At 38.9% G+C, this 72,089-nt stretch overlaps 2 protein-coding genes and 1 long non-coding RNA gene across 4 annotated transcripts; 2 read left to right on the forward strand and 1 right to left on the reverse strand.

Annotated features, from left to right (window-relative positions):
- The first annotated feature begins 1,533 nt into the window (after positions 1-1,533).
- Positions 1,534-16,896, forward strand: COPB2 (coat protein complex I subunit beta 2). Of its 2 annotated transcripts, none has more exons than XM_075099267.1 (22): positions 1,534-1,643; positions 3,349-3,486; positions 4,112-4,198; positions 5,415-5,541; positions 6,650-6,798; positions 7,957-8,103; positions 9,148-9,247; positions 9,382-9,524; positions 9,747-9,946; positions 10,534-10,644; positions 10,921-11,009; positions 11,091-11,197; positions 11,501-11,644; positions 12,346-12,476; positions 12,781-12,988; positions 13,203-13,313; positions 14,117-14,331; positions 14,606-14,698; positions 14,778-14,958; positions 15,103-15,171; positions 16,031-16,123; positions 16,548-16,896. In XM_075099267.1, the coding sequence occupies exons 1-22, from the start codon at positions 1,641-1,643 to the stop codon at positions 16,641-16,643; spliced, it is 2,742 nt and encodes a 913-aa protein (XP_074955368.1). In that variant the 5' UTR covers positions 1,534-1,640; the 3' UTR covers positions 16,644-16,896. The 2 variants fall into 2 exon arrangements, with proteins under 2 accessions (XP_074955368.1, XP_074955369.1); XM_075099268.1 differs by having other exon boundaries at positions 16,034-16,123.
- A 497-nt stretch (positions 16,897-17,393) lies between these two features.
- MRPS22 (mitochondrial ribosomal protein S22) lies at positions 17,394-23,849 on the reverse strand. Its single transcript, XM_075099270.1, has 8 exons — positions 23,526-23,849; positions 23,113-23,267; positions 22,209-22,373; positions 20,863-21,006; positions 20,279-20,362; positions 19,176-19,321; positions 17,850-17,964; positions 17,394-17,571 (listed from the first exon to the last, which is right to left on the reverse strand). The coding sequence occupies exons 1-8, from the start codon at positions 23,644-23,646 to the stop codon at positions 17,479-17,481; spliced, it is 1,023 nt and encodes a 340-aa protein (XP_074955371.1). The 5' UTR covers positions 23,647-23,849; the 3' UTR covers positions 17,394-17,478.
- LOC142059934 (uncharacterized) lies at positions 23,694-55,158 on the forward strand. The gene is made up of 4 exons (XR_012661546.1): positions 23,694-23,900; positions 31,009-31,135; positions 49,645-49,821; positions 53,539-55,158. It is a non-coding gene; the product is annotated as an uncharacterized LOC142059934 (long non-coding RNA).
- The last annotated feature ends 16,931 nt before the right edge of the window (positions 55,159-72,089 follow it).

Raw genomic sequence — 72,089 nt, forward strand, 5'->3', positions numbered from 1 at the left:
CATAATGAATTGAAAGTGAAAAGAAAGCCCTAAAGAAAGCCGAAAGTCTAAACTCACCCATAACGGTTGACAACATTGTGCCCCTTCTCTTGCTTCAGGCATTTCTTTTCTCACTCATTTTCACCAGGCTTGTGGTTTTTTGAATTTTAAGTATCTGTCTTCTTGGAGTGAAAATAACAAGAGCTGAAGTAATCTCTCTGTCACCCTTTTGTTTATGTCCTTCAAACTGTAAACACTCCAGGACAATGTAATCCTTTTTACTGTGTTGTAGGATAGAGCACATGAGGCTCCTAATCCCAAGGTGAACACTTGTATCAAAAGGGGTATTTTCTTTAACTGAATCCCAATGAATATAAATGCCCCCCATGTTATTCCCCTCCTTTATACAATGAAATGTGGGGGTTGCAATTTTTAATTAAAGATGTAACTTCAATCTGGCAGGAATGCTAGGAGAAATTTTCTCAACAGTGGTTCCTTGTGCTGTGGTGCTTCCCAAAAGGTCACATTCCCCATAACTTTTCTACTAGATGCTCTTTGTGGTTGCAGTATCTGTAGCTTTAGCTGACAAAAAAAGATTAAGAAGAGGAAAAATGTATCACATAGTCTTTCACTTCTACAAGGTCTGACCAGGATTATGTCTTTCTTACTGACTGGGGGAGGCAAGCTGGCTCCTTCCAGGGGCTTGCTTCAGGGCCCTGTCATGCTCACCACTGAGGACCTGACCCCTCTGACCAATGTCACCATTATCACAGAATCACAGAATGGAAGGGGTTGGAAGGGACCTCTGGAGATCATCTTGTCCATCCCCCCTGCTTGAGCAGGCACACCCAGAGCAGGGGGCACAGCAACACGTCCAGGCGGGTTTTGAATGTCTCCAGGGAAGGAGACTCCACACCCTCCCTGAGCAGCCTGTTCCACTGTTCTGTCACCCTCACAGGAAATAAGTTTTTTTTCATGTTTAGCTGGAACTTTCTGTGTTCCAACTTGTGCCCATTGCCCCTTGTCCTGTCGTTGGGCACTACTGAAAAAAGTCCAGTCCTATCCTTTTGACACCCACCCTTTAGATATTTATAAGCATTGATAGCATCCCCCCTCAGTCTTCTCCAGGCTGAACAAACCAGGTCTTTCAGCCTTTCCTCACAAGAGAGTTGGTCCAGTCCCCTGATCGTCTTGGTAGCTCTCCGCTGGACTTGCTCCAGTGGTTCCCTGCCTCTCTGGAACTGGGGAGCCCAGAGCTAGACACTGTACTCCAAATTATGCACACTGAGAGACCGTGCCGATCAGGCAAAGGTGACCTCTTCTCCAGGTCACTCACAACAGGGCAGGGTCTGGCAGCTCTCCGCACCATCACCCAGCTGAGATGTCCCAGGTCGTGCAGAGGGAGGGTCTCACCGCAGCGCCCATCACCGCCGCCGTGAGGTGACGAGGCGCCCGCCCGCCGCAACTACAACTCCCATCGGGCCCTGCGGCGCCTACATGTCCCAGCTCCCGCCGCGCCGCCTCCCTCTCGCGAGGCCCGGGGCTCTCGCGTCACTCTCGCGGTACCGACGGGTCCGGAAGCTCCACGTCGGAGGGTCGGAGCCAGCCCGGGGCGCAGCGACACCTCAGCCGTCGGCGCTGCCGCGGGGCGACGTGGGGCCATGGTGAGTGTGGGGGGCCGCCCCGCCAGCGGGGCGCGGCGGGCGGGGGCCCGGCCACTGGAGCCCGGCGCGGAGCGGGGAGGGTCGGGGGGCTGCCGCGGCCGTCAGTGACCGGCTGCAGCGGGGCTGGGCGAGCGCACGGCGCGCAAAGCCCCGCTGCGGGAGGCTTGAGAAATCAATCCTGAGGTGTTCTTCGGTGGCCCCGGCGGGGCCGCCCAGCCTTGCCCGCGCAGCTGCCGCCGCTTTGGGCGGCTCCCCCCGCGCTCCCAGAGGAGCGGCGCGGCTGGACGTGTTGCGAAGAGCAAGAGGCCGCGCCGGGGCGAGGGCCTGGGCAGCCGCCCCCCGCCAGGGCGAGCCGGGAGCCGGGCCGGGATGTCGCGGGGCCTTCGGCACACGGCTGGCCCTGCTTTGGGGGGCAGCTGGATTGGGCTCTGGGCAGGACAGGCCGGGTGTCTGTGCGGGGTCTTCCTGCTCTCTTTGACCCGGGCTTCCCCGTTGCCGTGCTGCCTGAAGAAGTCGTAGTGTTATTCTGTGGTTTAAGTTAAATAACTTAATAAGAAGAAAGGACTTGAAAGTCCCCTAGCGCCATTCTGCTTGAAGTCATGGAGCAGATCCCCTGGGTTGTGTTACTAGCGTGGTGTTCATCAGACAGACCTAACAGTTGTGAAAGCATTTCAAGTACATGTTGCAGTTCACCTCTTGGATCAGCCATAGTCTGGTTCTTAATAGTGGCAGATAAGAGCAGTTCCAAGGATAAGCAGCGAGTCACATGCAATTACTTTGCCTACTCTTCTAGTATTTATGGCCGGAGAAATAAACCACAAGTTCGTCCTCTTCCATCAGATGTCACGTCCATAAGTTATGGATACTATGTGGTAGCTGGGTGTCTCTTTCCTTGCAGTGTCTAACATGTGTAACTGCAGGTTTTATTAATTTTATTCTGCTACGAAACATATGCAGCATTCTGTGATCATATATTACTCATAAAGTTCTCTGAGATAAAATGTCAGCAGCATTAAGTGAGCTCAACAGCCTTTGAGTGTCTAAACAAATCTATAATGCTTCAAATATTTTACAAAATCACTTTGCTACGCTTTATACCTTTTAAGTACTCTGGCTTTACATTGCCAGTGATGAAGTTGGAAGGTCAAATCCTTCTTCATAAGGGAAAGACTTAACGTTTTCACTCCCCTCAGTTTTTCCAACATAGTGTTCCATTCCAAAACTTAATATTGGAATTGTGAACAGAAATAAACTTATAATGGGTGAATGTTGTTGTTTTCTGTTGTGATAACTGGCTTTTGCACGTGTTTTTTCAGGTGAAGTAGCAGGAAGATTCTTTTTCTATCGTTTGTATTAGAAGCAAAATCTCTTTGTTTTGCTTTAGTAGTTCAGGGACACCAGGAAGATGTGCAGTGCATCTTTTTTTGACTGCTGGAGATACCTTTTACATTATGAAAAAGTTCTGAATTTCACAGAAGTAAATTAAATGGACCCATGGCCATTGGTGGGGGTGTGATGTTTCTAGAAATCCTTATAATAACAAGTCAGCAGATGGATAGAAAAGCGTAGCAGTCTTCTGTCTGCTGGAAAAGGAGGACTGATTCTTTTTATTTTAAGGTTTAACTTCATCTTTCCTTCTTCCATCACATTTCTGTGCCAGTTTTATGTTGAATAACTTGGTATTCTCAATTCTTTTCCTCTCTAGCCTCTCCGACTTGATATAAAACGGAAACTAACAGCCCGGTCCGACCGGGTGAAGAGTGTAGACTTGCATCCCACAGAACCATGGATGTTGGCTAGCCTTTACAATGGCAGCGTCTGTGTTTGGAACCATGAAACACAGGTGATGATTTTTATTTTCCTTTATTGTCAAATTTCCATAACGGACAGACGTATAAATTCTATTTTTTGATACTAGATACACAAGAAGAATCTTAAATCACTGCTACTAATTGACTGTACTCTCCCCTGCCCTATTACAAAAGTCACTGTATTAATAGACAAGGAATATCTTTAGCTGTGACTTTTAATGACCTGTCATTTCCTATAAATTTATTTTTCAAGAATCATCTCTGTTGTGGATTCCTTGCAAATTAATGGCTTTCCTTCTGAAAGATTAGACACCTCTGTCTTGCATCTGCCATCTGTATTTGTGAAGATTGTAGGAACTGTTAGACTTCTACCTGCCTGTCAACTATAGTTGAAATTGGGCAGCAGCTCCAAAAATATTAGATGGGGTTGGGTTAAGAATGGAGGGAGAACATAAAGGTGATGTTAAAAGAACAAAACAGGCAAGTATCTCCCTTCTTGGACAGGTATGTTCCTTTTAAAAAGTGCACATGTACTGTTGTAGGATTCTTGGAGAGTTGCTAAAGACAACATACTAGACGCTGTTAAGAAAAGATAAAGAGCTGATTTCAAAACTGATACTTTCTCTAGTGCTATAAACTTATTATTTTTATTTTTAGACTCTGGTGAAGACTTTTGAAGTGTGTGACCTTCCAGTGAGAGCTGCCAAATTCGTGGCAAGAAAGAACTGGGTTGTTACAGGAGCTGTAAGCTATCATCGTCTTGTGATGTCCATATGCAATAATACTTTCTCTAGTTTATTTTCATGCCACTCCTTTGTATATCACATAGTAGTATGATTTTATATGAATTTGTAGATAAGAAAGGAATACTTCAGTACAGTTCCTTTAAGTTTCAAAACTTAAACTTTTCATTTCAAAGGAGAGCAATCTAATATGGTGGCTAATTCTGCATGTAGTGCAAGGTAGATCTAGATTTAACTTTTATTGTCAACTAAGATGAAACTATTGACTGTCTTGGGTAAGAAGACTTAGAAGTGACTTTCTACTTTTTTCCTTGGTTATATTAAAAATAATTTTTTTAGTTGTACTCACCGCTGGAAAAATACTCTGCTTTTATTCAGTGAGTCTACTTTGAGAGGAATAGTTTTTTTCCTAATCTTGGTAACACATTTTTCTTGATAGAATGAATGGGTTTTTGTCTAAATGGAAGTAATACCTAAAATTTTTTTTCTTTTCTTCTGCCCTATACACAGAGTAAAAAGATTTCTTGTCTTTTCATTGTCTTATGCTGCCATGACCCAGTTACTTCAAGTGCACATAAGTTAGCACTGTTTCCCAAGAAATGCAACACTACCTTCTTGGCAGCACCAGAGTTCAAACAGCTGCATGGGAACTAGATTAGTAACTGGTGAAAGTTGGTCTCAATTTTTATTTTTATCAACTTAATTTCACACACACACACACACCCCCCAAAAAAAAATCTCAATTTTAAAGAATGAAGTTGAAATCACCTTTCCACTTGACTTGGTTACAAATTCTTTCCTCCTGGCCCCACAGCATTAACACCGTTGTAGATTTTATGTTGGGGAACCTTGCTTTTCATTGTCATATAAACATTAATAATTTTTAAAGCATTTTTGCACTTCCCTTAATTTTAAATCAAAAGGCTATTTGAAATACATGTTTTTTTAAAATGAAATTTTAGTCGAAGTTTTTTCCATTTTGTAAATGCCTTGGAATAGGATCGGATCATTTATACACTTCTGAATCGAAGTATAATTTGTATCGTTAGCAATGTACAGAAAATAACATTTTCTTAAATATTATGTTGTTAGAGGCTCTTCGATGGTGGAATGTTGGTTTGGTGGTTTTTTTTTTTTCTTCCTAGTTACCCTGCATTGAATTTAAGGTGCAATATACAGAGCCCTATTCTAATGGTGGCTTTTCTTCCCTTTCATAGGATGACATGCAAATTAGAGTTTTTAATTATAACACCTTGGAAAGAGTTCACATGTTTGAAGCACATTCAGATTACATTCGTTGTATTGCTGTGCATCCCACACAGCCTTTCATACTGACAAGTAGCGGTAAGAGTTCTTTGGTATATTTTTATATTTATTAACCATCTGTTTTTAGGCTTCTGTTTTCTGTCTAGTGAGGGATTGCATGTTTTTTCCTTTTTCTGCTGAAACAGCAATCCTTGAGCAAGTAGCCAACATGACAGTTGTCATTTCATCTTGTTCCTTTGCAAGATGCATTCATGTTTTTTAATGGAATATCAACTGTTCTTGCAATTTAGAATATAATATCTTATGTCCTTGTTAGAGAAGACCAAAGAACCTGTTGCTTAATATCTGCCAGAGGAAAGGTTCATATATGTGCCCCTTAGCTGTTATTTGAGAGTTTGCCACACTAAAATTCTGTTTCTTAAAAAATTGCATAATAGTTTGGAGTATGTTTTCAGCTGGCAATCTGACTTAGCTAACTTTCATGTTTTTTCCCTTAAATACTACTGAATTCTCTTTTATTTGAGGTGATCTATGTTACTTGGGATTGGAAGATCACAGTATCCCAACAGATCTTACCCAAGAACATCTACATTGTGCTACTCAGTCCTTTTCATTCCTGGAAACCTTACTAATGCAGTCAGAGCTCTGCCAAAATGCAGAGAGCCTTGTGGGTCAGAGGCGCCATATATTTCTGTGTTTTGCTGTTCAAGCTAATACACTTACACTTGAAATAAAGGTACTAGGAAGCCAGCTTGGTTGTTTCTGCATCCTATTCCTTAGCGCTTGTCAGAGTAGGTGCTGCAGAAGAAGGCGTGGGTCCAGTTCCTTAATATCTGCCCAGTATTTTAAGATTAATAATTCAGTACCTTAATATCAATTCTTAATCTCCCTTTTTAAGACAGATATATTTTTTTTTACTTAGTTTTATCACTATTTTACTGGACAGTCTTTTTGAGAAACTTGTACTCCCTGTGGTCCTTCTGCAAGGAAGGACTGGTAATCTTACAGGTGGAAAATACATTGAGTATTAGCAGTGCCTCCTTCCAAGGGGGAAGGGATGAGTGAGCCTTTCACCTGAAGTTATTAACAACTGTGTGGTTTAAGAAGGTAGGTATCAGAATATATTAAACTAACTGAAGCTTATTTGGTTGTTTTTTGTTTTTGTGTTTGTTTTTTTTTCTTTCAGATGACATGCTCATTAAGCTCTGGGACTGGGATAAAAAATGGTCTTGTTCTCAGGTGTTTGAAGGGCACACCCATTATGTCATGCAGATTGTCATAAACCCAAAAGACAACAATCAGTTTGCCAGTGCCTCTTTGGATAGGACAATCAAGGTAGAGAAACTGCATTTTGGAGTTGAGTTTTTTTTGTCATTAAGTAATTATCAGACAGAGTATACAAACCAATAATACTGTATGGACAATGAGTCAGAATTATAAAAAGCAGGTGCTATGATAGAATTTTTATTTAACAAGGACTTGAATGGTGGTCAAGTTACTGTTCACCTACTAAGTAATTCAGTAAATTTGCAAGATTACCTGTCACGTCTAATCATTGAAATGTGGTTCTCTAAACTTTAAGTGCTGCATTTCCATTTGGATTACTCGGAAATACTGCAGAGGGGTAATGGTTATACTATCAATGAGTAGTTTGGAAGAATTAAAACTAAATATAAAAAACATAAAGGTATTTCTCCCATTATTTTCATGTCCTTGGCTGTCTATTGAATTGTTTCCAAAGGTGTCTTCAACGTTCTTATGGGAGACCCTGATGAGTCTCATTTGCTGTGAAACTATTACTAAATACCTGGGACTATAGATTTACAGCCATCTGAGCAGTAAGACTTCCTCACTTTCCCCACAAATTATCATTGTATTGGCTGTGAAAATCCAGTTTTGATTTCATAAGTCCTCAATTGTTGAGATTAGGTGTGTAGGCTAATTTGATGTCATAACCATGGGAAAATAGCAGTGTATCTACAACTTCACTTGGTTCATTTTGAGTCCTCATTTAGCATGAGATTTGTCATCAATTTAATGTAACTGGAAAAAATAAAGTTAAGGACACATTTGGGGGCAAATCCGTTTATGCACAAATAGTTGCTTTTTCTAGGTCTACTAGTTAATTTCATAAACAGATACTACTTCTTAAAAATAGTGTCTTACATGGTTTCATGTCCTAAAAGAAAAAGTTGGGAGAAACCAATTCCATTGTTTTGAGATTTTTGAGGTACAAGCACAGCATGTACAACTTGGCATATTATTTCTGTTTATTTGGCGGGGGAGGATTGGTAGTTTGATAAGCAGTTGTTCAGGTTTTTCACCTAAGAAAACAACTGTCTTTGGAATTCCATATTCTGTATCTTTGGAATTGTAAACTACATCTGAATACCTACTCTGTTTGGCAAGGTTGACCTGGATGCAAAAGATTAATAACTACACGCGGTTGAGTTTTTTGGTGTGTTTTTTGTTTTGTTTTGTTTTTCTGGGAAGGTGTGGCAGCTTGGCTCTTCTTCGCCCAACTTTACTTTGGAAGGCCATGAGAAAGGAGTAAACTGCATTGACTATTACAGTGGAGGAGACAAGCCATACCTCATTTCAGGTGCAGATGACCGGTTGGTTAAAATCTGGGACTACCAGGTATATGTTCAACTCTTCATAAACTTCAGTGCTGACTGCCACAGCAAAACCAATAGTGAAGAAATAGAAAAGGAGGGAAAGGACTTGAATAGACCAACAGAAGTATTGTTCATTTATCAACTCTTTCCATCCTTTCAGTTCTCATTAATTTTTTCCCTTCTTTCTTTATTCCCTTCCCTCTCTCCTTTTTCATCCTATGCACATTTATATAGGGACATGTGTGCATGCACACACACGCATGTGCTTCTACTTGACAGTTTGCAGGGGTCATGAGGTGACTTGTTTGAATGCTCTACAGGAAAGAGAGACTGAATCCAGGGACTCAGTTCTGTTGCTGGAACCTAGAGTTCATAAGTTCTTCCTGCATAGGAGTGTATGAATGGCCAGAAGGGCAAGACAAAATTTGTTAGATAGTCCTTTGTGGTTGTTAAAAACTGTTGCCCTAGAGTAAACACAAGCTCAGAAGTTAAAGCTAGTGCTGTTAATTTAAGCATGTGGTGCAGTAATGGCTGTTAGATCAGTACTTAAAATTTTGCCACCATGTACGGTTGTATACATCAGTTACGTAGCCTAATGTTAGTTGTCTCAAGCAGAGTAGGCTTTTCTTTCACCACTGTGAATGAACATTGTTGCTAAAGACAATATTAGATCTGTCTTCACCTGTAATTAGATTCAGATAAATGGTTTGCTCTGATTTTTTTTGCAGTGAACTCCGTTCTCTATCTTGTTTTAATCTGTTGTGCTATGTAGCTCTGAGAAAGCATATCTTCTAGGCAGAAACCAATCTAAAAATAGAGGAAAAAAACTAAGTCAAGGGAAATATTTTCTTCTGGGGAGGAGAAATTAAGTCAATAAAATCATAATTTTTAATGTCTAATGCTGTTGTTTGGGCATCTTGGAAATGTTAATGGAAGAAATCTAGAGAAATATGTTTTCAGATAAGTTTTAAATTTGGGGGAAGATTCTTTTAAAGAAATGAAGGTAAAAATGTAGCAATGTATATTATCTGTACCTGTACTTCCAACGCTTTTTTTTTCTTTGCAGAATAAAACATGTGTACAAACCCTGGAAGGACATGCTCAAAATGTGTCATGTGTCAGCTTCCATCCTGAATTGCCTATCATTATCACAGGCTCAGAAGATGGTAATTTTGTATTTCCTGATATATAAAGGACAAGAGAAGAATTTACAGGAGAGCTCTTCTTCTGGTGTGGCTACGCACCTCCTGCCCTCGCATTGAGAGAAGAGATAAAAGCTGTGTATTTCTTTCTCCTCTAGGAACTGTACGCATTTGGCATTCGAGTACTTACCGCCTGGAAAGTACCCTCAACTATGGCATGGAGAGAGTGTGGTGTGTGGCCAGTTTAAGAGGATCCAATAATGTGGCTTTGGGATATGATGAAGGCAGCATTATTGTTAAGGTACAATTAATGATTTGAAATGAGAAATGGTGATTCATCACTGTCCTGTGCACAGAGCAACTGATTTCTGATTCTGTGATAATATGTACAATACTAAAAATCTGACATTTTAATTGGCATTTTTTAGACAGAGCCAGGGTATTTCACTAGATATGTTCAACTGAAAAGAAAATCAAGAATGTATTTTCTCCATCTGCTAAATTCTTATGCCACACTTCCTAGCTTGGTCGTGAAGAACCTGCCATGTCCATGGATGCAAATGGAAAAATTATTTGGGCTAAACATTCAGAAGTCCAACAGGCTAACTTGAAAGCTATGGGAGATGCTGAGATCAAAGATGGAGAAAGATTGCCACTGGCTGTAAAGGATATGGGGAGCTGTGAAATCTATCCTCAGACAATTCAGCACAACCCTAATGGACGGTAATAGATTTTAGAACAAAATACTTAAACATTTCTGATTTTCCTTTTTTTTTTTTTTTTTTAAATGTTGGAAAACTTTTTGAATGAGTAAGAGTTGCATGTGTGCTGGTGGCTGAGAGCCTATGGAGAACAGGTGTGTCAGAGCCAGTCACTGTAAAATCAGAGTAACAGATGGGCTTCACCTGTGAGAGCTGATTAAACAGACAAGTTGGACATTCTAGGTAGGGGAAGAAGTATGCAAACAAAATACATAAGATAATAGCAGCAAACTACATTCTTTTATCACTTCTTTTGAATTTTTTTTTTTGCTAACAGATAAGCTAAATTAAAAGAAAAGGTAAAGGGATACGAGGTACAACAGCTGCTCAGCAGAGAGCAGAAGGGAAACCAAGTAGCTAGCAACATGATGCAGAGGAAAATCTGGTTCCGTGACATTTTTGGAATATACAAATATCTTTTATTCTGTCTGTATTTGCAGTGATTGTGTAGGGCTCGGGGCCTTTACCTTCTTGGATTTTTCGTCTGCTTGATCATGGCTATTGAACTGAATACAGGTGTCTGACAAATGCATTGTTCTCCTGCTCTAGGTTTGTAGTAGTGTGTGGTGATGGTGAATACATCATCTACACAGCTATGGCTTTGAGAAACAAGAGCTTTGGTTCTGCACAGGAGTTTGTATGGGCACATGATTCTTCAGAGTAAGTGTTGCAGATTGTTTTCCCTTTGTATTAACTTGAGTTTGCTGCTGCTAGTTTTCAGGCTGTACAACTGGTAAACTGGCCTGAAGACTAAAACATGTGTGGATAATGAACTTTCAATAACTGTCCTGCTTTAAAATTTTCCATTTGTAGCACTCTGCAAATTTTTGAAGATAAATCAAATGCAGTTGTTTTGTAGCAGCTTACAATTTTAGTAATTTTCTACTTAGGAAGGCGAATAATTTTTATTTTTTTAACAATGCAATCTCTATTTAGATACGCAATCAGGGAGAGCAACAGTGTTGTGAAGATATTTAAAAATTTCAAAGAGAAGAAGTCATTCAAACCTGATTTTGGAGCAGAAGGTAAGTATTTACTTCTAAAATAGGTATGTTGGTACATTTCTTTGCACAACATGGATTTCTTCCACCTTTATTTTCTTGCAGGCATCTACGGTGGCTTCCTGTTGGGTGTCAGATCTGTTAATGGTTTGGCATTCTATGATTGGGAAAACACAGAACTGATTCGCAGAATTGAGATTCAGCCCAAGCATGTAAGTTTCTAGGTGGGACTGAAGATATTCATCTGTCTGTGTTTACTGATTTTTTTAACCTTTTTTTTTACTGGACTGCTGATTTTCTTAAATGAAGCCAAGGTGTCCATCATAAAGTAATCACTTCTTAGGTTTATCTCCATCTTATGGCAGAAGGGGGGGGAGTGGAAATCCCTGTTTGTGTTGGCTTCTCAGGTACTAAAGCTTCTGTTAGAGTTAGTAGGTTTTAACCTTAATTTATATAACTTCCTTTCTTAACCTGGGGTCTCTAAAATAGTGTCATTATTGATTCTGATGATACAGATTTTCTGGTCTGACTCGGGTGAGCTTGTCTGCATTGCTACGGAAGAGTCATTCTTCATTCTGAAATACCTATCAGAAAAAGTTGCAGCAGCCCAAGAAACACATGAAGGTGTCACTGAGGATGGAATTGAAGATGCTTTTGAGGTACCTTCTATTCAAAACATGGAACAGGATTAGAGAGCATTGAAGCAAGTCTTCCCAGAGTATACCAACATTATTCCTTAACATAATCCTATTAAATTTTAGTTTTCAGAGCACTGGAATACAGTATACACAGTATAAATCATGTGAGGAATGCTGTTAATCATTTTATTTGGGTTTCCTGGGGAGAGTATCCCTGTTGGAATCCCAGTATGACAGCCCTTGATGCCTACATTTCTCTTCAGATGTCTCTTGATTATTCTCACAGAGTTATAGAAGCTATTTTTAAAGCACGCACTCAGGTAGTATGTTCACATTGCTTAAACCTTTCTGCAATTTTCAAGTTTTGAAATGTTATTGAAATTTGAGAACAATTAAAAAAAAAAACTTAAGCTGTGAAATGTCAGCTTTCCTTGTGAAATTTGTCTTTGATGATTGTGCTTAATGCTTAGTTTGGTGCCTGTTTCCTGGATTTATAATTGGTTTAGTTAAGTATTACGGTAGAGATTTCATATGTTACAGCATTTTTGTAAAGCTATAAAAGCATTATTTAAGTCCTTCCAATCTGTATCTAAACTTCTTTGCAACTTGCCCAACTGTTGACTTAAGTATAGAATATTAAGTTTAATTGGAAAATGCAATAGTCTTACTGCTACCTAAAAGTACCTTTTTACATCTGTAATTAAATCCAACTTAATTTACAGGTTCTTGGTGAGATTCAGGAGATTGTGAAAACAGGCTTGTGGGTAGGCGACTGCTTTATTTACACCAGTTCTGTGAACAGGCTCAACTACTATGTTGGAGGAGAAATTGTCACTATAGCCCATTTAGACAGGTAAGTTGCTGCATCGGGTTGTAAGCAAGTGATAAAGGTTCTTTCAGCAAAGTTAGGACAAGGTTAACCTTGTCACCTGCTTGCCATGCCTTACCACTTTTTCTTGCATATCTTGCTAATGTATGTTTTGAGGCAGTATTGTAAATTGTGGAGGGAATAAACAGTGTTACGTGAAAGTGCCTATATAGTAAAAGTAGAGTTTTTCATGTGAGTATTCTTGCTATTGTAAGAACTATTGGACTTTTTTTTATAGATTCTTTGGTAGTGGATCTATTGAAGATGAATATTCTTTGTTTTGTTTCAGGACAATGTATCTTTTGGGGTATATCCCTAAGGACAACCGGCTTTATTTGGGTGATAAAGAGCTGAACATTGTTAGCTACTCTTTGCTGGTCTCAGTGCTTGAATATCAAACTGCTGTGATGAGAAGAGATTTCAGTATGGCTGATAAAGTTCTTCCCACAATTCCAAAAGAACAGAGAACCAGAGTTGCACATTTTCTTGAAAAACAGGCAAGTTACAAAAAGTTAATAAATCAATTTAGTCACACTTCTAATGGAATTTGCTAAGCAAAAGCAGATCACTTTATCTGTAAGCAGAAACTCTTGTTCATCACCCATATTTATTGGAGAATACTGTACCCTTCTGTTCAGAGGGCTTTTGTTAGAACATCTAGGATGCTGTTTGACCTGACAGATCAGTCTTACTTTCAGACTTTTATTTTAGGGCTTCAAACAACAAGCTCTTGCCGTATCTACAGATCCAGAGCATCGTTTTGAACTTGCTCTTCAACTTGGAGAATTAAAAATAGCCTATCAGCTTGCAGTGGAAGCAGAGGTAACCATAATTTTTAGTGATTTGTATGAATTCAGAGAATAAGTGTGAATTTAAGAGGCCCTGCAAAAAAAACAGTGGTATGTAGGGGTGCTGTACAGCTCCCTGAACACTACATAAATGCCTCCAACTTTCTTGATTAAGCTCTTCTGCCTGTAATTCTAAGGAATCTAAGCTGTGGGATGGGGACAGAAAACTGTTGTCTGCTCAGAAAGCTACAGGAACTCCTGGAGAACACAAAACTTGAACCAAGAATCAAGCCTTAATCTCCCATATTGAACAGTGAGAAGAGGAATGGTGGGACTGAAGCCTCTGGGCTTTTGTTCCAGCCTTGGCAAACTCAGACTGATGCATTAGGAGGACTGACAGGCAGTGACTTGTCCCATAGCCATTATTCAGAGAATTGGTCTCACAGTTCCTGTTGTAAATAATGAAGTTAGTGATAAGGAATGTTAACTTAGTTACAGACAGAAATGATATTACATTCTGAAGATTAACTTGGGAACTTTTTTTAAGAGATTGTTAGTGTTTAAATTTCCAAAGTTATTTCTACCTTCTCCTTCCATGTTTAATGAAAAACTGTTTATTTTGTGTAATGGTATAGCCGTGTAATGATCTGCATCTAACACTCACTCTGTCATGCTGTGAAGCTGCAGTAATCATCGTATCTCAAAGGGAGGACGGTACCTTTACAAGTAAACTTATTTTCATATTGAATGCTGTGAAAAATCTTTAAATGCTGTTCAAAACTGAGGGTTCTTTTTCTGGTTTTTCTTTCCTTCCCTCTCACCTTTTTATACCATTAGTCAGAACAGAAATGGAAGCAACTCGCTGAGCTTGCCATTAGTAAATGCCAGTTTGGCTTAGCTCAGGAGTGTCTCCACCATGCACAAGACTATGGAGGACTGCTGCTTCTGGCTACAGCTTCAGGAAATGCTAACATGGTGAATAAGTTAGCTGAAGGAGCAGAAAAAGATGGCAAGAACAATGTTGCATTTATGAGCTACTTCCTGCAGGGAAAGTAAGTAGCAAGCATAAGATTCAGATTGTTCTGTTATGCTTTCTGAAATGCAAAGAACCTCAGGTTCTTCAAATGGTTAACTCCAGCTGACTTAAAACTTCCTGGAGAAAGATTGTGGTATGTGCCTTTTCAGAAAAGCTATTTTATGAAGGTTGCTACTTTTAAAATGTGAAATGAAAGCACTTTGAATTAATGTAAATAGAATGAACAGCTAATCTAATACAAAAATTTGTCTTTATTTTACTGGTTAAAATAGTATTTTAAAACCTTTTAGGCTTGATTCATGCTTGGAACTCTTGATTAAAACCGGGCGTCTCCCAGAAGCTGCTTTTCTTGCACGGACATATTTGCCAAGCCAAGTTTCAAGGTAACTTCAAAGCATGTGCAGAGTGTGAATGGTGATGTCAAAATTAGCTGTATATAAGAAATATGGTTTGCATCTCCAGGGTTGTTAAGCTGTGGCGGGAGAATCTCTCTAAAGTCAATCAAAAAGCTGCCGAGTCCCTTGCTGATCCTACAGAGTATGAAAATCTTTTCCCTGGATTAAAGGAAGCTTTTGTTGCTGAAGAGTATGTTAAACAAAGTCTTGCCGACTTGCGGCCAGCCAGGGAATACCCCCTTGTCACTGTAAGTAATAAGTGTAGGAGCTTTTATCGTCTCTAGAAGAAAACTTTGGTGCTGTGTAAATTCAGCTTTAAGCAAGTCAGTACCACCACTTAAATGTTCCATGAAACCTATGTGTTGGTGGTTTTGGTTTTTTTTTACTTTCAGCCAAATGAAGAAAGAAACTTACTTGAAGAGGCAAAAGCCTTTGAGCCTTCTGGAGTAATGGCACCGCAGGTCAGTGTTAGTGCTAATTGATGAACCCTAAGAAAGAGGCAGTTTTTGCTAATGTACAGTAACATCTACCCTGGAGAATATTTCACCAATAATGGACATGTTATTGCTCTTACTGGCTTGACTGTAAGCACTGCAGCTGAGTTCCATGTTCTTTTGCCTCAGACTCTTCTTAATCTATTTCTGTTACCTAAACCAAATTAGAACTAGCTTGCATTAGAAACTGAAAATAAGACAACTAACGTTAGAAGCATATATTTGCATTCAGTTAACGATTGCATAGAAGTCTAAGTATGGTTGTCTCTTACAGCTGAGGCTGAATATAGGAAGTTTTATAGGAGATAATTATATAATTAATCTAAATACGCTCAACTGAATAGTACCATTACTTCAGTAATGGCACTAAGTGATAAATTGTCACAATAGAAAACGTGTGCAGCAGTGATGAGAGAAGGATAAGTGTTAAACCATTACAGGGTACAGAACACAAAGCCCAGCAACAGTACTGATTTACCGCCTTTGCTAAAACTGCTCTGACAATCTCGAGTAACCTACCCTCTTTCCTGCTGAGGACCTTGAAAATCACGTACTTTCTAACACCACTTCAGTATTTGAGATTAACTGATACTTTCTGAAGGTTGTTTTCATTGTATTGGTTCCATCATCAACTGCTTTAAGTAAACTGGTGGGGAAAGAGTAGTCTGTAGTGGATGGAGGACTAGAACGCTTACTGGCTGTGAAGATGTGGTTTGAGAATTACTGAGGGAAACTTTGAAAGAGAACCACCTGGAGCAGGGGATTACAGGTCTCTTGTCGAACTAATTTAAATTCAAAAGAACTTAAGGAATCTCTTTTTCATTAGAAGAAGGCTGAAGAACCAGTTCCATCTCTTAAACAAGAACTGATGAAGACAGTTTTGCAGAATTCTGATCTACTTCCAACCAGAGATCAAAAGGTACTGAAATATATTTTTATGAAGGGAAGTACAAGCACTAAATCCATTTTACATTTAAGATTTGAACTAATATTGTAATTAAACCAAGCTACTAGCAAATGTCACTTTCTACATTAAGAAACTTAGGCCCAGTACAGGGTATGGACCCCTCCTGTTCTATGCAGAAACTGTGTACACAGTAATGCAGAGCACTTCCTACAGCCTTATGGATTTACAAGGAACAAAGGATGAAGTCCAGAGAGAGTTGGTCAGAAAGTTGTAAAGAGTTGCTTTTCGCTTCAGCTTATTTTAACATTTACATGCCACCTGTCTGCCTCAGCTTGGTGTTTTGCAGAATGTACAAATACATCGGAGTCATACATCATATAAGGTGGCTAATGTAACCATATTACTATCCCCTTAATCGAGTCTTTTCTTTTCTTAGACACTGCTGGACTTGGAAGATGACTTGGATAACTTAGATCTGGAGGATATTGATACCACAGATATCAATCTGGATGAAGAGATCTTAGATGAGTGAACATAATGCTTTAGGTGACCAAATCACTTACTCCAAACACAGGAATGAAATTCTGAGGACTATGTGCTCCAAGTTAATTTGGTTTTATACTGCAAGTGGACCACGTGTATGTAGAAAGAAGGGTAGACCCAGCAACTGTACAAAAAGAATCACCTTCTCCTATGTTGAAATTCAAGATGTAGGCCTGCTCCAGTGCATACTAAAAAATGTTTTCATTTATTGAGCACTTCAATAAAAAGTTTTAAACATTCTATTCTTTGGTTCTCCATTTAATAGCAACTCTACTATTCTTAACCCAGCCTCAATTGTGGGTATTGCAAATATGTGGAACAGGAGCATAGTAGCCAAGCATTAGTATTTTAACCTGACTTTTCTTAGCATATACACTTAGGTATGTTGTTGTTTTGTGTCTGTTCACACACTAAATAGTACAGTGAGAATCAGTAGCTCAGTTACTCTTTCAGACAACATATTTTAGCTAAAAGGTCTAACAGAAATGTGTCTTAGGTGACAGCTGTGGTGTTATAGTTTCCTAAATGAAGCTGTCCTGACCCTACACTTCATGATGTAAAATGAATTGTGAGCAACTGTGTAGATTTAAGGTGCAACAGCAAAGGAATTAAACTCAGGGTATATTGTCACCTCAAAAGAAGAATCATGATGACTATGCTAAGTGCATTTACAGAACTTTTGAAAATAAGCTGCTGTAGTAATTCTTATATTTTAGTTAAAAACATTGTAAAACAGTCAGTTGTTTAACATATTTATTGTGGAATCCCATACATCAAATATTTATAAACAGACTTAAAACTTATGATGAAAACCAAAGTTTATTTCATGAAGCTGTAGAAGCAGCCATTGCTTCTTCATAAGCCTGGAGGGCCAGCTCTATATAGCCTTCTTTCTGTGATTCAGTTTTCGCAAATACCTGTAAACATGGCAGGAAAGAGATTAATGTACAATTAAGACCATAGTTGCATAAAAGATTTCATCATTCCAGTAGATCAGCCAGGTACAACTGAAATCCTGATGCAGCTATATATGTAGTTTAAAAAAAACAACCCACACACAAACCTGGCATGCACAACAGTTCTAGTTAAATACCTGCTTCTTAAGGTAAGGAGAAATTTAGACTACTAAACAGGCTTCTGCTGTTTAAAAGCCTTCCTTTCTGTAGTTAAGCAGCCTTGAAGTAGAAAAGCGTACCTTGATCAGATCAACTCCTTGAAGTTTCCCTTCCCCTTCTTTAGCTTCTTTTGCTGATTGACATTCAGGATGAAGCATATGATACAGCGTAATTAAACTCGTAGCATCATCCAGCCTAAACAAATAAAGGCCCAGTTGTAGCAATTACTTTCTCAATACTAAAAGACTATTTAGAGAAAGTACTTTGTGGTGCATTCTGCACACCACAGGCTTTCATAGACTTCTGCTTTCACTGAGTATACAGTCATTAGAATATACAGCTGAACAGGCAGCCTGTCATCTATCGCAATGGCAACCTGTTTGTGAGAAGGAAGACCAGAACACGAACACCAAGGTGCACCAGGTACATCGATTTATCCATACTGCAGTTTAAGCCTGATGTACTGTTCAGCAGTAATAAAGATGAAATGTCTGTAAAATACAAATAATTACCCAGTAACAAGTACTTAGCGGAACAACCATGCCAAAGAGAAGCTTTCTAACTCTGACTGCAGTAACTGGCATGTTTTACAGAAGCAGCGGTAGAAACCTTGTGAGACCCAGCCCTCAGCAGCTGAATTTTAAATTGGAACAGGTGTTTTACATAAGCATAAGCCAGAAGTGGATGGGTGGCAGGTAAAGATGCTCCAAACTGTGGTAATTTAAGTGCTCCACATATTTCAATTTTCCCTGTAATAACTTGATTCTGAAACTGGAAATTCCCTGTATTTCTTCATACCCTCAGGTTTAAAAGTAAGATCTGAGCACCTGTTCACAGTTTCTAACTTCAACAATAGGAAATGAATGCCACCATCGCTGCAACTTGGCATTCTAATTGTACAAATTTCTCTCAGCTCTAGTGACATTTTGAAAAATTAAATATTGTTTGCTTCAGGGAGTTTGAGTAAGTTTAGCAGCATATCTTACAGAAATCCATCAATTTAAAATTAAAGTATCTATCTGTTCCTAAGCTACTTAGGAATTGCTTTCAAACCCAGAGTGTGTCCATCTTAAAAGCCAAAATTGAGCTTGGTAGTATAAAAGTGTTAGGCTTTAACATCAGCACAGCTGGAAGTGTACTGACTATTACATGGGAAACAATAAAAACCCAACAACTACAAAAGGCTAATTTCTGCAGAAACCTAGTTTAATACCCTACAGGGTAGGTCCATACTTTATGGACCATAGTTGGTGCTTCTGTTCAGCATCTATGTAGCTCCAAGTTACAGCTAGCCTAAAATTTCACGCAAATGAAAACCAACTTAAATAGTTTTTACTTTCAAACAATGGTACTTGTTTTCTATTTGTTTAGATAAGCAGAATTAATAAGTGACAAATACCACTTACAAGTCTCTGTGGATCATATCTATTAGCAAGCCATCCGTTTTCTTTCTGTTTACTAGATACCATACCATTCCTCCAAAGTGTCTTGTTGAACGGAGCAGATCATATTTGGCATGTTTCTCGATGTCATCATATGTCCGATGATGAACCTATACACAGAAGATGTTTTGGTAACTGGAGTTTGATGACAGTTTCTCCCCTCTAACTCTCACTTAGAGGTTTTATTCTATTTTCAGGCCTCCTTAGAAATGCAGGAGTGAGCCACAGGCTGAACCATGCTACCTGAAAGCTTTATACATGTTACAATTCAGGGTAACACTGGGTAGCTCTTAGTACTTAGGCACAGACATCTTTAGGTTAAGAGAAAACTGAATACTAGCTATGTACTGAAAGTTTGAGGAGGGAGAGACATAACCACTGAACTTCATTTCACTGCTGTCATGTTGTAATCTATTCTTTAAGGAGAAAAATGCTACAGTAAAGAGGTGAAATTTTACTTTGAAGGTACTTTTAAAATTGTCTAGCAGAAGTTACATCTCAGTGATTTGAGAGTTACTACAGCTTGAAGTAAACATTTTAAAGACAAGTGTCTACTAGCATATTCACCAGTACCTACAGTTACTAAATTTAAATATTTCAGCTAGAAATTTATTTTTGTTCCTGGTCTTTGTCAAAAATAACACTTGGTGTACAGTGCTCTCGGGCACTTCAGCAGTTATCTAACTTCATCAGTGATCTACCTGGTCCTTTCAAATCCTGACACAGCAGTTACCGTGACTTTAGAAGCACAACTCTGGTTGTGTCCACTTATGGGCATTATCGTCAATTCTGGTTTGATACCAGAAATACTTACATAAGGACCATTTTTATCTATCTATAGTTTCTTTCTACACTGTTGGAAGTTACATAAACAGAATACTGTTTTACTCTTTTTGCAAGAAAAAAACACCCCAAAACTCATCACAAGGATAACAAGTAATCTATAAGGGGAAAACACACATGAGCACCACCATTGGTCCCCAGATAATACTTATGTTTACGAAACAAACCCTAAAGTTGTTCACTAATACTATTTTTTTTACTAGACAAATGAAAAGTGAACTCACTCTGATATAGTCAGGTGAATCTGGCTCAAACTGAGCGATGCACATGTTAAGGATATCCTCATGACGGTCTTGCTGAAACACAGTCTAAAACAACAGTTCAAATTCAGGAATAGATTCTGTACCACACCATTCCAACTCTCCAAAATCAAGACAGCAGCCACAACACTTCTGTTCTGGGCAACACTTACTGTAAGTATCCCCTTAATGACAATACAAAATTGATAAAAGTACAGTAACTGCCCTGATGACATTAATACAATGTCTTGTGACTTTTGTTTCTGAAAGACCAGTTCACATTTTCAGATTAAGCATAGAATTTCAACAGTGCAAAACAACTAAATGTGTATTTCTAGTATGACAGAATATTTACACCTACCCAGGACTTACCTGGCCCTAACCTGGAACTTTATTACAAGCATTTTAACTAAGTTACAATGATGAGCAATTGCTCAAAAGAGAATTCAAGCAGCTTAAAACATACAAGCAGAATGACTTCTTCAGAGCTACTCTGTCCAAATAGCGGTTTCACTATCACAGCACAATTAAGTAAAAATGATCAGTTTTCAAAACCAGGAAGATCTTACCACAAGGTGTTCGTCCTTGAATACAACTGGGGGAATAACTCTGCGCCCTTCTTTTGGGAAGAATATCTGTATCATTCTGTCTCGTTCTTCCCAGGTTGCTTTGCGTAATACACCATTTGGTTCTCTAACTACAATGAAACGTTCCTGAAAAGACGGTTAAAAAAGAGCATTATCTCCCAAAGTCTTTTCTCTTCGTAGCCAGAACCACTGTAAAAAAGATTCTTATTTGGCAAAGTCCTTCTCTACCTAAACTCACACTAGTAATACCAGTTTCTAAATGATCGTTGCTATGTGCTAGATTCATTTCTCCCTTGATACCTGCTAATTAAATGCTATGTTTGCACCTTAATTTTGCCATATGACATAATCATGAATGCGTCTAAACTAAAAGCTATGATTCTGTGAAGTTTTGACAGATAACATAACTAATACCCAGAGAAAGGAGTTAGCGTTGCTGCCAGCCTGATTTTATGCATTTAGTAACACATACTAAATTAACAATGCAAGTGTCTTGTACTTCATTGTTTCAGGGGTAGGTGCGAGAATCAAGTAAAGGCAAGCACAAAACAAAAACTACAACAAATAAAACAATATACTCAGATCTGTTCACAAGCTTATTAGATTTAGGGCAACAAACAGGAAAGTTTGTTGGAACGAGGAAGTCTTCAATACATTTAGGCAGAAGAATAAATAGCAGGTTCATCTGAGAGCACTCAGATGGAGTAATAGAGGGAAGACTTGGCAATTCATTTCACAGGATCATCACCACATGCATGTTTGAACCACGGAGACTTCTTAGAATCATAACTATTTGCTAAGAATTTTTCCAGCCTCTTACTATTAGTACTTAGACAATCTAGATGTTTCATTATACGAATAAATCTTTATCCCTATACTCCACAATTTTATTTGACAACTGTTTCTTCACAGCTTTCCCATGAATTCATTAATTTACTCAGCCTTCCACCAGATCTTTGCACCTGTGAAGCAGCTCCATCTTTTAGTCTATGCACAGTACTAAGTAATCCAATTCCACAGGAAGCTTCTAGGAAGTATGGAAGAACTCAGCACTCTTAGCATTTCACAAGCACCTGCTTTTAAAATAATTAACTAACTCTCCCACAGCTTCGCCCCCACACCTGCTTTTGAACACTGCAATGTAATTTATTATTATCAGTTAGAAAACATTTAGAAATATATGTCTTTGTATTGCCTTGTACCAGACAGAATTTACAACTCCTCCGCCTTTTTGCAAATTGCTATAACTACATTTTATTAAAACCTAGACCTTATTTTGAAATTAAGAATGAAAAGCTCTTAAAATATATTAGTACATTGTTACTCACACGATGTGGAATGGAGTAAGTTAAATCTGTAAACACATATTTTGTAGTTTCCGTTCCTTCAATGAATTTGTCTTCTGCTAAGACATCGTCAATTGGCTCTCGTTCATTCAGAACAGGGGGCATGATTAGTTTTTCTTTAGCTTCCTCAATGGCTTTTCTTGTGGCCTTGGGGAAAAAAATTTACAATTTAAAAAAAATCATCCTATTAGAAAGTTAACATACAATTTTGGGACAAATATTTTAATTTAGAGAGACATTTAAAAAAAAAATATTTTTCTCTTCTGTAGTTAAGAAGTCTGACATTAATTCAATCTCCAGGTAGATGAACAGCATGTGAACAGTATACCGCTGCTGTAACTTGGGCAAATTGCTGCAGAAAGTTCCAAAACTAAAATCTACATATACTACTGCAAACACCAAGTTTATTTCAGGTATTTTTCCATGGTAAATTTTCCCCAAAGCCTAAACCACAATAAGCAGTTTATATATAGCTGCAATGGTGTTTTCATGGCTAAAGACAGGCCCCTTCCTCATTCTGGACCCTAGTCAGACAACAGGAAAAAGAAGCAGTCAAAGGATTCCCAGAGCTATACTTTAAATATCAGATAAAGACATTTCACACAATTAAGAAGCATAAGGAAAGGGGATAATAAAGAGAACCTGTCACTCAAGGAAAAAAGCATCCAATTTCCCTCCATGTTCCACAAAAACTGAGAAAAAGTGGATAAATAAAACTACCTAAAGTGAAGAAACACCGATTTACACCAGTTCAGAAAATGACCTGAAACAAAGGAAAGAAACCGAAATGTTTTCAACAGCAGCATTAAAGAAAGCAGAAATACGGCCTGCTACAGACCTTTTGCTAAAATCAAAACTTATTTCAAAACGCAGCAGAGCAGCCTACCTCTTCCAGCTGAGCTTCTGTCATCAGCTTGTACTTGGGCGGTTTAAGCTCCTTTTTCACCGGCCTAAAAACCTTCTGCAGGTTGAGCCCTGTCATTTTGTAAAGCAGATTCTGAACCGCTTCATCCGCAAAGGAAGGCTTGGCAGTTTTTCCTTCTGCGGGACGATTTTACACCGCGTTAACCCGCTTGGCGGGGAAGCCGCTGCCGGGGCAGGGGGAGAGAAGCAGGCCCCACACGCCTCCTCCCCCCCCGGCCGGGTCCCCCCCGCGCCAGCACACCCACCCCGTTCCGCTTCCCGCCCCCTCGGCCCCCCAAGAGCTACAGGCGCCCGCCGCGGAGCGGTGAACCGGTGCCTGCGGTCTATATGAGGAGGCGGCGTGGGGGAATTCCATTCCGCGCCCCCCTCACATACCGCTCTCGGTCCCCGTGTCCTGCCCGAGCCCCCGCCGCGCGCGCCATCCCCACAGCGTTCTCGCCACGCGTGAGAGGCGCGCGGACCCCGCCGCGCAGCCCCACGCCCCGAGCGCCGCCATCTTGCACACGCCCCTTCATGCGCCGCCGCTGCCGCGGCGCGCGCGCCGGACGGCCCCCGGAGGCAGGCCGGGAAATGGAGTCTCCCTTCGCCTCGGCGGCCTGTGAGAACGGCGCCGCGGGGGGAGCGGCGGCACCGGGCGGCGAGGCCGCCTCAGGGAGAGAGAAACGCGGTCCCCCGGGCCTTTTCCCCGAGGGAAAAGGCAAGAAACCGCTCCCAGTGCGCTTGTGTTATTAAAAGGCTGCTGAGGCGGAGGTGAGGGCCAGGTTAGGGTGGGAACCCGTTCTGCTGTTCCTGTCAGATCAGGGGCGACGCCGGCGGCGGGAGCGGGTGCAGAGCGGGAGGGCGCGTCGGCAGCCGAGGGGATTGCCGGCTCCCGCAGCCGGGAAATGGACGGAGCAGGGCTCCGGGATGGCAGGTTTACTTGGCCAGAGGGGAGACAAAGTAGTAGGAAAAAGGAGGAATTGAGCCCACCGTGCGCACCGCCGCGATTAAACCGCCGGTAAACTGCGACTGCTCAGAGGTCAGGGAAGGTGCGAGGCGGTAGGTGCATGCGCTTCCCCAGCAGCTGCCCGGTCTGGTGCCCCTCCGGTCGGTCAGCCGACAGGGCAGGCAACTGCCTGCCCTGGTTCTCGGGCAGTCTGCCCGAGAGGGGGAAATACTGTGGTAATTTATACAAAATTAAAAATCTCATGCGGCTCTGTCTGCTAATTTGGCACTTGCATGGTGACTGAAGGGCCAGTCTCGTTGTCAGGTGGTGGATTTTCTGTTTGGCCCATAATTTGTCCTCCAAAAATCGCAGCAAATGTTCATGCTTGAAGTACTACCTGAGGAGTTCCTGTGCCGGTACAGTGCGCCGGCTTCCTCGGTCTGGTATAAGCAGTCACTGCCATTGGTGGTGATGAGTTTAGTCTTCTCATGTTCAGGGAGCTTTAACATTTTTGTAAAAGAGGGAAAATAAATAACTGTAATCAAGCATAAAACCAATATTAAATTTTGTATCCAATAGATAGGGACATCAGGTCTAATGGCTGTGAAGAGGGGGTATGCAGTTGAAATGGGTGTGTTATTTCATTAAAAGAATAACTGACTTCTTATAACTGAGTCTATTTCAAGGGGTTGAAAGTTTATTATTACCTAAAGTTTTTCTCTAGCTGATGTGTATCTTCTATTGTGCATTTCAGTCACACTGACTGTTGTTAGGGATATGTGAAACAGAAAGAAAACCTATTATCAGCAGGCAAGGCTCTGTACAGGGGCCCTGAAAGCTCCGCATTTTAAAATGTTCAAAGCCATGTGTTGATGCAAGCTGGCTGACGACTTCCTGTTGAAACAGGAAATATTTAATCTTCAGGAGGGAAGATCTGGAAACAAGTAATGGGCTTAAATTCTGAAGTTTTCCAATTGTTTTAAAGTTTAGTGGGTTGTTCACTGCCTTGCCAAATCAAAGTCTAAATTGTGTTACTTTGGAAAATGGTGACTGAAGTCCTGGAGAAAAGGAGATGGCGTATGTATCATAGCGTATTGGTTTTCATTAGAATAAAGTTAAGCATCAGCTGAAAAATACATTTGTTTCTAATAATAGATCTTAATTGTACTGGGGAGCATTCATGTTTTCCTTAGCCTTATTCAATATTCAAACACCTGTGCTGGGTTGAGTTTTATATTCAAGCATTTCAATATCCTGGCCTTTGCATTGTGAGAAAGGTTGCAGGAGGGCATATTCTTGTCGTATTTATATTGGTACAATTAAGTTGAAATAACTGAGAACTGAAGAGTGCAAATGAACCCTTAATATTATTTTAATGTAAATTTATGCATAATTTATTTAAATAATGCTAAGAAAATGAAAAATTATTTTGAGAAAATTGAGAAGATTATGTTTTTCAGTTCTTGCTTGGAAGATCTCCGAAGTGAGAACTATACCCTATAAGGGAATTGGGAAGTTATTTGGCAACTTGCCTAAAAACCACTTCAGACCTGTTCATGAATTTGGATGGCAAGCCAACGTCCATTTTAATTCACAGAAGGGCTTAGAAAAACAACAGAATTTATTAGGCTATATCCAGGAGAGGTTAAATTCACATTCATTCTGTCCTGGAGTAGTAACAGCTGCTGTGAGGATTAGCCTTTTGGCTGGTGGGGTGAAAGGAAATATTAACTAACTATACTATACATGGAAGTACAGCAGGTTAACATAATTTATAAAATATCCATTTATATTGGATAGATTATATTTTATTTATGGTTTGTATTTGTACCGAAGTAACAATTTTAAGTAGGATGTTTTATATTGGTATACTTAAAAATACAACACCAGCTTGAAGAATCAGTGGTGTAAAAATTGGTAATGAAATAAAGAATCTTTTTTAGCTTTTGTTACTATTTTGAATGCATCCCAGGACAGTTGCTGTTGGAAAATTACAAACATGTGATGATGGGTGGATGTCCCCTGTGAAACACATTGGTGGTCTCAGTCTGGATTCTGTTGGAAAAGTGTCAATACAAAATCACCTCCACAGTTGGCATTAATTTCCTTTTTGTTGGTAGTTTCAGGAGAGCGAAAGGATCAGATGGCTGCTGAGGTGAACCAGTTTGGTTAACATCTCAGGGAAAGAGAAGGCAAATGGGGAGCTGTAGGAGCTTACATTGTTGCTTTGCCTATTTAATTGGTAAAATAAGGGGCTGTAGTTTACCAGTCTTTCTGGAAAATAAATATTTCAAATTAGTAGTATGAAGTTGTTAGGAAGGAAGAATTCTTTCTTGGAAAAAACCCAAAATGTAAGGTTTGGTAACTGCATCCAGCTGCTGTAAGAAGAAATAGAGTGAACCCAGTCAGGCTGTGTACACGTCCACAGTTGGTGACATGACCTTTTTCAAATTAATGGTTGGTTCTCTTGTTCCTGGTAAGACAGAATCTGGCAATCTTGTGGAACATTTTTCTGAGGGACACAGTGGATCAGGTTGGAAGCTTTTTTTACTAAACATGCATGGATTAGTCTGGAGAGAAGTTATTTTTGACAGAGAAGGCAAAGAGTGCTGAAGTAAGAGAGATGACACAAACCTTAGTATATCATCAAATTTGTCTTCAAAGGAATAATATATTACATGTGGTTGGTTTTGTTTCCCCGTGTACACAGATGGAGTGGGGTGTTTTTTTGCTAAAATTAGTGGTGTAGTCATTTGTAATATGATTGTCTATTCTCAGGCACATGACCTGCAAGCATCTTATTTGCCAGTTTCTTCTCTTTAAGGGAGAGAGTATTATTTTCTCTGGAATTGCCTTTTAAAGTCTGTAGCCATGGATTTGCATTGCCATCCAGCGCTCTGGGTAGCTATTTCAGTGGTGGTGGCGATGATGATGCATGAGCTTTTCCTAATACATCAGAGTTGCTATTTTCTTTCTTAAAGACCATAGTGATATCTGAAGCTGGTTTGTTTTCAAATTTCGTTTTAATACTTGACAGCAGGGACAGATAAATGTGGCTGTAGAGCTCTGTCCCAAGCTGCCAGGCCAAACTTGACTCCAAGGGTAGAGTTATGGGTAGTTCTGCTGGACAAAGCCCATTTTTATAAATAACAACAGTGATGCCCACTGAAACTGAAGTAGTTGAGGTCAGCTGTAGCTATTGTCATCCTGTGTGAACAGCTGCCTTCTGTTGCCTATGGAAATATCCTTAGTGAGAGGGAATGAGTGAAACATTATGTAAAAGTCTTCCAAGTTTGTTTCTTTGGTGCTATCAGTTTTAGTAAGTGCTAATACTAAGCACAGGTTGAAGAGCAAATGTTGCTGTACGTTTTATTTGTGCCTCGACTATTTGACATTTGTATTTCAAATTTGAAGGAAAAAAGGATTATACGTGCTCTTTATTTTTAATTTTCAGTCTATTTCAGATGAATTTATACTATACATGTGTGCTATATTCCTATGGGCCACAGGGGGGCAAGATTGAGATTTTAAACATGAAGAATGAAAGTGCCTGAGGAGTTATAGTCGATAATGTAAATTAACTGTTTTCATTAATGACCCAGATTTGCCTCTGTCTCGCATAAAGCTGCCATAATCTCACTTTAATAATGATAAACTAGATATATACAAACACTGTCTCCAGTAATTGAGATTACATACATTATTTATAGTAGGGATATAAATCCCACTTCAGTTTATATTGTTTTCTTTGCTATGCTTTAAGGCCTTGAGCCAAAGCCCATTAAAGCCATTGGAATTCCTTCTCTGACTTCAGCAAGTTCTGAATGAAGAATACATATTTTTCAAATAAGTTTTATTCTTCCTTTCTGCTCTTGTAATACTTATCTTTTAAAAATTGTCAGGAAAAAAATAGGAAATATTCAGTATTATTTAAAGTAAGATAGGATTTGTATAGTTGTTGTTTTCCCCCCTTCTTGATAATTTTTTAACCTCCCTCTCATTCCATCACTATTTAAAGTCCTGTCCATCTGAATCCAAGCATACGCCAGGGCATTGTGAACTAAATCTGGTGTCCAGCACAAATTGTTACATGTGGGCAGGATGGGATGTATACTTTATTTCCACAGCAGAAGGACAGAGCAAGAATCCTGGCAGATTTGTTGGTTTGTTCTGTTCTCTGGGGACAGGAATGAGTGGAGGAGATGGCACCCTCCAGTTCAGAGGTTAATTATAATTTTTCCCTTCTCTCCTGTTGCTATCACAAGTAGTCAATACCTTCCTCTCATAATTGTACTTTTATTTGGTTTTCACCAAACCTGACAGAATATTCTGAATCCTAGACTGTCCAGATTAAGTGTAGATGTGTATTATGTATATTGCCTGGCCTGTTGTCAAAGGCTTAATAAAGATGCAGTTCAGATGTGTCTACTAGTTACATCTTGTCATATTTTGTCACTCTCCCAAAGTAGCCTGGAGATATGATTTTCCCTGCTTTTTTAAATCCAAATTTCATCAGGACTATTGTATCATTTTATAGCTTTTCATTTAGTTCATTTATCAATGAACTTACCTGATCCAGAAGCATATCCTCCTAGTTATAAACTGTTCTAATACCTATTCAACGGCAACTGCAAAATTTTGTTTCTTCCAGCCTTTTCTCGTAATAGCCGATTTTATTAAAAGATACAACCACTTCATTCTTCAATTCTTTCAGAAATAGGTGAAGACATTTTTCTGCTGATGACTTGTTAAGGTTAAATAGGTTAATTTTTCCCCGAACTGGTTCAGTCTCTTTCATACTTTTCTTTGATTATTTTTTTTCCAGTTTAAAGAGCAGCTACCTCATGACTGGCCAGCTTGTTGCTTAGTGATGCCAAGAACCCACTCTTAACTGCATGACATTCCCTTCTCATGTTCTTTTTGCCTCTGATACTCCATCTGTCTTTGGGATTATTTCACAAGTTCACTTCTTCTGGTTTCTGTAATTATTTTTCTTTAAATCTCCTAATTGTTCTTCGTATTATCTCTAAGCCTTCCTGTTCTCATCTTTTATAACTTTGAATTAATCTGGATTTATTAGGGTTTGTTTTGTTACTTTGTTTTCTCTTTCTTCTTTCCTCAAATTCATTTTTTGTGGAATTTAGCTCCTGTAGTTTGCTATTTAACAATATGCATTTTTTTACTTTGTTGTTGTTTTTGATAAGGGAGATGCATACCTTTGACTTGCTAGTATATATTTAAATAGCCTACATAACAGGGCCAACTTTTCTTAACCGATTTCTTACCCATACCAGACTAAAGGACTTTTTTTATACTATTTAAAATAAAATCCCCTTTTGTCTAAAGGTGGCGCTAGAGGGTTTTTTTGGGGGGATGGGGGGTGGGGTTGTTCTGGAGTTTGGGATTTTTTTTTTTCCCCTCTTTGCTTTGGATCCAGAATGTAATACAAATTAAATTTGCTTAGGCAAACCCACTGTGAGTTTAAAAAAGTCATTATGAAGACAGGATCCTGGGGGTCTGACAGAAAAGCTAAAACAGCTGTGCTCTCCAGAACAAACAACACATAAATCTACAGTATCTTTTCTTCATGATCAAATAAGTGAAAGAAAAGGCTCAGAAAGTAAAAGATATTTTTACCTCACAGAACCAGAGCTAAAAGAATTGTCAGCTTAAATCTCTCCATTTCTGTTAGGCTGTTAAAATCTAACGGGTTTTTTTTTTGTTTTAAGCAGAATTATTTTAATTTGCTAGCCAAACAACTCTGTGTTTGATATAGAGGTTGTATTTAGGTCCAAGATTAAATGGTTATTCAGCTCTTCAGTGAAGAGCATATCTCACAAGAACATTTTTCTGTTGTGTTTATTCTTGCTACTTTCTTTCTACCCAAGCAAATAAAGAAAATCCTAGAAATAAAAATAGACATAGAATTAATCTGGTCAAATAGTTATCAGATTGTTTTCCCCATTTATTTCCAAGTAATACTCTTCGACATTTATAAGGTTGCCCACTAGAGTTAATAGGAAGACTCCCATCCATTTTTGGACAAACTGAGTGTGTGATGTCACTACATGATTTCCAGAACAGCATGGACAAAAATGATTTGGCTGGTGCTATACCTGCTTAATATGTGACAAAATACATACGTATATACAAAATACAAATGTATATTCTTTACAAAGTGTTTTAAATGCAATTACTCATTCAGTGCACAGTTTTATGCTGCTTTTGGTTTTCGGAGAGTATGGGTAGAAACCTGTATACTCTGTTACCACAGCTCTTTCTCTTGCGTACCCATAATCCCTGTATATTTAGCCATGCCATTTTGCAATACATCATCATTAACATATGTCAATGTTTCTACATTTGGACTAGAATAAGTGCTTGGATCTTTATGAAGGCACATATTACAAATCTAAATAAATAACGTATCGGGCTGGATAGATCTAGTAGTAGCTTTATAGAATGTTTCAGTGGAAAAAAAACAGCAGACGGACCAGCATGCCAGGAGAAATATTAGTGCCAGAAGCATAAAAAACACAGGCCTAACTCTGCCCCATGCACTGTATGCAGTGTGCCCCTATTTGTCAGAGGGAGAGTCAACGAGACACAAAGTCAAAGTGTAGAGTTCTTCCCTTGTTGGGGAAGGGGATGAGAAACAACCTTACAGCAAGCAAGTAGACTGAAAATTAAGATGAAAATCTAAAAGGGTTAGAAGTCCAAATGTTTGTATCTGGTTAGGTGTTTGGGGTTTTTTGTTTTTTACAACTGCACAACAAAAGGGGAATGTCTTGGTTCTCCCTTTTATTCACCCTATTTCGGGCTGCCTAATTCTGATTCCTTCCCTTACACCCGCTCCATACACACACGTCATATCTTTTCATAAACAGTCTCAGCTTATTTTCCAAGTGGAAACAATGAATAATTTTCTTTCAGGTTATTGAGCTGAATCAAGTCACAGAGGGGTCTAAAGAGTACCAGAGCCTCTGAGGGAAAAAGAATGGAAGCAGGATCTTCTCATTTCATTAGCAGCAAGCCTCCAGATTGTGTTTCAGCATTTCAGGTAACTATAGCCTCAGATGCAGTTCTATAACTGGCCAAAACTGATCTATGACCATCTTGCTCCTTCTGTTAGCCCTCCCTTGAGCTGTTTTGCTTGCTGGAAACATTGCTGGAAACATTTTGGTCTTCTTGGTAGTCACTAAACAGAGTCAATTATTTTCTTCTGAATTTTGTTTAAAAGCACAATAGTTTGGGCCACATACAAGTTCAGGATCTGACTCTGAAAGGGACCTTATTTGCTGGATGGAAAAGCAAATGGGATTCTGTCCCCTTTGCATCTCTGCAACAGCACAAAGATTTCCTAAACCTTACAAGGTATTGAGATGCAGCCAACCCACATGATACTTTACAGTAGAGTTTTGCAGCACTGAGATCGCTTAATTTTTTCCTGTGTGCTTCAGTGCAGCAGAATTACTTCCAACAGCAGTTCCATTTACTTAGTAAGAGGCAGTGGAATTTTTGATTGATACTTAATTTTTAAGTAGGCTATTGCTTGAAGGGTTTTAGTTTAGATCCAAAAACTAGAACGACGATTTGAGTGCTGAGGCAGCAGAAAATTAGGTCTGATCCTGTGACCCAAAGAGCAATAGGAGATGAGTATTGTATAGTTTTGGATAACTGCGTCCGAAATTATCTGTGCATTTGCAATGCATATTTCAGCCCTAAGGACCGAATATTTGCCCTTAAAGCAAGGCATCATTTTAATTACTTGTTCTCTCTCCCTCTCCTCGCATCTCTTTTTTTATGGTATAACCAATCAAACTTCTTCTACATGCTGGTACAATATGTGATTCTGTGCAATATACTGTATGCTCTAAATATCATTATATCTCCTACTGATGACAGTTAAATGCTGCTTACCTTATAGTCAGACAGTGTTTAGCTTTCTCCTACTAATTTCCTCAGTGCTACTCAAAAAAAAATGGTCGTTCAGAATCTTCTACCTGGTCAACTATTAGATGTGATTGTTTTATCACATAGTACTGTATTTCTGAAAAATAAAACTAATCCGGTTTATTATTGTGAATTAATTCAGAACATCCTTTCGAAGTTCTCAACGTTATTCCCTGTATGGCCACAGAACACTAGATGGCACTGTGTGGCTGTGTGTCATGCACGGGAATGACAGCAGCAAAAGTCTCTCAGCACATGAAAGAATCCTCATCTTTCAAAAATATTTGTAATATTGCCTTTTTATTATGAAAACAATTAAAACGTGTAAATGCTGTATTTTTACACGCTAAAAGCATTGCAAACCTTTTTCCTGCATTATGATTACATGGGGAACATTTTTTTAATGAGTTAGAATGGTGAGTACATCATCTGCTCTTTTTTTTGTCTACTATAAAGCTTTCCAATCGATCGGTCTACCAAAAGGGAGAATTTTCAGTTCCTGGTATCATCAGCACACTCCTTACCATAGAACAGGAAGGAAGGAATGACAGCTAGTGCGTTGCCCTCTTCTATTTCCTCAAATAACCTTTTACTCAGTACCAGGGCATTGATGAGAACAGACTTCTTAAAAATTAAGTAAAAGCAAAAGGTGTTAGGTAGCAACAGCAACCGTATACCCTTATTTTGAGCTAAAGAGTCATCTTGAAGACAACCAGTGCAACAGTTGTTACTTTGTCAGTTTGTGATTGGTTTTGGATGACTTCAAAAGAAGTGGTTTCAAAAACACTGATCTTAAACAGCTAACATGTTATTCAAAGTTAATTATCTCACCTTACAGAAATGCAGGCAGAAATAATTTTTAGAAGAATGAGATGATGATATGACTTTAATGTACCTCTGTACAATTTTGCACATAGTGTATTACTGCTGTACAAACAAGAGGGATATTTTTAACGGTGAAGATCCACTAAGAGCATTGCGGATGGACATTATGCCTAAGACACCACAGAACATTACCTTCCCTCTGCCCGCTGGTGCATTCTTAGTAGGGCAGGAAGGCTGTGTATCTCCCTCTTGGGACAGGGAGATTAAAAGGCTGTTTCATGTTCTGCTCCAGTGAAACTGATTGAAGGACTGTCCATGGCTTGTAGTTCCTGTTGAATCATAGGACTCAGCGATGGTAAGATGAACGTAGCATTGTCTCGTTCTTTCTCTTATGTATGGGCAATGCTGCTTTCTGTGCCGAAAAGGGGAGGCATAGCATAAAGCAGCCATTTTATTTCCAGTTCCTCCCCATTGTCTTTTTCATCGTACTGCAGCAACCAATGCTGTCTTGTGACAAACACCCACCATCATTCCATTTTGGAAACATGGCTAGCTGAAGCAGGGAGAATGTGGGGAAGAAGAAGCCTGCATGGGAAGAATAAGATGCTTAGGACCTTTATTAATGACCCTTCTCCACCCCCATTTACTTTTTTGCTGTTGTGCACTCTGCTCTGTGTTCCCCTCTGGTGCTTTATTTTGACATTTTTCACCCCTCATGCACTTTCTTTTTTCCAACCATTGTCCCTTTCTCTCCTCTTCTTCTTTTCCTGGTAGAAGGCCATACCCCTGTGGCATTTTGTTTTGTTTGTTTCCGATACCTGTCCCCACTGAGAACATTCTTGGGGGTAGTCGTAACCGCTGTGTGTTACTGTTACCTCTGGGTGCTACAATCCTTTATTTTCAAATGAGGAACGCAGACAACGAAAGCCCTTGCTCAGTGGAAAAGAGATTTGGGACTTTCTGCAGTTTGCAAACTGATCAACTGTAGAATTAAAACTGAATATTGTGGACAACAGTACTAAAGTAAAACAAATATCACCGATCAATCATGAAAGAATTTTCCTGAGGTTTGAACTTATTGTTTGTCTTTCAATAATTCACAATAAAGTCAGAATCCAAACTAGCCACAGAGCTGACTCCATCCTCTTACAAAGCAACCAGTTTCTTAAAACAAGCAAATATATATTATGAGCAGATGCTGACCCCAAATTATGTCCCCAGTACTTTAGAAGTCAAGGATCTCTTTTTCTTCCCTCTGACAGGGGAGGGGCATGCATATCCCTTGCTAGGTTAGAGCGTGATGAGGCCCACCTGCTCTGACTGACCAGGTCACTCAGAAGCACCGCTGCTTTCTGCAGCCAGCCAGGTCAGGAGAGGAACTCAGCCCACCTGCTCTGCTGGAACACCACTGCTAGGAGCCCACAGGGCTTCATTAGTCTGCATTATGGTTTGCGTTGAAAGACAACCAGGGATGCAGGTATTGCTTGGGAACATCAGCTGTGTTTCGAGATTATCTTGATGACCAGGATGTAGCCCATCCTTATAGAATTGTTTCTCCCCGTCCTTCCCATTGGCAACACTGGAACAGGGGACACTGAACTAAGTGTGCTGTGTCTGAGAAGGTATCCATGCCTCAAGATTCCCAGCTGGTGGTGAAAACCCTTCAAAACCCCCTTTGCAAATCAAATTGTTTTAATAGTAGCAAGACTAAATGCTCTCAAGTCTCCTACTTACGTTTTCAATGAGAAAATGGCCAAGCCATAGCCAAAGCCCCTCACAGAAACAGGACATCCTGAGCTGTGGCAGATGGACTTCCTTTACAAAGCTTTAATGAAAGTCTTCAAAAATAGCTCTGTGTATGTGCTTGGGGGGTTAGCATGTGTACACGCTTATGTACACACACCGTGCAATGCTCCACAAGCTTTTTAAAATAACATAGAAAATACTATGGGATGTATAGGGTTTGCTGGAAGAAATGTATTTTGTAGAAAAAGAAAAAAAATATTTACTCTGTTTTGGCATAAAACAGGATTAGGTAGAGAGAAAATTTCAGGATGTGGGTGGCCACAGTTGAAGGTCTTACAGTGAGTGTTCAGTAAAATATCCTTGGAACATAAAATTAAAATAAATGAAGAGTATGTATCAGTGAACATAAACAAATCTTGATGCTAAGTAAATATTCTGAGGAAGTTAAAGTGCAATAATTAGAAAGGGATAATTATGCTTTCTCTCCTTCCTAGAAGAGACAGATAAGATTTTTTTGTAATTTCCTAAATTCATAGCAAAAATAGCTAGTGTAAGATGCTAGTGAAAGATGACAAACCTCTCTTGAAGTTTATGATATAGAAGAATCTACTCTGGCTGAAGGCCTGTTCCATGGTAATAAAGACACAGTAAACAAAAAAAATATTGTTTTAAAGTTATATCTGCTAATACATATAAAAACATCTGGAAGTGTCACATTTAATAAAACAAAACAGTTACTATACTGTGATTTAGACAGGAATGGTGGCAAAGCATGTTACCCAATTATTGCTGAAGTTGTCTTTAGCTCATAGCTTTTCACACAAAACCAATGTGTTGCAAAATGCGAGGGGGAAAGATGGTACATGAATGCAGTTTTTACAAAGTTTTTGTTTGCATTTTATACCTGGGTTCCATCTCAGGCATCATTAATTACCTGTGCCTGGGCTTCTTTGCCATGGAAGGCTAGAAAGCCAGGAATGAGCTTTTCTGGGCCATTTAGTCAGTGGTGGCAGCAAAAGTATGGCTTCTGACACAAACAAGAGTATCTGAATATCTAAGATTGTGTCACTAAATGATCAAACTAGTGCTTATCTTTCCTCAGCTCTCACTGCTTTTTTTTTCATAGGAGAAAAGGTACAAATCTGTGAATACTTGTAAATGATAGCAATGTGTCAAGGGCAATACATACCACATTTAAATGCAAGGTAAATGCGTATAAAGGGACTTCTTAGTAATGGTCATAGAAGCTTAAAAGTATCCTGAGATTTTAAAAAAAAAAAAAAAAAGGAGAAGGTTTGTTTTATTCCATCCTTCACCCAGTTCCAGATAATTTGACCTTGTGTTTCAAACAAAGTAGTCACCGTTTCAGTCATGTATCTTTAGCAGCCACCTCCATGGTCAGTACTCCTGGTTGAGTCTGACTGTTGGTTATTGACCTGGCTCTGAGGTGAAGTATCCTTATGCATGTGCTTTTGCTGTAACTCAACTGTGGTTGTAAGGAATTTCATGGTGTTTCATCTCTGGATAAAGTTTTGCAGAACTGGTGAAGGCGAACAGTAAAGAAATGAAAACCCTCTTAAGATCAGGTTTTATAGAAAGGATGTTTAAATGTTGGGGCATCCACCCACACATGTGCTTGTCTTATGTCAGTACTTATTGGAACAAAATTAAACTGACAGTGCCCTACTCAGGCTTGGTATCTTTTCAGTGGTCAGATAATGAAGCCCCAGTAAACAAATTATATTGAAGAGATCAATATGTGGTGGGGTTTTTCTTTCATCTTGCATTTTTGTTAATTAGTAGGCTGATTTGTGATAAGAATGTTGTCTTCTTTTTAGAATAAGTGTAATTATTTTATTTTACCTAGTGGTATTTAAGAGTATATTGCAAATATAAATAAACTCTCTCCTGTTTAGCATGTAGGCTTTCAGGAATTACTTTCCTCTCTCCATAGCTTAGAAAAAGCACACAACCTTGTTAGAGAATCCTATGTAAAATAGCAGTTAAGAGAATTCAGGAAGGCAAAGTGTAGTTACCCCAACTGGAATTTGGCCAGAACCTACCCCACTATGAGTAGACCTTATTTCCTTACATTAATTAAGATCATTCTGTACCCATACCCACCCTGAATCAATATAAAAGCCAAGACTGAGAGTTGAACATATCATCTGAGACACAGGCACTGCTAAATAGCTGTCCTCAGGATTCCAGGAATCGGATTTGCATGTAGAGCAATAGCATGTTTTGGAGGACATTTGGGTTTTTTTAAGTTTGAGAGTGTTAACTTTAGTTCATTTCTGAGATGCCAGTCTTCTAGGAAGGACAACAGATGGACACTGTTCTGATGTCAATTGTCTGGTACAGCTCTGTGGAACTCAAGAGAGTTTAGATTTTCAAGGAATGCTGTGAGATAACAAACTATTCTTATGATATTTTAACAAAATGATCTTGTTGTCAAAATCCAGTAACAGCTTGAAAAAAATATTTATTAAAAACTCTTTGTATTTTTGTCTTATATGGTAAACAGTCTGGTCTTCTAATCCCTTCTGAATGAGTTTAGGTTCATGCCCATGCTTAGAATACCCTAGTCATAACCGCAGTGGCACCTTCACCCTCTCTTCTTTTTTTAGTTTTTGTTGTACTGTATTCCCAGAAATCTATGTCAGAATTAGAGGCCCGTAGTGCTACGCATTATGCAAACATACAGTTAAAAAAAGACATGCCCCAAATTTGATACTACTGTAATTGAGAGACTCTCCTATTGTTCCTATTATCACAGTATATAGAAGCCTTCCTAACGTGCTTTAGACAGGATGACCAAGGCTGAAAAAGAACAGCACTGGAAGGTTTAGAAAAGTTGTGTCATTAATGAAACTACAGTAAGGTAAAGACTTTTTGTCTGTCTTCTCGTAAATGAAGATGTGAAAAGTCTTTCTCATTTTGTATTTGCAAACTGGAACCTGGTTTTGATATTCCTGGGGGACAACTGAACATGGGCAGGAAGCATTTGCTATTAAGGAGAAATGCTGTGGTGTGCCACATCCGTTTGAATCCCCAAGCCCTAGAAGTACAAAACTGTGTAAATACCACTTAATGTAGGTCAATAAGACCAGCCCCAGGTAGGTTAAAATTGCATTTAACACACAATGATATACAGTATTAGGGAGAAGTAGGAATGGTAGTGCTAGAAAACATGGATATCTGTGAACAAGGTTTGTGTAAAGATGGATTTGAATTCTTAAAAACAGAAAATACAAGCTTAAAATGCATACCATACAGAACAAATATTTCATAATCTTTTACTTACAAGTTAATTTTTGTAGAGATTTGACTGACTTGCATCTTATACTCTGCAAAACAAGGGGTTTTTTTACCATATACTTAAATGTCCAACTATCTCAGAAGATTCATAAAGATTCTGATACAACACCAGAGGGAAAAATTACTTGGAACAATAAATGGCAATCAGGTACATTTTAGTGGGGCAGATTCTGAAATGATCCATGCTATGTCCAAGAGCAATAGAACTTAAACGGGAAACATCAGGAAGATGTTGTTTTTATACCTTGGGTCTGAAATCTCTTTATTGTTGACCTCTTTAGAGTTACTATGGTTTTAAACAGAAAAATTATGACCAGGACATTTTTGTTCTTAAAGCCCTTAGGAAGAGTACAATGTCAATTATTTTGTGTCTTAATGCTGTACCTCTTCCGGATCAGTGGAATGCTTCATGTCTTCTGATGGATAATTAGGCCTGACTTGTTACTGGGAATGTCCCTGTAGGTATACATAGGAGCTAGTGAAGAGGAAGAGTGCCAAATGCTGGGCCCAAATCAGGAGAAGGTTCTTTGGTTTGGCACGATGTTGGAATCTGCTTGGTGACTCTGCCACCTGGAAGCTGGTTGAGCTCTTGGAGGGTCAAGCTGCACGTGGGGCTGAGGAGGAAGAGAGGATGAGTGTGGGCAGACAGATGTGACTCTGCACCAATGCAGTGAAAGAATTTGTAGGGATGTGTTATGCGTCCACACTAGAAGGAGGAGACTTATAGTGGACAAAAGGAATGTGTGCCCCTGCATCCTGAGCTTCCTGTTATATTATAAAGCTTTGATTTTGAGGTTTACATTTACATCTCTATTCAAATCCGATTTCAATCCCAAGCCTAAAGCTCAGGACACAAGCTCTTATCTTGCTTCCTGGTTTTTTAAGAGTTGTGCTGCTTATGGGCCAGAATAGAACCAGCATTCACTTGTTTCCAGTTAGGACTTCCAGTGAAATGACTGGTTTCTCACAATTGCCCAGCAGATCCAGTTGAGAGCAATGTTGCAAGAATAGCAAATGGATATCTCTGAGAAACCAGGTGTCTCATTTTCAGTGGTTAAATGTAGTTTCAGGTCTCCTAGAAATTTAATCACAGTCTCGAAAGGCAGTTTGTTAACAAAAGTTGTGATTTAGGGTTATATGGATGCAGCTATATGTTGTCATGTCTTTCATTTTTTAGGATGATTTAAGCAATTGGGATGTAGTATTATATTATGACCCTAGAGTCTGACTCCGGGCTTCTCTTTCCCTGAAAATGAAAGTTTGAGCAAATCATTTTCAGTTTAAGATTTGATGCACATATCAAAATAAATCACTTTATTTCTGAGGTTTGGTAAATTCTTCTTCATGCAGATCAAATTCAAAATAGGGCTTTTCTAGATTACTTTTTCCATTGCCCAAAATACTGTTTTTTATTTGTTTACTGACTATAAATAGCAAAAGTTTTAAATTAATTAAGAGCTCTGGTAGCATCTATTAGCATCACTAAAACAAGTAAAAATACATACTGTGATTTAATAACCGTATTGTCTAGCAGGTAGAATATTCAACTGAGTTCAAGATATGTTCCACTGAAGCTGAGAACAGCATTGAGCTGTTTTCTTGAGGTTTTGTTTCCCTTGTAGGTAGCAACATTGGGTAGAAACAAAATAGCTCAGAATGTAAGGGATAAAAATGGATCATCTGAGAGAACTGGGCAAGTGACCTAAAACAAAAGATGGTTTACTGTTGTGAGTTAGTTATTTTAACATTGGGCTAGTCCTCAGAGAATGGGTGGAACCCTCTCTCCAGCCAGAAGAACCCAAAAGGGTATGAGCTCACAACAGGAACATGTGGGATTTATTTTATTTTGCTCAAATCTGAGACATTAAGCCACCCAGGCCTGATAAATAAAACTGACCTGTAGAAATGACTGTAATACTTTGTGTAACTGAAACTTTTTTGCTAATTTTATAAAGTATGTGAAGATATCTTATAGAAGAATGAGCATCTTAGATTCCTGCCACTGGAGGCTAGATTTCAGGAGGAGAATGTGCTGTGTGTGAAAACTGCAAAGGAGGGGTAGTTTAACCTGCATTTTCCCCTTAGTTTTAATTATTGGAAGGAAGCAGGGAAATGGAGTGTTGGATTCCAGTGAAAATAAATTGCTGCTTCCTGATCCTACCTGTGTAACAACTGCACCAGTCAATGCCTGGAGTCCACGTCCTTTTTATTCCCTCCCTGCTAGCTCCTGGGAGGGGGTATGTTGCCTGCCTTAGTATTTGTCCTTTCATTGCCTAGCCTGCTTTTGATCATATTGTTTCACCTGTATTAGATCCTGACTTTGCTGTTGCTTATGTGCAGAGGTTGCACTAATAACAACATCTTACCTTTTGTGTTAACTAGCTCACGCTGCAGAGGGGTTGTTGAGATATGGGTACAAGCTGCTCTCAGAGGAAAGCAAGCCTTATGGCTGAAGTTAACCCTACAGGACTTTCTCAAAGCCACACAGGAAATCTGTGACAGATCCCAGAATAAATCCCAGATTTCCTGTCTCCTCCATTTGTGCTGTAACTACAGGGGCCATAATTTCTTAGCTAAGGAAAGTGTTGTCCAGTATTATCTTTCTTTTTCTGGTATACTGTTGCTTCAGTTTACTACACTAGTTGCTACCATATGTTGTGCTGTGGCAGTTCATCCCTATGACTCTGTTGTATTTTGTGGGATATGCACACGTATTGTACACTGAACTGCATTAATGCTGAGTACCAGTACTGTTCAGCATTTAATCAAATAAAACTAGGTAAAGTATTACGAGTTAACCATGGAGCATTTGCATTACTGTCTGATTCCCTCTTCAAAATAAACTGCTCATACTACTTCTAATCTAAATAGCATTCAGAGAAGCAGTTTTGGTATGTATCAAATGATAGCTGCCTGTGCTAAAATAACACATTTTTATGAAGTTAAATCATTTGAATAAAGTAATTTTCATTTTTGCATATGCCACTTTGTCCTTTGGAAAATTGATGCATTCTGTCATTCTTAAGCATCAGTCCTCTTTAATGAATTATAAATTAACAGATACAACTATCGAGGGAAAGTCATTTTTTGTGGATCTATAACAGAATGAGATACTCTTAAGATGTTATTACTTCTACTGTGGCTTGATAAATGGAAATTAGAGGAATTGGTGTGTTCATTAGGATTTCTTAGATGTTCCTGTATTCAGATGTATTGCTGAATGCCTAATCTTTTTTTAGATACTTTGCCGCTAGGTTAAACTTCAATAGTTTTCATTCTGTGCTGCTCAATTTGCCCTCATATGGTTCTTCTTTAGATAACATTACTTGTACAAATTCCAACTGAAGCAGAATCAGTAATCTTCAGCCAGTCTTGACAGCATTTCTAATGCAGTGCAGCTACGGAATTTCATTCTATCTTCTTGTTCTCTAAATTATATCTAAATAACTGAACAGAAACATGGGAACAAACGAGCTTTGCTAAACACCCTCTTCTTAATTTAAAGGATGACATTTAGGGCACTTATTAAATGTGTAATCATTTTGAATGCAAAATCTTTGTAGACTTCAGTACAAAATTCCACAAGCAGTAAGCTGAAGGTTTTTGCTTTACAGATATTTAAAAGCAAAAAGAAACTTCCAGAACATTTTTAGGTGTAAGCATTATCTCTTTCTTTGTCAGAAAAAAAAAATCATCCCATGTCAGCCATTGTCACAAGCTGCATTTGTCTTCAGAAGTAGAGTAAGGATTTAAAATCCCTTTTCTGCCCAGTGATGTCAAGGTCAGTTTTGTTATTGAATTTGATGAGAGGAAGACTGGGTCCTAGAGGCTCCATCTTAGTAAGGTCCTTAGGTATGCTGCAAACTTGCAGCATATGTGTAGTCCTCTTGAAGTGATGACACTGTACACAAGATAAAAGTTGCATGTACATCCAGGTGCCAAGCAACAGGTACGTAATACAAAACAGGCTGTAAAATAATTCTGAAAAAAATGGACACTGTTGTGGTTAGAATAAACAGAAAAAGGAAACAGCTGTGGCTTCTAAAACAAGTTTTATTTTTAACTAAATACATTTTTCCCTTTCTCATATGATTTTAAGTCTCTTAGTACTGTGAAGCACAGCAATATGATATTAGTATGTAAAACTTAGAATGCACAGGCAAGAACAGCATCACCCAGCTGCTAGATTTGACAGATATTTGAGATGTAGAAGACTCACTTTCTCAGTCAAGTTGTGGTAATGTCAGCAAAGCCATCTGCTAAACAAAGGTTTCACTGGCTTGCTGCAATAGGCTAAAATTGACACAAAAGATAGTTGGAATATGATTTTCAGTGAGACCAGAGAGTATCTGAGAATGAGCTGCAGTTTGGCAATTGATTCCTGTGGGCATCTTTGAATATCCTACTCTTTAAGTCTAGCCTACTAAGTCATTCATTAAGCCCACTTAACAGTAAAAATGAACAAAGGTTTTGAATACGTTTGAAAGGTTTTAGGCAATAAATCTGAACTTAGAAGTTTTTGTCAGTTACTGTAAAAATCTGCAGACAGGTTTTTTCCAATTACTGTAAATGGAGAAGCAGAAGAGTGTAAAGTTAGCTAGGCCTTTGCAGATCACACAAACCACGCCATGGTGATCAGGGGTCTAGAAGCAGTATAGCTGTACTTGCACAACTTAGAGCTATCAAATTGCACAAACGAGGGCTGCTGACTTTGTACAGAGCAAGTCTCATCACTGTTTCTGCGATGGTCAGCCCTGTGAAGTGAAATGCAAAAACACTCCAGTGGTTTTGCAGGAATCCTAAGGGACCATCAGGTTGTTATAACCACTCATGCTGGACTTGAGTTGGCTTGTGGTGCCACAGAAACCTGAGCAGCCGTCTGGGGATGGGGGACAGGGTGGGATGTATAAAAGGATTGAGCACTGCCAACTCAGCAACGCTAAATCAGAGCATATGAGGTGTGTAAACACAACACTGGGCTCTGCAGGGAGCTGCTCTAAGTGTAATCTAACTAGTGCTAAGCCAGAGAGACACCCGAAGAGAGCTAACTGGGCATCTGTGGATTCTCCCCAGTATTATGGGTCCCAAGAAGCTTGTCCATGAGGCAGACATGGTTCCAGAAGAGAGATGATGCTCTGCCACATCCCCTGGTTCCTTTTATAACCAGGAGCAATGAGCACTGCTGTGCAAAAAGACTTTCCTCTGCAGGAGTAATTTCAAACCCAGAGGGACTAGTTATCTCCAACTCACCATTATCTCTGTTGGATCTAGACTGTCTCCACACAGCTGTCTCTGCACCGTGCAGTCTGGTAACCATTTTACCCGTGTTTTTTCCATTATTTTTACTGTCCTAGTTCCCATTTCAATGGATAATGGGGAGTCAGCTGTATTACAGGTGTTTTAATGTAAGACTAGTTATTACTCTTTGTAGTGGGAAGAGTTATTCTTTGGGATGGGTGCCACCAATGGTGGTAACATGTACTGATTCTGAATGTACTGCCTTGCAAAATAAAACAGAAGATATCAAATTAAGGACTGACAGTGCTCACTTGAGCCCATTACAAAGGCAGAAGGATAATGAAGATTTGGAGGGTGATGGTGTTCATTTTTTTGCCACATAGAGCTTTGATGAACATGAAAGTGAAATGGCACAGATCCAGATATTGAACTCCAGCTTAAATGAGAGTAAACTGGAAGGCTTTTAAGCCAGGTGGTTATCAAATTATTAGACTGTAACAAAGCATTAAGACAGTTATCACATGAAAGATAAAACTTAGCCTGAATATGCTTTTGAGAAAGGACACACTGTGTTTCTTAGTTAATTTTTCATTTTACAAAAGAGAAATCTGTTGGTATCCCACCTGTCATCTCCTGACCAATGCTTTATATTGATCTCAGTATTTGCCATGCATGGTGTATAAAGGAGGCTAGTAGTTCACAGCAGACTCCAAATAAGGTGTGTGTGAACTGGCACCCAGCCTTTGAAATATTTTTCTGCTTTATTTCTGAGCTGGGGATGCTAGACTACATCAGCTACCAGTCTAAATCCTAAAGGGCATGGGAATAATGATGTTAGCCTTTCAGCCACTCTTATTAGGGTCTCTAGGAAGACAGTCCTGAATGAGGCATGGTTTAGAACTGCTGAGTAGGTGGTTCTGCATGCTGAGGAACTTACAGCCTAAATCTTCAAGGTGGATGCAATTGGGAAAGGGTTATGATAATGTGCTATCTGGTAACTGATTAAGTTATGTACTTTCTACTCAGAGGGAAAGATGCTTCCCTTAGCACTTCTATTTACTTTCCTTCATCTCTCACTGCTGATTTCTGACCATATTTACTATAACATATGTAAAATAGGTACAGTAGCCCCAGAAGAGGAAAGAATAGTCCCAAAAGCAAGGTCTGTGTGTGTGGGAAGAGTTCATCTAGTGCAGATACTGTCCCTGGTACATGGGACAAATCAGTACTTGGGCTGTAAGTAAAACACTCTTGCTAATAACAGGCCGTGAAAATGACTGAAGGCATTTGTCTCCCAGCTGCTGATGCCCAGGGCCTCAGAGACCCTGGGAGCCAAGCTAGCAGATCTCTGTGCTCACACTGAGCTCCTGAACTCTAGCTACACAAAATTTTCATTCGCTTTTCTAAATGAAGTAATTACATTCACAGAAATGGAGCAGTCTGCTAAATGACTATAGTAGTAGGGTATTGTAATGAATTAACAAGATTAACGAGCAGAATAACACTTAACTAATTATACATGAATGGACATGACATACACTTTTTGGTCTCAGAGCACTCAGTGTTTAGCTGAGACTTTGAATATGGAAATGTATTTACCAACTGTTACTCTATATATGAATGAGGGCATGGTTCTTTCAAGGTTCGAGATTTACTTGATACCAACAAATTTTGCTGGCCCATAATAGTCAATTCTGGGATCCATTACTTTGCTCCTTACTCATGATGGACAAAGCAATACCATTCCTCACCCTCCAATGGTACATTACCCCACAAAGTAGTGCCAACTTCTGATTAGGCCCTGTAATGTATTAAGGAATAATAGGGGATAACAGGCTGGTCACAGGTGGTCTCAAAGAGGTAAATAAGTTTCAGAGACACAGAGGATTTTCACTGACTGCTCTGTGTTCATTTGATTGTTGTCTCTAGCCTCCTTTTTGTCTTTGTAAAGATACCTGAATGTCTCTGAGGCTGCAGAATTCTTCTTAAGATTGTGATGCTTTATAAATCCAAAGTGATATGATTAGCAGTTTATGTCATTAATTTGATTGCAATGAAGACAAGTTAGAGAGAATATAAACCAGCTTCAGTTAGAATGTCACATCTCTCACATAAAATAATCCTCATTTAATCCAGTTGTTTACAATGGTTCCGTCTGGTTAATAAAACTACGTGTAGTAGTGGTGTTACCGTAAGCCATTAAGGTTTTTTATGCTGTTGCTTTTAGTAAGTCTGATTTCTTTGTGAGGAACAGCTGTTATGCACTTGGACTATCTGAGTTCAAAGACATAATCAACAAACCTCACAGATCTGCAGTCAGAAAGCCATTTAGTTCTATGAGACTCAGTACTGATTGCAGAATTAGAAATATCCCGAACAACAGCTGGGTGCATCTGGAGAGTTACACAGCCACACGTTCTTTTTTCATCTCATTACAGCTGTGGTTTCTATCTTTAAATTTTCTTTCCAAATTGATCTGAGATGCAAATAGTTTTTCAAATTTCAATTTAATTTCCCAAATGAAACTTAACTGAGATGCTTTTCAGGATTAAAGAAAGAAATATAACCATTATATAGCCATATGCGCTATGCAAAGTAAAGGAAAACTTAAATATTATTTGCTTTGTATTGGGATATAGGGGCATACACATAAAGTATTAATAATGTATACAATAAGTATCAATTAAAACAATAACAGTATAATCAGCAATGTTTAACATGGGCTCAGGAGTTCAACATTATACGTGCAGTGAAAGACTTATGCCTTCAATGAGTAGTATAATAGTTGCAGCCAGAGGTACCACACCACCTAGTCAGCACAGACAATCACAGCCATTCTCAATTTACAGGCTAAAATGGCTCTTCTAATATCCCTTTGTCCTTCTTGTGGATTCCATCATTTGGATGCCTATTTTGGAGACAAAAACAGACCCTTGTTTTAATACCTTGCTGATTTGCAAAGCCAATTCTGCTACACGAGATGGAGCTGGATTGACAACAGGTTTCTGCAGTAAATGTGAATCCATTCATAAGTTGTAGCAAGTGATCACCTGAGAAGCTATAGAGCCAAAATAAAATATGCTTTACAAATAAAGCAGGTGGCTTGAGAGTCACCTGTAGTAAGACCATTCCACTTTGTTGTCAGAGCATACTTTTCCTATATGCAGACCTGTTAACATTTATGAGGTAAGGGTTCTGTCTTCTGCAGGTGGATGCAATCTCTGAGCTGATGTATATGGTGTATTTGGTGGCAGGAAGGGAGGCAGGATTTGAGCCAGTGCAGCTGCAGCGTTTTATCAAAAAGCTTGATAGTCTACCTATTGCTTGAGCTTACTAGTTTGTGAATTTGTTCATATGTCAGCACTTGTAGTTTAAGATTCCTGAAGTCCTTAACGGCACAAGCTGTATGGAATTGCACTGGTATTTTTCTGCCTAAATAATACATGTAGTTCTGCGATCCCTGTAAAGTAATCATCTGAAGCTGTCAGGTAGGATTTCTTTTCCTCAGATTTTACTCAATTAAATACTAACATGGTGTAAAGTCCTTTAATTGCTGATTGTTTTTGTTTTGTCTAATAATAATTTTTGAAGATGAACTTTTAATCATAGCACTTAAGTAATTTTATAGGGAATTAGCATTAGACCACATGTATTCAGTGGTTTAACATAGGCTGACAATCATTAGTGTAGTATTCTTTGGAAAGGAAAAGAACTCATTCTTCTAGAATAATCTGTTATTGTGCTACTTTGTGAAAATAGTTTAATTAAATTATTTTCCCAGAAGGTGAGCAAAGATAAATGTAAAAAGTAAGTGTAAATAATAAAGAACTGCTTAGATTACCAGCTGTATCCCAAAATACTTTAGGCAGACAACAGAAGACTACTTTGCATGCAGAAATTTTTGGCCTAAGATCTAATCTTCCGAGACATAGAAGCAGTATCCCTTATATATATTTGAAATAGGTAAGAAAAAAAAAATATCTTTTTTTCTTCCAGTTTGTGCCTTTAAAAGAAATGCTGTGTTCCTTGACTAGATGCTTTGGAATCACAAAAAGGCTTTTCAGTTTCATTGCAGGGGATATTTTCTTTTGGCAAGGTTTGTTGCTTCTATCAGACTGACCCCCTCTTAAAATCTTACTGAAAACTTCTTGATCTAGAACTGAGTTCAGAATTTGTGCAAACTCAGAAATCAATATTCACAAGGAATAGCTGTAGTAGACACATGAGTAACTTCTGAAAGACTGTGCTTTAACTGGAAGGGTCAACCCTTAATCCTCCTTTTGCCCACCTTTGTGCTGTCATTAGTATCTCCTCGGCGTGAAGGAGAAACTAGATCAGAAGCAAGGCAACTCAAAACTGATAAAAAGTTATTTTGAAGACATTCTTCCCCCTGAAGCCACCACTCTCCGTTACTAAAGTAAAGGCTGTTTTATATAGCATCTCGTTTCTCTCAGCTTCTTCAAATGATAATGAAAAGAGCAGGGCATATCTGCTGAGTCAGCTACTGCTTTATTATAAAATAAACTGGAAGGGGGGAAAGAAAAAAAAAAGTAAAAATACCCTGGTGTAGAGAGTTCACTGCAGAGTCAGTTCAATAAAACTTGCGCTTCCCAGTTCTGGCAAAGCTTTTGGACATTTCAAAGGGCTTGATAAACAGCAATAGCCTTGTCTCCCACACATTAAAGCTTCATCAACGACATTATACGAAAAGAAGAAAAACCTGGCAGAACAGTAAAGCAAAGGGTAAGGTGTTCCTTAGATGGGTCAAGGTGCTCTGAGTTCTTCTTGCTTTACTGAAATAACAGCATTTTTTTTCTGGCAGCAGAACATCTGTAACCTCCATCTGTGTCGAAGCAGCACATCTGTTCACAGTTATGGGTCAGTACCCATACAGGAAGCATAGTTACACTGCACTCAGATCCTGGATCATAGCTCACAAAAAGCATTTCTAAAACTTTAATTAGTGAAGGGACAGGAGGATAAAATGAATGCAAATCATATCCATGAGCGTTAAAAAACCCAAACAACTGCTTTCAGCCTGATGAACATCTAGATAGGTCTGTAGGTGAAAATAGTAGAGTTTTCATTTAGTGCTGTTTTTTTTTTTAATTGATTTTTAGTTAAAAGCCCTGATTCAAAAAAATACAGAGGGAAAAAAAATTGTGGCAGAAATGCAGCAAAGCACATGGTGAGCCTGGTGGGCTATCTGATTAGATGGAGTTCATAGCACAACATGTTTTCTGAAGTAATTTCTGTCCTTTCAACCCACAGCTGTTGTCAGTGTTTCCCCTCTGTCAGGTAGCTTCTTGGAAATACTTCCAACTTTAGGAAGAATATGGAGGCATACAGCACACGGTTTGCGGTAACATTAAAACCAGTTTACTGTTGCTGGAGTTGCTCTGTAAAGAACCCAGGTATTTCTCTTACCTCTGAAAAAATATTTTGAAAGGATTAAGGTGTATATTTTCACTCTGTAGGCCTATGTAGATGCAGCTCTCTAATTATAATATCTGCCTTAAATCAAGTTATTCTAAGTCTGCTTAAATTGAAACATGGAAATATTTCAGAAGAATAGTAGCACCAAACCCTTCAGTCCTGTGGCAGGAAAGATACATTAAAAGGCAATTTAGGAAGCTAAAATTTAAAATACCTTTGTATTTCATAAGATCATCCAATGACTTTGTTCAAAATATTTAATGGGCTTGTTTTGAAACATACAAATATTAATATAAATTAGACTGAGCTGATGTTTTCCCTTGGATTGGTTCTGCTTCTTGATAACCATAACTATGAGGTTGACCTTCTTCTCCAACTTAAAACCATTTAATGTAGTCCAGTTTCATTGCCTGTACGTTAGAATCAGCTGATAACATTGAAATTTGACTGTAAGTTGCTCCACTACCCAGCTGTTGGAAGTATGGTGTTAATCTTTCATGAAAAAGGAAATTACACTTCCATCTTCCCATTTCCTCAAACCATAGGCACTTAAGCATTTAAGTGTTCTAGCAATGTCTTTTTTGTGACCTCTAAATTCCATCATGAAGCCCTCAAAAAAAGGTCACTGCTGTAGGAAACAGCTTCTAATACACCAAAATAAGTAATTACTAAAAAAAAATTAATCTAGTGACTGATCTTTCATTCTTAATTGACGATGGTAACTTTTAACAAGAATACTCATCATGACATTGTATTCATTCGTGTGGGCAGAAAGCACTGTGTAACTTTAAGAAATAATGTATAAGATATGACTAGGACATAAAAATGTCGAAGTTATTTACATAAAGACACTTGGGAGATTTATAATGTACTCATCTCTGGCTTAACTCTCTTCTAATTGCAGTTAATGAAATCCCTGCCCTTCCCAAAGTTCGAAGGGCAATAATGATCTTGCTGAGTAAGTTGTAGCTGAACCTCTAGCTCCTGAGAGTTAGGCAATATGCTATCCAGTATCCAGCAGTGAAAATTTTGTTTGTTTCTCTGTTGTAGGAATTTTGTCTGACATATCTGTCCACTTGCCAACCACATACCAGACACTAGAGAGTCACTACATTGCATTAGACAAACTCCTGCTCTGATGCAACAGAATTTTGGGATTCCCTGATCCATTTAAGCAGTTACTGCAAGAGTACATAACTGCAAAACAGTGTTCTCAGTCACTGGGAGGTAAGTTGAGTCTGGTCTTACTGTTCAAGAGACTAATATTTATATTTACTAACCTGTCATTAATAAACCTTCTAAACATTGATCCTTATGCATTCAAAGATAAGTCAATATTCTAATGAGTTGTCTTCCTATATAAATATTTATATAGGATTTGTGATGCAACCTTCTCCACTGGGGATAAATTCTACAAAAACTTTGACTCAAGCCCAATACTTATGCAGTTACACGTGGAGAAATTCATCATGTATTATTGAACTGTACAACTTGGTCCTTATAAGATGCTTGAGTATCAGTATTTTTTCCTGTGTAAAGTTTTGGATACATGTGAGGTACATAAAGGGAAAAGTAACATTAATGATCACACTGAGGCATGGTATAAATCTAGAAAAAACATTTGCAAATATGTAAGTATTTTTACTTTAAATATTATCAGTTTATTACTGACAAGTATTTGAATAACAACAGTTTAAGGTTTTGATTGATAGTAAAGCTCTAAAGGCAAGACAGTGGGATGAGAGAGAAGAGCATTCAGCATGGATTCTACTGTGTTGCATGTATTCTGTTGGTTTTGTGAGCTTGATAAATCTTCAGAATAACTTGTAACTCAAAACTGGCTTCAGACGTCTCATTCCAAAGACCTCAGTGCGCAAGCAAGCTGATCCTATATATGGATTGCGAGCTTGCACTGAAATGCATGCTCCTGCATCTCTATTATTTGATGATTAGCATTTTTTTAATCTCTCACCTGCAGTGTTGGCATATTTGAGCATGCTTAGTTTTGCATGCATTGCTACAGTCATGAGGTATTCAGCAGTTAAAGCTGACCTAGTCCTTAGGCTGTAGGAAGAAGTAGGTTGAATCAGTCCACTTTTCTACAACTTTCCACAAACAAGCTAAGATACAGGGAGACTTCTTGAAAGTGGACACAATTGTATTTCTCTACTTTCCAATTTTTTTTTTGAGGGTAACTATATTAGGACTACACTCAGTACTACAGATACTTACTTGCTGGGCATAGTCTAGAGGATGATAGCCATGAGAAGTTTGGTTTTTAGAGGATGAGCAGAAACACAAGCATAACAAATGTTGTTGCAAATGTTCTTATGACACAAAGGTCAGAAAATTACGTAAGAGACAGCAAGTGCCTAGTTAAGGAAGAGAGTTCTACTAATTTTTACTGTCCACAAGCTGAGGGGGGCGAAGAGACTATCAGTGATGATAGTAGAAATAAAGCCTGTTATCTGCATTAACAAGCTTATTTCAGAATTAGCAAATATAAAATCCTTGTGCGAAACTAGGCAAAATTGGTCAAAATGTATTTGAAGGCTGGGAATCAGACTGAAGGAGTTACTGGACTTGATGTAGTTAGATTCAAGGCTTGTTATCATAGCATATAGCTTGAGTTTCTTCTTAAAAAAAAAAGTTATCTCTCAATGACAATGTATGCTGTCTGGCAGGAGATATCAAAATCTCAAAGTATACTATAGGTTGCAATGGCTAAAAAAAATAGTGTAATAAGTTGTTTCATGTAACTGTTTCTTCCAAAATATTCAGAGCAGGTAAGTTTTCATGCTTGCTTTCTTAGGAATCTGGATTGTAATAGTAGCAACTATCAGACATTTAGCAAGGCCCTTATTAACTTCAGGTTTGTCTACTTATCAGATAGAACAATGGCATGGATACCATTCAGTGGAGTCATTCAGAAAATGGGATCATAAAGTTTCACGTGGGTGAACCATGCACCTGTATGCCTTGTATGTGGTTGATGCTGCATGTTAAAATAAGTTAGAGAAACCTGTAAAGATTTCTTCAGTAAACATGGTAATGTGTGGAAAAGAACACTGGCAAAAGTGTTGAGAATAGTTACAACACTGTAGGCTATGATTTATATTGATGTTTGAGGCTGGAGAGAAGCATATGATTGTTTTGTCAAACATTAGGAGTTTTCCCAGAGAAACTTTGCTGGTTTTGTTGATAAGGGTACAGCTGACCAGTTGCTTTATACTCTAGCAAATTATTCTGTTGATTGATAGCTCAGTTAATTTCAGAAGTATCCTTCTTGCTGCAGATGCAGCTGTGAATTCTAATCAACTGAAGCAATTAACTGCTATCTCTGTGACTGCAGAGGAGCCAACTGGAGAACTAAATGTACTGACAATGGGCTTCTCCGGATAACTGAGAAGAGTGAATTCATGCCTAATGTTTACTCCCTATAACATTCCCTTAAAGTCCAATATTCAGTAACTGGATTTGTCACTGTATTACTTGATCGAGCTTTCTATTTTCACTGTATTTAGTTTTACTTAGTTTAGCAATTGGTAAGTGGGATTAAATAAGGAAGACTTTATGCTGTGATTAAGTTAAATAACTCACTTCCACATTTTTAAACTGGGTACAATTTAAGTCCTCTCTACTGTGTCCCCAGTGTACTTTTAAAGATAGTCTGCAACAGGCTTCCTTGAGAGCAAGCTTGATACTAGAAAAAGGTAGAGTAGTTAGTATCAAAGTGAGAGAGAAAAGAAACACATGTTCTAAAGCACTTGTTTTCTGTGAGGGGGGAACCAACATGTCATCGTTTCATAGCCCTGGCACCTTTTTAAAAGCATAGGAGTGTTAACCCTAGTGTCCTGACCAGAACCCATCTTGGTTAAATATAACTTGCCAATATTAACTTCCCTCATAGATTCAGCTGGTTATGATAGGGTTTTATTTCCTGTCGTAGGGTTTCAAACTGTAGCCATACTGCTTTTCTTTTTTTAACGTAAGGTAGAAAAGAGTGGCCAACTTTAGGATTATTTACAGTTTATTTAGTTCTGATGGCCAGTGATCTCAATGGGCCTTGTCTTCTTGAGAATGATTTGAGACCAATTCTCCAGACTATACAAGGTCATATAAAGCCTGATGTAAGTATATCAAGCCATACTAGCACAAAAACTTTTAATGATTAGGTCTTTATCATTTGGTGTTCAGATACAGAAGTCTTAGTATTTCTTTACAAGTTGTAACTGTTAATACTGAAATTCATATGAATAAGTAGTAAGAAGAACAAGAGAGAAGCAGATGTAGTTTTTCAGAACTCAGGAACTACAGCATAAAAATAGTAGCACTGAGAAGAGTCTTTAACCTGGCCTATAATATTCTTCCATACAATTTTTCACTTCCATGTCAGTTAAATCCTATTCTCACTGAGTGGAAAAACTAACAGTTTTAAAAGAAAAGAGTGACAATCAATTATTTAAGAGAACAATGATATAACAAGTTTATCTTATATGAGCATAATACAATAATATCCCTTCTTTTTATATTCTATATAAAGAAAAATAATTTTCTATAAAAATAATGCATAAACAAGTCAGGTTTCATCAACAAGCATTATACTTACCTCTTACAGCTGCTTTTGTGAAATAAAAAAAAGACCCAAAATAACTTTCACAACACCAGTTGTTACTGATTTTCATTATCTCATTTGCATGTTGCATTTGCAAACTGATAAGAGAAGGGAATTGTGCCAATGTTTCAAGAACTGGGGCCTACCTGACCTCCAGCTGTTCCTGATCTTGAAAATTGCAAGGCTGTAAACTATCAAATTAAGATTTACCAGAATAGCTGAATTGTACTGGCTTAGAATTGAACTGAAAGAAATTAAAGCTGCTGCTGAGTGTTTTAATCTGGAAGTAGAAGGAAGTGGTTATTGATTATTATTTTATGTAACCACAGGCACACACCTCTTACCCAGGAGACCTGTTCCAGCTCAGCCCAGGGCCTTCCCTCCATGCCTGACTATGTATGCCCATCTGCAGCTCTGTCTTGCCCACCATGCCTGTGCCCAGCCATGGACCCCACTGATACAAGCTCTGATCTGCGGACTGATTTCTTGGCCTGACCTTGGCCCTGCTTCATCACTTTGGCCTGTCCAGCAGTCACTGGGCTGTGTCTGACCCTGGTTACCAGCACTGGGCCTGGTCCTGATTTGTCAACTTGTATTGCTGGCTAAACCTCAGACCTGGCTATCATCATGATCTTTCTCAGTCATCTGGACTTTTTGCTGAAGCTGGCTGCCATGCCTGGCACTGTCCAGTTTGCTGTGTTCAGGTACTGTGTGCTGAGGCCCATGCCCTGACAGCTGCATTATTGCGCTTGGCTCCTCACCCCGGTGCAGCAGCGGGTCCTGCTGCTCCCTGCCAGTTCCTTTTAGCAAGGCAACTGTTTCATTTGCACGCAGAATTCATACCTGGGTCACATGGTAATTTTAAATATGCTTCCTAATGACATGGTAGGGAAATTTTAGTTTTAAAAATCCAGCCATCATGGGCAAGAATTGTAAGCACTAAAATGAGTTAGAGACTTCCTGAGTCACTGAATGCAGAATCCAGCAGTTGAAGATAGCCACATTTCATTCAGAGTAGTCCAGAGAAGATCTATTTTCTTTTCTCTCACAGATAACAAACTGTATAACTTCCTCTAGCATGCAATAATATCCATCCAAGCTTTAGTGTAAGACAAATTGCATGGTGTCAGTTACATAGAGGACAGCAGACAGTATGGGAAAAGGCAGGCTTTTAGGGTCTGGCAAATTTAGTCCTCATTCATCCAAAGTTAAAATTAACTGCTGTTGGATCAGTACTATGTTAACTGTAGAGGTTGTTTCTCTTTTTTCAGCTTTTAAAAATCAAGACATCTCTCCAGGGGTTGACTAATCTATGCATCCAGCTCTTTCATTTAGTTCTGTTTGGAAAATTGATTCTGGAAAGACTCAGAATTCTAAAGCCAAAATTTATACTGGGCAAGTTCCACTGATGGCAAGAAATTTCTGCTGGTGCAGATTTGACCTAGCCTTTTAACTGTCCCTTTATAAATAGCTTTGTGTATGCCAGCCCACTAGCAGGTTCATTGCTGATAGACACCGCAAAAATGTTCTTTTCATATGATTACTTATAAAGATCACTAATTTTTTTAGACACATAGGCACTGGTAATGTTTATGATAGATTTTGCTTCCTACTTGCTGTGACCGATGTTTATCATTGCTTCTTCCAAAAAAATAAACTACATCTCCCCTTCTGTGCCCTAAATCCATTATGTTTTATTTACTATCCTGGCACAGAACTTTCAAGAGGGTAGCAATAATTTCAGGATAACTGAAATGCCACTTTTTTGTTTTTATTCCATCCAACAAAAAGAGAAATATTTTAACTGCAAAATATTTGGTCAAGATGTACTGCTAGCTGTACCCAAATAAATTCCCTGTGTTTGCCAAGAAAAAAAAAAAAAAAAAAAAAAACACAGACCTGCAGAACAAAAGAAAGTTTGGAATGAATAAAAAGTTCAATAGGAGTCGATGCTATCAGAACTGCTCTTTTACTTGAAAGGAACATGAAAAACCTTTTGTAGTGTTCATATTAAACTCTTAGATGACACTAGCTTCTCGGAAAAGTCCTCCTGTTTGTAATAGGGGTATGCATCGTCATTGACTCACAAGCTGAAAGACATTTAGCATCTCACTTTTAACCTACCATCTTTTTTTTTTTTTTTTTTTCATAATCAGGTATTTAACAGTCTATAGCAGTGGTTCAGTCAGGCACTGTCTGTCAGTGATACTGGTGAAAGGTACTCCTACCCCTTTCAATTCCAGCAGTTTGCTCCATGCCACAATCACTGGTCCCTCAGTTGTCACAAAGGGCACAGCCAGGCCATGAGCAGTGCCAAGAACTGTGTTTAGGAATAAACACGCGTTATTCTGATTTTTAAAATGACTGTTGAATCCCCATCTGACTTTAGCCTCTTCTTTCTAGACATCTGGGTCTGGAGTACTACCTTTATTTCTTGCAGTTGACAGACTGCCAACAGATATGTAAAAACCCTGTAACTTAACTTCTGATGTTCTGAGTTACATATTCCCTTTTAATAATGAACGGCTTTTACCTATTTTGAAAGGAATATTGACATCTGTTTTGACAGTCTTGGTTGAGTGTTTTCATAGTAATTATTCTTGAAAAAGGAAAAGCAGTTTGAAATGCTGCTCTAGGCTGAGTTCCAACTGGGATAATTACATGTTACCTCCCTTTAAGCCCCCTCCAACATTGTTCCTTATGGTGTTCCTTAGCTGTTGTCTTTAAACTGTTGTTCACTGCTGCTCAACAGAAGCCACCCTTCTTTTCAGAGATGGATAAGGTTATTTGCTGACTGACACAGTCTTTGTATATCATTATGTTAATCGAGAAGTCCTGCAGTTTTAAATTGCTCTGTTTTGGTCTACATTCCTTCAGGCAGACCACAACTGATCCAGAGCAAATCCTACTCTAGCTCTTCACATATAGTATCACAGAATATCTCAAGTTGGAAGGGATCTATCAGGATCATCATATAGTCAGTGTACTTCCACAGGTGAACTTTTTTTTAAGGTGAGAAGAAACTGGAGTAAACTCTTCAATGTTTATTGAAGCAATCCAGATATTTTATTCATTAGCTGTGGTGACCTTTTCTAAGCTGAAGACCTGTGAGCCTGCTTTTTGACTGAATGTGCTGTCCAAGAAGCGAAACGAACTGCTCATGGCTCACAGTGTCATCGACCCAGGACAGGTAATACAGTGTGATTAGAGAACTGATTTATTTTGCCTACTCAGTATGTCTCTTATCCTTGCTTAGTCTGGCCAACACATGAAATTATATATTTTTACCACACTGATAACAGATGTATTTTGAAGAGTGGTCATATTAATCCTAACTAGCATTTTATAATAGCCCTTCTTAAAAGAAGAATTACTTTGAATTTTTATCCACAAGGAGTGGAGGAAAAATGAAGCGTCTCTCTTTCACTGATTTAGCCTTTATATCAGTAAATGGTCCTCCAGAAACTATAATATCCTTGATTCTGTGGCACCTCCCCTCTGTTTCACAGTTGAGATGCGAGTCTTGTAGCTATCTCAGAGTGGGAAAGGCTGTTTTGTTTCCTTTAGCCAAATCAGTAGCCTTGTTTTCAAGAACAAAATGTCACTGATGGGAATAACAGTTCTTTTTGGTGAGAACTGAACTGGTTCTCAGTGTAACAACTGTGATAAACGTCGCCTCTGTGGTTTGACTGAACCAAAACAACTTGGCATTTTCTAGCAATTAGAACACAAGCGATGAAGATTAGATGGTATTAAAAGAAAGAAAGGAGAAAAAAAAGAAAAAAATTGAATACGGATAACTAAATTGCAGCTGGGGAAGGTCAGATTCACAGCACAAAACCTGGGCCAAAGTCCCATGTGAATCCAAAAGGGATGAGCTAGTGACTGATAACGTAGGAAAAAGGAGACACAACCTTCCTCTTTGGAATTTTCATCCCACTGATGTGGCATGGCCTTGCCTCCTCGTCTCTTCCAGAAAGCTTAACTGCTTTACTATCTTTTTTTCCCTTTCTATTTATTGAAGGCAAGGGAGAACAAAACAGACTTGAGGATTGTATTGCAGAAGATGTGGTGGAATGTGGAGGATGTGCTGTTTGAATTAGTAGAGTGTGTGCAGTATTTAACTCCTTTGTAAATAGGCAGTGGGTTCAAAAGGAAAAAAACAGCTTCCTCAATATTGTGCCTTTTTACTGTGTTTCAAGCCCTTTGTTGAACTTGCTGATATCTTATAAGTTTGTGAAATCGCTTCACAAACTGTGGCTGTGTCACAATAATCAGTATTACAAGGTTCTGCTTCATCTTACTCTCTCTCTCTTCACTTCAGTTTTGTTGGGATCAAGTTTCACATTGATTAAACTGTACAGATGGGGACATTGGTATAAATCACTGTTATGTTCCAGTGACTTCCATGGAGCTACACTGGTTTTTATGTTAGTTGAAGGTGTGGTCCACTAAAGTGATAGACACTGAGGGATGCAGGAGAATAATCCAAGATTCATAGGGGCTAAGGAAAGAGAAAAATGGGAAGGAATATGGAAGTTGTGGTATACTGTGTTTCAGGAGTAGTTGACTGAAGAATCACATCTGGTATCATTGAGAAGGGAATTTAATATGCACAAAAATTATTGCTGGAAGACCAGTGAGAGTTTAACCACATTAGTGGTCAGATTGGCAGGCTGTATAAGAAAATGGGAATTTTCCATAGAAAATGCTGTCAAGAGAGAAGAGAAGGTAGCATGGGCTAGGAGACAAATCCAATTCCTAATATAAATGCCAAAATACAAAAACTCCTTGGAGAAAAAAACAAAGGATGTTACAAAAATACGGTACATGTAACAGAGAAAATCATCAGAGTAATAACGCTATCAATCAAATGAGTGTGTGATGACTTATTCAATGGCTGTGAAGTTAGTGACATAATGTAGTAGTAATAAAGCCTTTAGCAGTTATTTGTGTATTTGTTTGCTGTATTTTAATGTGTTAGTCAGATGTGTGATTTACTTCTGCTTTGCTTCTACTTAATATAAGATGGTAGCAAGCCCTAGGAGAAGTTATCCAGAGAATGCAAAATGAAATTTTTGTTAGCTCCAATCATGATGACTCATTTGTAAACAAGTGTAAAAACTCAGAGAAAAAAATACATAGCTTTAACAGCAATGGTAAGGTTCTTTGGTCAAAGGACCTCTCTTAGTTTATGTAGCCTCAGAGATCTAACTTTTGATTTTCAATCAGAAGTTTATGGGAAGCATTTTAACAAAAAGCCAGGGGAGTTTCACTTTAAGCACAGTGTATCTTATATGAAAGGTATTATAATATTAGTTACAAAATATGTAGTTTCCCAGACATTGATAAGGAACATTGTTCATCCAGAAAACAACAGTTAATTTTGCTTTTAATTCATGGAGAGGTTCATCTGTTGAAATCTGAGTGAATTTCCACGTTCAGACCAAAACTGGCACATGCACACCGACGTTCACATGTGTCTGCGTATACACACATCTGTCTAAAATACTGAATTGAAAATTTGCAGGCTTCCAGAGATTTTGTGAGAGCAATTTTGATATGCAGAGCTGGTCAAATAATTTGACTTTTTTATAAACAAAAAAAAAATCAATACAGAACATATTTTCCATTTCAGTTTGCTTTTCAATTAAAAAAAAAATTTGCAGTAGCCTATTTTGATATTTTCTAAGCCAAATAACATTCTTTTTAGTTTGAAATTGCTGTCATAGCTAATGATTCCATGGAGCTACACTGGTTTTCATGTTGGTTGAGGTCCTGGTCCACTAAGGTGATAGTCTCAAGCATAGGATCACTCAAATTTCTATCCCAATTTCACATGGGGAGAATTTCTGAAATCTCAGGCATGGTCATATGACAAAAGATACTTTCCCACCTACCTTTGGTGTCCATTTTGAAATTATTAAATGTAGCATGAAGTGTTGCCCCGATTGGCTACACTAGGAAGACTTTCACAAAAATTCCTTTAATTTGAGTGTTGAGGGAGATAAGTCACTTAATGTAAGCCTTATTAAATAGGGCAATATCCATATACTCTGTAGGTATCGCTGTATTGAGTTCAAAGTGCACCTTCCAGTAATGTACCTGAAAACAAAATTAAGATACCAGAAATAACGTTTATTAATTGCTCCTTTATATTATCAACTTCAGAACAGAGGCCCTTTTACCCACAGCCAATATATTTTATCTTCTGCATAAAAAAATGCAAAACCCTATTCAGACTAATCCAGTCATCAGAATACAGCAAACACAGCGTGACTAATACTAGACTAATTTGAGAAGGAAATAGATTGACCGATTGCACCAATTGCTCCCACAAATTGACTATGTGACACTTATGAACTTTCATCTCATCAATCCTGATGTTTTACCCTTCTTGTTAGGTATAGCTAATGAGGAAATAGTACCCTAAGAACAATTACAGGAAGATAAGCGTAAGGAGAAAATGCAGTTGGTGCAACAGTTGTCAGTAGGAAAATGCCAAAATAGGTGTATCAACTAAAGCTAATTTCCAATATTTTTCAGTGCTTTTTGATAAATAAGCAAGCTCCATGAAGAATGCCAAATAACAAAATTTTTTTAAAATTGCATTAGAAATTTTTGCTCTTTCATATAATTTGACTGTTTCTAGAGTCCTATATCACAAACCCTTAGCTTGTATATGATATGAGCTACTTACGTATTTGTAATCTGTACAGCATGGTCCCAGACACAGAGTATCCTAGAGTTTTGCCTTTGGTTTCTGTAATGTGATTTCAGGGAACCTCTACTGATTTAAATTATCTACAGTCTCATTTATCACAAGCTTTATAAAATATTTAGTTTTGGTAGCAATCAGAGCTACAAATTCCAGGAAGTATTGCTGTAATCCTGTAAATATAAAAATAAAACTGGGTTCCTGGTCTTTCAAAAAACTTTTTGTAAAGTCACTATGACAGTTAGACATGTTTGGAAAGCAATAATTGGCCATTTTATTTACACAGTACTGTCCTCATTTTTTCAAGCACAAATAGTCCTTAGGGTTGCATAATTTAAGCTATGTTAAACCCAGTTCTCAGCAAATGCTAATAAGCAGCATTGTGCTATAGATACACCAGGAGAAATTGTATTAATCCTATGACTCAGTTGGCAGAGCCATCATATCTGAAAGATATGATTTCTGTATAATTCGAGCCACTGCTCAAGAATTCAGAGATATGATTGTAATGCCCAGAAGAAGGTCCCTAATATTAACAGTGTGAGTTTGGGAAGATATAGTTCTTGGATTTTTCTGGGGTTTGTTTTTTAATCTTACAGTATTTCAATAAAATGTGAAATATAGAAACAAACCCAAGTCTTAGGTGAGTTTTTGAGACCTCTCAGGCAGTTTATTTCTGATCAGATGGAACTTCAAATGAAGATGTACCTGTTTTTCTGTGATCAGTTATCCACGCATTTCAATATTTTTCTGGCAGTTTTGTTCCCTTATTATTACTTAATTTTTTTATAGATCCATAGTTATTGAAGAAATGGAGGGACATTGGCATTGGCCTTTTAGGGACAGCACACCACAAACATAGGGGCTGGGATATCTGAGGTGTACCATTCCTGGTAACTGTTATTGTTGTTCCTGACAGCTTGTACCAGGAGAACTTGATATCCAGAGTGCCAACCCATTCTGAAAATCTGGAGGCAGCAATTTTCTGCTGAAATACTAATGTTGGTGGATAGACATTGACTAACAGAGACAGATGGATAAGTAGAATGCGTAAAAGCTACAAGAGCAACTATTTTAAAAAGATGACAGCTATAAATATAACACATTGAAAATTAATTTACAATGTTCAGCCTGTCTGTCCCACTCTTCTGTCTGGGACCTCTGTTAACATTATACACTTAAGACATTATATCATTATTCTTATTTTAGTGCATTTCATGCCTATAGATTTAATATAAACAGAGGTGCTGACAGGAGCTTCAGTTTAAACAGGTTCAAATGTGAATTTGACTTTATGATTTTCATCAGGGAAAAAGACTAAACAGTTTAAGTTGATTAAATTTTCTTAAAGCTGCAGCTAAATATAATGAAAGCCACTTGTGCATTTTTTTGTAGGAAAATTGAGTGTCTCAATGTTAGTGACTGACAGCTTCATGTGATGAATTCTTTTCTTGTGAAACGGAGTCAAAACAGTTTCCATTTTTCATAAACTTCTGCAAGTTAGTTTCACTTTTCTGATTTTTAGAGGAAACGTAGCTTTCCCATTGAAGTGTTGGCTTATTAGACCAAACCATATATGTTAAATTACTAAAAATACAGATCATGCTAGATATACCTTGTTTTCTTGTACTGTGGACATCAGTGATCAATTTTTTTCTTCCTTTTTTAAATTAAATTTCTCCTTTTTTATTGTTATTTATGAAGTGTCCTAATTAGGTAAAGCCTAGAACTTTGATTCAGCCTGAATACCTATTTAAGTGTGGACCAGGTTCCAAGCACACTCAGTCACATGAACAAAGTGGTGTTGTGAACTTGGAAATAGATATATAAGTCAGGCTCCGGCTAAAGTTAGTATGTGTTTACTAGAGTTTATTCTTTCATATGAGAAATGGAAGGTTCTAAGAGCTTTGATTAGAAAGGGAAAACCATGTGTCTCTGGCATGTTGAGATGAGTCTTGGAAAACACCTTGTGAAATTTTTTATTACATTGGGTCAGTTTCTCTTAAGTGCAGTACTTCAGACAGTTTATATTGTATTGCTTATGGCTAATGCTTATCCTTGTATATTTTGTAGGCAGAGTAGATTAAAAAACAGTGGCTCTTTTGTCCTTTTAATCACTACTTTAATTCATTAATATTTTGTGAAGCCGTCTGGAAAATCATTGGTGCTCCCTTTTCCTCTTGATTCTTAAGGCAGAGCAGGATTTTGTGATGGAGAAATTCAAAGCCAGCATTGTGGCAGAGTAAAGCAGGTGAACACGTAAGAGACTTCTAGGGAAGAACTAAGTGGAAGAAGCTGTTGTAAGCTCTGCCTTCGAACTTCTCCAAGAGTTTTGCAGCACCTGTCCATGAAAGCAAAAATTGTATTGGCAAATGCAGAAATCCTTTCTGCAAAGATAACATGGGCTGATGTTTCTTGAAACAAATGCTGGTATTGATCTGGTTTTGTCTTGATGTTTGATCTCTGTTTCCCTAAAGGCTCTATTTTCAGGGAGTAGAACTTACCTACCCTTCAAAACTGAGAACCATTCAGAGTTTGTACATTGAACAGTTAAAGCGTTCCCAAATCAGTACTACCTTGGGATGATACACTTGGCTGCCCAAAAACCACAGGCTTTCCCTGGCTTCATACAAGCTGAAAAAAGGCATGCAGAAAGATTGACAAGTTCTGTGTTGTCCAGCTGGTGGCCCAGCAGTCAGATTCAGACTGTGTATTACAGAATCACAGAATGGTAGGGGTTGGAAGGGACCTCTGGAGATCATCTTGTCCAACCCCCCTGCTTGAGCAGGCACACCTAGAGCAGGGGGCACAGGAACGCGTCCAGGCAGGTTTTGAATGTCTCCAGGGAAGGAGACTCCACAACCTCTCTGGGCAGCCTGTTCCACTGCTCTGCCACCCTCAGTGTAGAGAAGATTTTCCTCATATTCAGGTGGAACTTCCTGAGTTCCAATTCGTGCCCATTGCCCCTTGTCCTGTCATTGGGCACTATTGAAAAGAGTCCAGTCCTATCCTTTTGACACCCACCCTTTAGATATTTATAACTATTGATAAAATTCCCCCTCAGCCTTCTCTTCTCCAGGCTGAATTAACCCACGTCTCAGCCTTTCCTCAAAGGGAGATACTCCGGTCCCCTGATCACCTTGATAGCTCTCCGCTGGACTTGCTCAAGCAGTTCCGTGTCTTTCTTAAACTGGGGGGCCCAAAACAGGACACAGTACTCCAAATGTGGTCTCACTAGGGCAGAGTAGAAGGGGAGGATAACCTCTCTTGACCTGCTGGCCACGCTGCTTCTGATGAACCCCAGGACACCATAGTCTTTCTTGGCCACAAGGGCACATTGCTGGCTCATGGCCAACTAACTGTCCACCAGCACTCCCAGGTCTTTCTCAACAGAGCTGCTTTCCAGCAGGTCAGCCCCCAACCTGTACTGGTTCATGGGGTTGTTCCTCCCCAGGTGCAGGACCTTGCACTTGCCCTTGTTGAATTTCACGAGGTTCCCCTCAGCCGAGCTCTCCAGGTCTCGTTTGATGGCAGCACAGCCTTCTGGTGTATCAGTCAGTTTTGTATCATCAGCAAACTTTCTGAGGGTACAATCTGTCCCATCGTCCAGGTCCTCGATGAATACATTAAACAGGACAGGACCCAGCAGAGACCCCTGGGGAACACCACTAGTGACAGGCCTCCATCCAGACTCTGCTCGGTTGATCACTACCCTCTGAGCTCTGCCACTCAGCCAGTTCTCTCCACCTCACTGACCTCTCATCTAACCCACAATTCTTAAGCTTGCCTACATGGATGTTATGGCAGACAGTGTCAAAAGCCTTACTGAAGCCGAGGGAAACAACATCCACTGACCTCCCTTCCTCTACCCAGCCAGTCACGCCATCACAGAAGGCTATCAGGTTGGTCAAGAACAATCTCCCCTTGGTGAATCCATGTTGACTCTTTCTGATAACCTTCTGTCCTCTACATGCCTGGAGATGACCTCCAGGATGAATGGCTCCATCACCTTTCTGGGTATGGAGGTGAGGCTGACCGGCCTATAGCTTCCCAGGTCCTCCTTCATGCTCTTTTTGAAGACTGATGTGACATTTGCTTTCCTCCAGTCCTCGGGTGCCTCTCCTGTCCTCTGTGACCTTTCATAGATGATGGAGAGTGGCTCAGCAAGAATATCCACCAGCTCCTTCAGCACTCATGGGTGCAGCCCATTGGGGCCCATGGATTTGCAAGGATCCAGTTTGTCTAAATGATCTCTAACCCAATTCTCCTCAGCCAAGGGGAAGTCTTCCTTTCTCCAGATTTTCTCTCCCACCTCTGGTGTCTGGGATGCCTGAGGGCCAGCCTTAGTAGTAAAGACTGAAGCAGAGGAGGCATTCAGTAACTCTGCCTTTTCTGCATCCTGAGTCACCAGGGCACCCACCTCGTTCAGAAGCGGGCCAGCAGTTTCCCCAGTCTTTCTTTTACTACTGACGTATTTGAAGAAGCCCTTCTTGTCTTCCTTGAGATCCCTTGCCAGACTGAGCTCCAAATCGGCCTTGGCCTTCCTCGTTGCATCTTGTTCCTATATTCCTCCCAAGTGGCCAGACCCTTTTTCCACATACTGTGAACCTCCTTCTTCCATTTGAGTTTTTCTAGAAGCTCTTTGCTCATCCATGTGGGTAATGGCTCCTTTGCTTGACTTCTTCCTCCTAGGGAACCACAAGTATCCCAAGCTTACTCCTCAGAAAGAAAAAACTTGGAAACAAAGCAAGTATAATCAGATGTTTTTAAGCCACAATTACTGTCACTCTGAGGTAGACATGTGAAACAGATTAACTGCTCTGCCTATTTCTGTCCACTGACTGTAAGGAAAACACAGACCTAAAGAAAATGCAGCTCAGTAGCTCAGACATCCATGTCCCCACTTCTTACATTCTTACACAGATCAGATGAATCCCACCTTGGGCAGACACTAAGTACTTCTCTTTGAGATGGATAACTCTGCAGTGAGATTTATCTGGAGCTCAGCAAGTGCTTACAGCACAGAGAAAGACTGAGAGGAAAAGAACCTGCAGTGTACATTTACAAATTATCATAAAACAAGCCCTTTGGGATTCCCAAAATTTTACGCTGGATATAGAACACCTGTCCTGGCTTAGGCAGAGGCTATGGGACATCTACTTTGCAGTGAAGTCTGAGATTATTCTGAATATTAATAATTTGCAAAGTGCTACAAACTGGTCCCCATCCCTGAAGATTTACGATCGGATTCAGTCCTGCTGAAATTTTTTTGAGTCTTTGTATTAATTGCCATAGGATTTTATGGGGGGGCACCAGCAAAACCACCCAAGATGTTTCAAAACTGCTTTTGTATTTTTATGCACTAACATGTACAAAGTAAAAAACCTATGGCTGTAAGAAGTTTAATTAATTTAGGAATCCTGCCCTTTGCATTCCTCCAGACTTACACATCTTTACACTAGGTATAGCACAGGTTTAGAAAGAAGACCCATAATATAATTCAAAAGAAGAGAAAAAGAAAAAAATCCGGAGAGAACAGCTCCATATCCCAAAGCAGTTTGTGTGGCCTTTGCTCGTCAGGGAAGGTACTGCAGATACCAACATGCAGCCCAAAGCATTTTTGAATAGCATGTTCCGGTGAATGCATTTTAAAAATATGCATTAAAAAAGCCACTCAGAATGAGCCTGTTTCACAATAAAAATAATTCTGCACACAAGGGGGAAAAAAGTATTCATGACTAATTTTATTGCTAATTGTTAAGCATCCAGCTGTTTATCTTTATTGCCTTTTGTTTAAGATCTAGTTCACTGTGTGTTTTACGAATGAGAGGGTGGACTGGATTCAAGCAAATAGTTTTTTAATGTCTTGTCACAGGCCACTACTGATCTCTCTTTTTTAAACCTGCGTCTATTACCTTCCACTAGAAAGCCTTCACAGAAAGAGAACTTCCTTATAATTAAAAAGGTTTCTTTTGTTTACTTCTTATTGCTTTACTCAAATAACAGAAGATTTTTGTTCCCTAAGTAAGCCAATTTGAGTTGTACATTCCAGTTCATGAGGCAATTATGGCTAAGTTAAGAGGAAGTTAATAGCAATGTTGTATTTGGTGTGTCTCCAAACATGCTTTCACAGTTTTGATAGCTGACAGAGAGATGGTCATTTTATGCAAGACAAAATCCACTTACCACTGAAGTTACTTTGCCAGATTTTTCACACTGTCTCCAGTAATAACCCAACATATAAATGAATCCTATTACTAAATAATAAGTCTTGACTAAATACACGTATTTAGTATCTCCATTCTCCAACAGAAAGCACATTATTATTGCACCATACTGGTGCGTGTAAGACAATGTCTCACACTATGTAATGGTAAGTTTCATGGGAACTCTCTCAAGAAAAGCAGCAGGCAGGGCAATATACACGGCCCTGCACTTGCCTGCTCTCTAGCATTGCATACTATATGCTACCCAACCAAGTACTTGGAACAGTTCTGGAGCTAATGCTTGCAGGAGAATCTTTCCTTCAAGCCACTTTATCAAATGCACCAATTCCAGTATAACAGGGTGGAATTTGAATTACGTACAATAGTGGGATCAAGAAGCTTTGTTAGTTATAATACCTGAAATAGTTGTAAGGCAACAGTCTAAGCATTGGTTCCACAGTCATTTTTATTAGGATGAAATCTCTTACTGGAATTAATCATTACATATGGTTGTCTTTACTGCTTCTACTGATCCTCTTTCCCATGCACTCATTGACCTCTCTGACTTTCTGAATAAATCTAATAGTGGAGCTATCCAAAGATATCCTTGGAAACTTGCAATCTGGTGACACAAGAGGGATATGTTTCCAAATATTGAGACAGTTATCCCCAAGGATATTTCCTATGGCAGGCCTGGCAAGTATGGAAGCTGCTATAGTCTTATTTTATGCTCAAAAAATGTCCAGGAAGTAAAGGTACTGGTGCCAAAAATATGCCCTAAAATATTAGAGGATGACAGAACTAATAGCAAGTTTTTAAGCTAGTGAAAAAACAGCTGAGATTCTATTGCTCAGTGTGGTAGCTGGAACGCAGGCTGTGCCTAGCAGGAGAAAATGTGGAAACGCACCTGAAAGACTTTTCAATATCCACCTAAATACAGACTCTTGGTCACTAACAGAACTAAGATTGCCACATAAGACCTGAGAATCTCTCTTATTTTCTATGTAACTCTAACTTTAGAAAAACTTAATTTTAACTGATATGTATACACTCATTGCAGACAATTTTGCTCTTCTATTTTAAGCTTCTAAATTTGCATTAAACTCAAGATTTGGCATAATCAATACATAGAGAGGTGAAGGGAAACTGAGGCACACAACAGTGATGTGGTTTCTCATGATGTCAGAGGGAACCAGTGGCGACGTGTTCAAACCCACTAGTTATCCAAGCTTTCACATACAACGTAGAAAAAATAACCAGAATCATAATTTAAACAGATTTATTATGGAAAGTTATTTTTCAAAGTTAACATCAGTAGACTTGCATGACTTTTAACACCAACAGGGCAAAAGATGTCAAACAAACTTGCAGCAAAATGCTGCAAGTTTTAATAATATGCACTGAAAAGCAACAGTCCATGATGTCTAATCCGATTTTTTTAGGCAGCTTCAAAAAAAACTTGCAACAACACACAGCATTTGTCTCTGAGTTCCTGTCCTATGAAATAGCACACTGGAGCCAGGAATATTAAATAATTCCTAAGACCATGTCAAAAAGGATTGAGTTTTTGACCAAGCATATTTCTGTAATTTGCAAGAACAGGAAGAGGATGAATCACTTTCTGAACAAAAATAAAGCAGAAGCTTTCCTAGGTTTCCATTTCTAAGAAAACTGACTTGTGTGTGTGTGCAGTCCAGGATCTCCTGGAGTCTCCAAGTGGCACTTACCCTTCTCAGGTGATCACTATTGAGCCAATATATCTGCTTTTTTATACCAAAGTTGGCTGTATACAGGGATGGTGCCCTCTCACTGTGCTGAGGAAATTGTTAACAATTAGAAAATATTGTACAACGGTGAATATTGAAGGTATTATTTCCATTCAGTGGCTGAAGACAATTACACTCAAAATGCATTGACCACACAGTGCATCCCAAATGCCTGCTCCAGTGACAAGCTGACAAAGAAGTCTGCATTTGGATGCAGTATTCCCCCTGAATATAGTTTAAGTTGCTTTGTTGCAGATCAGGGACCTTATACATTATCTGACATTGAACACACTCAGGACATGGAAACATTAGTTTTAAATATATTGCCATGATACTCTAAATGATTATCGGTTGCAGTTTACTGTATGATATCAGCAGTGTCATGAACCTGTTCTAATCCCCGGTGCTTATTCAACCCTGAAGGTTCCTAGACCCGTTAATAAACTGCGGTCAAGGGAAGCACCTTGTAATAAACAGGGGCATTTTACTAGAAGATATTTACACGCAAACACTACAAGCAAAATTGCTTTGGGGTAGAAGCTTTTCATTGACTTTAGTAATTGCCATATTGAGTGTTAGTCGTCTTATTTCAACATCAAGATCATTCCAAGCCCTTAGGGCAGAAGCAGCAGGAAGGATGGAAGCAATGGCACTGGCTCAACAACAGAACTACTGGCTCAACAACAGAACTCAGAGGGTCAGGATCAATGTGGCAGAGTCTGGATGGAGGCCTGTCACCTGTGGTGTTCCCCAGGGGTCTCTGCTGGGTCCTGTCCTGTTTAATGTATTCATCGAGGACCTGGACGATGGGATACAGTATAACCTCAGCGAGTTCGCTGACAATACCAAGCTGGGAGGAGTGGCTGATACACCAGAAGGCTGTGCTGCCATCAAACGAGACCTGGAGAGCTCGGCTGAGGGGAACCTCGTGAAATTCAACAAGGGCAAGTGCAAGGTCCTGCACCTGGGGAGGAACAACCCCATGAACCAGTACAGGTTGGGGGCTGACCTGCTGGAAAGCAGCTCTGTTGAGAAAGACCTGGGAGTGCTGGTGGACAGTTAGTTGGCCATGAGCCAGCAATGTGCCCTTGTGGCCAAGAAAGACTATGGTGTCCTGGGGTTCATCAGAAGCAGCGTGGCCAGCAGGTCAAGAGAGGTTATCCTCCCCTTCTACTCTGCCCTAGTGAGACCACATTTGGAGTACTGTGTCCTGTTTTGGGCCCCCCAGTTTAAGAAAGACACGGAACTGCTTGAGCAAGTCCAGCGGAGAGCTATCAAGGTGATCAGGGGACCGGAGTATCTCCCTTTGAGGAAAGGCTGAGATGTGGGTTAATTCAGCCTGGAGAAGAGAAGACTGAGGGGGAATTTTATCAATAGTTATAAATATCTAAAGGGTGGGTGTCAAAAGGATAGGACTGGACTCTTTTCAATAGTGCCCAATGACAGGACAAGGGGCAATGGGCACGAATTGGAACTCAGGAAGTTCCACTTGAATATGAGGAAAATCTTCTCTACACTGAGGGTGGCAGAGCAGTGGAACAGGCTGCCCAGAGAGGTTGTGGAGTCTCCTTCCCTGGAGACATTCAAAACCTGCCTGGACGCGTTCCTGTGCCCCCTGCTCTAGGTGTGCCTGCTCAAGCAGGGGGGTTGGACAAGATGATCTCCAGAGGTCCCTTCCAACCCCTACCATTCTGTGATTCTGTGGAGGAAGGGTATTTTTCTGTGTTTTAAAGAAATATCAAAATGAACAGGAAATTGAGAAAAAAACCCATATTTCTGATAAAGAAACTTATTGCAGTGTATGCATATAGAGCACTCCTTAATCCAGCAATGGATGCTGCACAGGTATGCAATTGTGATAATAAAATTATCTTGACAGCAAAAGTTTTAAAAACAATAAAATTGAACTTTAAGACCATTCATTACTACATGGCCATGAGTCCATAACAGTATTCCAACAAATGTGGGAGGAAGCAATATAAACAATTTCATAAAAATATTCATTTATGCCTAAAATGGCATCAGAGGCACAGTTTGTCACAAACTTCAGGCAAGAAACCTTATGAAAACTACAAGCTCATATATAGACATGCGATGCTCGCAACTGTGACGGTTTATTTTATAAGCATTCACTTAACCACTGCACAACAAAAATGTAACACTTAACTCTCGCTGTTTTCGCATTTCATAACAGTGCACAGAGAATTGCATTTTTATGTTCTCCAGAATTTATGCGATGTCTACATTTAAGAGAACATATAATGGACTGTTCTCCTTGCATAAAGTATATTGTCACTTTCATGTTTATTGGACTCAGACAATTGAAAAGGATCCCATACTGACATTTGTGCTGTGTAGGGGCTGAATCAGGAAATACGCTGTTACTTCTTGGCTTGAGAAAACTAGGAAAGTATGTGCATTTCTGGATCCGCTTTTTCCCACCAGCCTTCTTTGGCATGAGGTTTTCTAATGCCCTTTTAAAGTGAGAAAACAATTCTTTTTTAATTCTTTCTTACTGACTTAATGAAGCCCATGTACACCTCAACTTCCCCATCTTCATGGGCTGTAATGAAGATTAGGAGTTGTCTTTCCTCATCCACAGGGTATGATGTTAATGTGGGATTTCCAGAGAGGAGTTTAGACACTTCTACTTAGGCCTCCCATGCGTTCTATGTCACAAACAATCAAAAGTTTAAACTCTCAGACTTGTGGCTATATCCGGTCAGATAGACTTCATTTTGCTGTTTACCAAACCCCCTTAAAAGTTCACCCTTTTCTAAAGATCATTTTCCAAATAAACTACTTAGATTCCAACCATAAACTTTGATTCAGCCAAACACAACTAGCTGCTCCTCAACAGTTAGATCTTACTGAACTACATTTCTCAGCACTCTTGGGAGCCAATGATTAAAGTCACTTTCCCTCCACAGAGAGGAGCACAAGTGGTCTGAAGACTTAGAGTATCTTTGTAAATATTACTTCTGCTACACATAATGAGTTTTCCTGCTCCAGCTCTCACTGATCATTTAAGTGACTATTGAAATGGTAGCCATGTATTAATCAAACTCTATGCTCAGTGAGGTTACTTTAAATAATGATACAAATCTAAGTTTTTATAGCAGAATTTATTTTAATAATTATAAAAAATTTTAAGCACATCTGTCATAAGCTAAGTTCTATACTACTAAACTTCTTGTTGACTAATTAAACTGAGCAGAGGACATAAGCACCCTTTTCATCCACTTCTCTGTCATCTGACCTGTGCAGCCTAGAATTTCATCCCAAAATAAACACATATCAACAATTTACTAGATGTGTGAACAGGTTCTAATGGTGTGTGTGCTTAATTTTAATCACAGGAGCAATTCTATAGAAGATTCATTTAGATAAGTAAGCCTAAATTCAGAGACAGGACACCTTTTATGCTTATATTAAGTTTCCTAAGTGAAATCCTATGACTTTTCTGGCACTGGAAATGCAGGTACTAGGTTATTTGATATATCAGTTTGTGGAAACATCCCCTTGTTCTTACATGCAACTGATCTGAATACCAATTCAGCAATGTTATAAATATTGACTGCCTCACTAAAAAAAGTATAGGGTAAATTTAGTAAATAATTATGACTTTCATCAGGTCTGTAGGAGCTGAAGTGAGTATAAGTATCTCCTAGGTAGAGAACCGATCTCTGGTTTCATTTGTAATATTGGTTTTTACTAGGACATTCTTAGAATATACACAAAGCTTAACTCAAAATAGTATGGGAAGACATTATCAGAGAATCTGGATACCATCAACCACAATGAGTGAAAAACTTCACAAGCTAAAAGTGTAAGTGCAATTCAGTATGTTTGAATACACCTGTTTGTTACGCAGAGGTCCTCCTAAATACAATGGGCTGCTTTGTAGGTAAATCCTTTTTCAGGATCCAAGCTTAAAGAACTTGAAATCTTCATATTCATTCTACTAAATAATGCATTAAAATGCTTTCTTACCAGTGTGGAATGCAGCCTAGCACAGCCTCTGATGAACAGCAGAAGGTTGTTCAACACCGCCGTTAAAGAGCTTCTAGCATAATGTCTTATGCCTATATAAGCAAACAATTTGTCAAGCAGGCAAGAAGAATTTTGGTTCTGTGCCATCTGCCCATTTGAAAGCTTGTCCCACTTGCAGCACAAATGGCTTAATTCTG

This window comes from Phalacrocorax aristotelis, chromosome 7 (assembly GCF_949628215.1).
Source record: "Phalacrocorax aristotelis chromosome 7, bGulAri2.1, whole genome shotgun sequence".
Classification (NCBI taxonomy): domain Eukaryota; kingdom Metazoa; phylum Chordata; class Aves; order Suliformes; family Phalacrocoracidae; genus Phalacrocorax; species Phalacrocorax aristotelis.

Bases quoted from the DNA above. Each gene is read 5' to 3' on its own strand.
- COPB2 (XM_075099267.1), top strand. The intron at 10,645-10,920 runs GTAAGTGTTGCA...ATCTCTATTTAG, and splicing joins TGGGCACATGATTCTTCAGA to ATACGCAATCAGGGAGAGCA. The intron at 11,645-12,345 runs GTACCTTCTATT...CTTAATTTACAG, and splicing joins GAATTGAAGATGCTTTTGAG to GTTCTTGGTGAGATTCAGGA.
- MRPS22 (XM_075099270.1), bottom strand. From the start codon at position 23,646: ATGGCGGCGCTCGGGGCGTGGGGCTGCGCGGCGGGGTCCGCGCGCCTC. The intron at 20,363-20,862 runs GTAAGATCTTCC...CTGTTGTTTTAG, and splicing joins TCAAGGACGAACACCTTGTG to ACTGTGTTTCAGCAAGACCG. The intron at 17,572-17,849 runs GTACGCTTTTCT...CCATGTTTACAG, and splicing joins AAGGAGTTGATCTGATCAAG to GTATTTGCGAAAACTGAATC.